General features: G+C 47.2%; 3 protein-coding genes across 9 annotated transcripts in view; 1 reads left to right on the forward strand and 2 right to left on the reverse strand.

Moving 5' to 3' along the window:
* Window positions 1-3,746: 3,746 nt before the first annotated feature.
* LOC140458373 (creatine kinase U-type, mitochondrial) lies at window positions 3,747-33,842 on the forward strand. 6 transcript variants are annotated; one of them, XM_072552821.1, is made up of 10 exons: window positions 3,747-3,873; window positions 5,295-5,465; window positions 13,610-13,808; window positions 16,036-16,131; window positions 16,482-16,703; window positions 17,827-17,912; window positions 22,588-22,711; window positions 29,319-29,453; window positions 31,331-31,456; window positions 33,605-33,842. In XM_072552821.1, the coding sequence occupies exons 1-10, from the start codon at window positions 3,815-3,817 to the stop codon at window positions 33,719-33,721; spliced, it is 1,335 nt and encodes a 444-aa protein (XP_072408922.1). In that variant the 5' UTR covers window positions 3,747-3,814; the 3' UTR covers window positions 33,722-33,842. The 6 variants fall into 6 exon arrangements, with proteins under 6 accessions (XP_072408922.1, XP_072408925.1, XP_072408924.1 ...); XM_072552824.1 differs by lacking the exon at window positions 3,747-3,873 and adding an exon at window positions 3,928-3,950; XM_072552823.1 differs by lacking the exon at window positions 3,747-3,873 and adding an exon at window positions 3,984-4,111.
* Window positions 33,843-36,077: 2,235 nt separating this feature from the next.
* Window positions 36,078-45,268, reverse strand: LOC140458372 (somatostatin receptor type 2-like). Of its 2 annotated transcripts, XM_072552819.1 has the most exons (4): window positions 45,019-45,268; window positions 44,491-44,817; window positions 39,757-41,788; window positions 36,078-37,600 (listed from the first exon to the last, which is right to left on the reverse strand). In XM_072552819.1, the coding sequence occupies exons 3-4, from the start codon at window positions 40,976-40,978 to the stop codon at window positions 37,464-37,466; spliced, it is 1,359 nt and encodes a 452-aa protein (XP_072408920.1). In that variant the 5' UTR covers window positions 40,979-41,788; window positions 44,491-44,817; window positions 45,019-45,268; the 3' UTR covers window positions 36,078-37,463. The 2 variants fall into 2 exon arrangements, with proteins under 2 accessions (XP_072408920.1, XP_072408921.1); XM_072552820.1 differs by lacking the exon at window positions 44,491-44,817.
* A 5,744-nt stretch (window positions 45,269-51,012) lies between these two features.
* Window positions 51,013-71,505, reverse strand: part of LOC140458326 (stereocilin) — a 65,607-nt gene continuing 45,114 nt past the window's right edge. Inside the window, exons 18-28 of the mRNA XM_072552715.1 lie at window positions 67,148-67,283; window positions 66,393-66,592; window positions 65,756-65,846; window positions 62,408-62,585; window positions 61,452-61,621; window positions 58,185-58,340; window positions 55,545-55,687; window positions 54,615-54,763; window positions 52,338-52,435; window positions 51,306-51,453; window positions 51,013-51,140 (exon numbers count right to left, since the gene is read on the reverse strand). Coding sequence (XP_072408816.1) covers window positions 51,046-51,140; window positions 51,306-51,453; window positions 52,338-52,435; window positions 54,615-54,763; window positions 55,545-55,687; window positions 58,185-58,340; window positions 61,452-61,621; window positions 62,408-62,585; window positions 65,756-65,846; window positions 66,393-66,592; window positions 67,148-67,283 — 1,564 coding nt within the window. The 3' untranslated portion in view covers window positions 51,013-51,045. The remainder of the gene's footprint in view (window positions 51,141-51,305; window positions 51,454-52,337; window positions 52,436-54,614; window positions 54,764-55,544; window positions 55,688-58,184; window positions 58,341-61,451; window positions 61,622-62,407; window positions 62,586-65,755; window positions 65,847-66,392; window positions 66,593-67,147; window positions 67,284-71,505) is intronic.

The following is a 71,505-nucleotide window of genomic DNA, read 5'->3' on the forward strand; positions in this document are numbered from 1 at the left end:
GAATGTATTTATCTGCCTCCCGCTGACAGACACAGGAAACTGATGACAGATGCACCATTGGAAGAGTCCATAATGGTCTCTTAAATTTTCTGGACATATTCTGGTCACGGTCGAAAAGTGTGGTGCTGGAAAAGCATAGCCGATCAGGCAGCATCTGAGGAGCAGGAGAATCAATGTTTCGAGCATAAAGCCCTTCATCAGGAATAAGGCTTGTGGCCCAAGGAGACCTCAAGTTTACCTGGATCATCTCGACCCCTCCCTTCCCTTCCTGGACCTCTCTATTTCCATTTCCAGCAACTGACTCAACACAGACATCCTCTACAAGTCACCGACTCTCACAGCTACCTGGACTATACCTCCCACCCTGCCCACTATAAAACTGTTATCCCTTATTCCTAACTCCTCTGCCTCTGCTACATCTGTTCCCAGGAGGATCAATTCCACCATGAACATCCCAGAAGGCCTCCTTCTTCAAGGACCGCAATTTCCCCTCCAACATGGTCGACAATGCCCTCCAGTGCATCTCCTCCACTTCCTGCATCTCCGCCCTTGAACACCACCCCTCCAATCACAAAAAGGACAGAACCACCCCCCCCCCCCCCCCCCGCCGGTCCTCACCTTCCACTCCACCAACTTCTGTATATATCGCATCATCCTCTGCATTTATGCCACCTACAAACAGATCCCACTACCAGAGATATATTTCCCTCCCCACCCTTATCCACGTTCCAGAGAGACCATTCCCTCCGCTACTCTCTTGTCAGGTCCATGCCCCCCACCCTCCCCTCCCAGCACCTTCCCCTCCCACCGCAGGGAGTGCAAAACCTGTGCCCACACCTCCCCCCTCACCTCCATCCAAGACCCTAAAGGATCCTTTCACATCTGACAGAGATTTACCTGCACCTCCACACACAGCATCTATTGTATCCATTGCTCCCGATGTGGTCTCCTCTACATTGGGGAGACAGGACACAAACGTCTGGAACATTTCAGAGAACACATAAAACAACCCCACTGCCATGTGGCCAAACACTTTAACTCCCCCTCCTAATCCACCAAGGACATGCAGGCACTCTGCCTCCTCCACCGCCAAACCCTAACCACCTGATGCCTAGAGGAAGAACGTCTCATCTTCTGCCTTGGGATCCCTCAACTACACAGGGTCAATGTGGATTTGACCAGTTTCCTCATTTCCCTTCCTCCCACTTTATCCCAGATCCAACCTTCCAACTGAGCACCCACTCTCTCGAACTATCCTACCTGTCCAATTTCCTTCCCACTTTTCTGTCCCACCCTCCTCTCCGACCTATCATCTTCACCCTATCTTCACCTACCTATCACATTCCCAGCTACCTTCCCCCCGCCTCAGCCTCACCCTCCTCCCATTTATCTCTTGGGCCATAAGCCTCATTCCTGATAAAGGGCTTATGCTCAAAATGTCCATTCTCCTGCTCCTCGAAAGCTGCCTGACTGGCTGCGCTTTTCCAGCACCACATTTTTCAACTAATCTCCAGCGTCTGCAGTCCTCACTTTCTCCTGTAATCCAGTCACAGCTGCCAAAATTAGACTTTGGACACAGAATGATCCAATGCTGGCAAAACTGAAACAGCTGATGGCAATGGGGCCATTACATCCAGAATTGGAGTCTTTTTTGGATCAGATCAGAGGATGGCATATTATTATAGGGAGCAAGAGTGAATGTCATGAGTAAAGGTCACTGACAGATACTGGTTGAACTCCACCAGGGTCATTCAGGGACTTCCAAAGTGGAGATATTGTGAGAAGTTATGTCTGGTGGCCAGAATTGGATGCAGATTGCCACATTGGTGGGGCAATGCCAAGGTGCCAACAAAGACAAAAATTACTGCCAGAAGCTCCGTGGAAATGGCCAGGCAATCCCTGGACTCAGTTACACATCGACTATGTAAGTCCTTTCATGGACTCAATGTTCTTAGCCATTGTGGACAGCCACTCAAAGTGGCTGGATGTGCATGTCTTCATTTAGGGTGTAGGTTTGCTTGCTGAGCTGTAGGTTTGATATCCAGATGTTTCATTACCTGGCTAGGTAACATCATCAGTGGTGACCTCCAAGTGAAGCGAAGCTGTTGTCTCCTGCTTTCTATTTATATCTTTCTCCTGAATGGGGTTCCTGGGGTTTGTGGTGATGTCATTTCCTGTTCGTTTTCTGAGGGGTTAATAGATGGCATCCAGATCTATGTGTTTGTTTATGGCGTTGTGTTTGGAGTGCCAGGCCTCTAGGAATTCTCTGGCATGTCTTTGCTTTGCCTGTCCCAGGATAGATGTGTTGTCCCATTTATCAGTCTTCATTTATCAAATGTGGGGATGATGATAGAAAAACTGCATGCATCTTTTGCAATAGATGGACTGCCGGAGGTGTCGGTCACAGGTAACGGACCATCGTTTACCAGCAAGGAATTTGAGTATTTCCTAAAGTTGAATGGTATTCAACACATAAAGACAATTGCATACCATCCATCATCAAACAGAAGTAGCAGTCCAAACTTTGAAGGCTTAAAGAAACAGCATACAGCTTCACTAGATACCAAACTGCCCCGGTTCCTATTTGATTATAGGACCAACCCTCATGCAACAACATGGATAGGTCCAGCAGAGTTGTTACTGGGGAGGAGACTCCACACCAGGTTAAACCTGATCTTCGCTGCCCTGTGGGAGAGAATACAACATGATCAGGAACTCCATAAATTTCCCTTCCCTTTCTCTGTAACCTCCTTCAACTCAACAATCCTGAACAATCTCTGCACTCCTCAAAATCTGGTCTTAAAAGCACTCCTGAATATAATCCCTCCAGTAATGGTGAAGACATCTTCGGTTGCCTGAATCCTGACTTAGGAATTCCCTCCACAAACCTCTTCCCCTCTTTAATGTTCTTTCTTCCCTTAATACTTGCCAAAAAATCTATCTCTTTGGCCGAGCCTCTCACTCACTCAACTTGCAATGATTTGTTATGTGAAAGGCACTAGAAATGTGAGTGGCTGTTGTTTTAGACTGTAGAGTATGTTAGTTGATGGATGTGTTGTATAGTGATTGAATAATGGGAGTACTGGCAAGGTGAAGAAAGGTGGAAGGGACTACGTGGACTGTCATTATTTAGCAGATAAGGCTTTGCAATTAAGGAGCTACCATGTTGGGATAGAGGTATTTTTGCATATCAAGTAAGACAGAAAAAGAAAGTCATTGAATGGCTTGGGGTGAATGTGTTTTGAAATGGGATGAGCATTAAGTCTGAATGGATAATGCCTCCATCTTGCGTGGGATTTAGATTGAGCGATTTCAATGTTGTTGTTTAATTGTTATATAATGGTGTATGAAGGGAGACCTACATTTTATCTGCTGTTAGGTTTCAATAAAATGGCATAAGATCTCCAGGCAGCAAAGGCCATTCGGCCTTTCTGGTCAATGTTTTGCTTATGCTCCACACCAACCTCCTGCCAGCTTATTTCATTAAAATTCATCGGTATTACCTTGAATTTCTCTCTCCTTAATATACTTATCTACATTCCCCTAAATATACCTGTGCTGTTCACCTCAACTACTCCATACGCCGGTATATTCCACATTACGGTGTGGACAGCTGGTGTTGGGAGGAGGTAGTGGCAGAAAATAAAATTGGAGTGGAGTATATATTTGGGTGGTGTAGGACACTGGGAAGGAGAGGGAGTTTGGGTAAATGATGTGGCCTTTGTTAGGGGGAATCACTATTGTATATTTGCAGAGCTTTGAATAACTGGAGAGCTTCGTGTCTGTTGAAGGGAACGATTGGATATCAGGCCCCATGTTGTACAGAGAATTGAAAGACAGCAGTACCTATGCACTCAGGCGGAGAGTGTACTGGTGAGGTGTAACATTTTGGGATTGAGGGTGGCCGGCGTGTTATCCTGTATTTTATCCTGACTCAGCTTGTGTTGTCGGTAAGAGGAGGTCTTGGGGTTGAAGGCAGAGCATGTGGGGGGCAGTCACTTCCGTGATTTGTTGTGTTGCATCTCGAGGAGATAGAACTGTTGCCAATTAAAGGAGTCGCCTGCCGTTAGTTGGACGATTCACCGCCTCACCGTTAGATGATTTGAGTCGGGTTAGTGTTAGGATTTGTTTGGGGAGTGTCCAGTGTATATATGTGTGTCTGTGTGTTGGAGGGCGCAGACTAGCCGGGCTGAAAAGATAAAAACACGACAGAATTGCGGATGCTGTAAATCAGAGACAAAGGGTTCCGAGGAAGGGTCACTCGACCGGAAACGTTCGCTCTGATTTCTCCCCACAGGTACTGCCAGACCTGCTGAGCTTTTCCAGCAATTTCTGGGGCTTTGTTTGTGCCTGAGGAATGAGAATATTGTCGACAAGCTCAGCATACTTGAACAACTCTCCAACCCGATCATCGAAGCTCAGCGGGCGGACGATGGGAGCTGTCCAGACGCCGCGGTGCTGAAAGCTAGGCTGGAGGGAGCGGTGCTCACCACCGCCTTCACTGAGCTTTGCAGACCTCCAGCTGCCACGAGCTGGATTAGTGGAGCTGGAAGAGCACAGCAGTTCAGGCAGCATCCGAGGAGCAGCGAAATCGACGTTTCGGGCAAAAGCCCTTTGATTCCTGATGAAGGGCTTTTGCCCGAAACGTCGATTTTCTTGCTCCTCGGATGCTGCCTGAACTGCTGTGCTCTTCCAGCTCCACTCTAAATCCAGAATCTGGTTTCCAGCATCTGCAGTCATTGTTTTTTCCTCAAGCTGCCACTACACAGGAACTCTTTTGGAATGTACTTTGACTACCACCTACACAATAAATAAACTAACGTATTCAAATTAAAGGATTATAAATTTGCAAACAACATTCCGCTGACAATAACTTACTACGTGCATAAAGGGGTGGGGGAAGTGCGATCGTATTGATCGCTGCGGGTCAGTAGGAGCTCAATGGTAGGCGAAGGGGTTAATGAGAGGATTAGTGTGACAAGAGGCAAGTTATATTCGTTTTGGAAACGCGCAAGGAAGGCGAACCCAGGACATATTAGCATCGAATCGAGTAAAAAAAAAGTTATTTGATGTGGTGCACTGGTAGATGTGTGTGTGTGTGTGTGTCGAGGCTGGCATTCAGTGCCAGTGCCAGCCGTTTTGGTTGGCGAGGGTTTAAGGAATGCGTTCACTGCGGCATTCTGAGCGCGCACGCTGCTGCTGCTGGCGGCCCGGTGCTCACTTCGCCTGCTCCGGGATTCACATCACGTTCCGTCCTTCTGCCCTTAATCCTCTCGCTGCCGTTCTCCCCGCAGGTTCCTCGGGCTCGCTCTGAAAATGGCCAGCACTTTGTCCCGGTTCTTGACCAGCAGGAAGACCCGGGGTATCCTCACGCTGGTGGGGGCCGGATCCCTGGCCGCGGGTTTTTTGTTCTCCAGGGATTATGTGAAAGCGGGGAGCAAACAGAGGAAACTGTACCCCCCCAGGTAAGAATGGCCGAAACCAACTGCTCTCATCTTGGGGCGGGGCGGGGGAGAGGACTGTAACCGTTTGCAATGGAATGAATCAATTGATTGTTCGAAACCATTTCAACAAGTTGCTGGCAAAATGATTTCCTCTGGGTCGATGTTCGATTGCTGGAAAGGAATTTTTGGTCGTTGTCGTGGCGTTGCAAAACTATGTCTTTGCTAAATTCTTAAAGGCGGGTGACCTCAAGGTCAATCAAATAATGCAGCAAACCAGCCAGCGCTACCTTCCTGTCCACACCCGCCCCACTTCCACCTCCCCCCCCCCCCCCAACAAGCCCTCCCTGATCGAGGCCCTGACTGGAGGTCTCACTTTTGGGGACCACCCAGCATCTCTAACTGGTTTCATCAGCGGCAACTTTCTGAGCTGCTCATAGACCGCGGTTCGGTGTCAGCTGGGATCAGCCATGTTTAACCACCTTCCAATCCTTATCCAAGAATCTATCTGTCAGTGTTAACTACAACACGCCAACCCCAGATCCAAACAGAAAAACACTCTTAACATTGGCCATTGCTGACTTCTGAATTAAAGCTTTTCTTTTAAAAAAAATCATGGCGTGGATTTAGCCCACCGGATCGTTCTTTATTTAGTGGGTGCTGACTGTTTGCTGTTGGGAGGACTGTCCCAATGCTCTGCCTTAACATCTCACGATTGATGTTGTTAGGGGACCTCCCGTGGTTCCGACAGAGCTAGGGACAGAAGTGCAGCGCACCGAGCAGCCACGGGCATCAGTAAATAGGATCTGCAATTCCAGAAAGGAGGGCTGGAATTTTACATACTGGAAATCCAATTGTAACATTTGGGTGTTAGAAAGAGCATCAAATAGAAGCTTCAGTGAGTTTGGACTCAAATGTCGATTATTAACCTTCTGGCCATCTGTTTCCTTACAGATCAATTGATTTAAATCTGACATACCAGCATTAACCTGGTATTAAACCTTGCAATCTGGAGTAAATCGTGGGTTAGATTACCTGCTATAAATATCAGTCAGATGTAGAAAATTGAGCAAGGTGCTATATTGTTCTGGGGTTTAGTTAGGGTGTAAAACCATTCAGTATTGCGAATATTGCAATGTAATATTGGTTGGCGTCTTTTGTAACTCATTTCTGATGATTCTCATGACTAATGAAACACCTACAGGTCTCTCATGATAATGATAATACAATCCATAAGCTTTTTTCAAAACAGAATTCACAGGATGCTGTCTGTAATTACATCTCACAGCGTTTCTTTTTCACAATACAAGTGAAAACTGTAAAATTTCACAGCCTGTTTTTACATATTATCAAATCCAAAGTTCATTTTTAGAACTTCTCATGTAAGATGTCAGAAGAAATGAAATTTGAATTGTGCCTTGATTAGTGTGATATTGCAGAGTGTTGAAAGAGGTGGCCACAGAGATAATGTATTTCTGATAACCTTACAAACTTCTACCGAATCTGGAATAATTCCTGTAGCTAGCAATGTCCCCCCACTATTTAAGGAGGAAACGAGAGGCATAGATGAGTTGGATCTGTTTCCATGCAGTACAGCTCTATGACGACATGAGAGAGTAAATAGGGAGCCTTAGGTCAGAGGTAGGGAAGTTATTAGAATCTACTATAAAGAATGGGATAAATGGATAATAATTGTCTGGCTGAGTACAGTCGGCATGGGGTTGTGAATATGAAATAGAGTTTGGTGTTCTTGAGGATTTTGAGGATTTTGCTCACAAAATTGACAGAAGGACGTTGGTGGAAGTAGTGCACTTGGATCTTCACAAGAGTTTTGCTAAGGTCCCCCACAGGAGGTTGGTTAGCAAAATGAAAGCCCCTGGGAGGGAGGTGATTTACTGACATGGATGAAGGATTGGCTAACAGACAGAAAGCAGAATTGGGCTATTGTCACAGTAGCAAGAAGTATCAGTACTTGGGTCCAAGCTGTTCCCAATTTATATCAATGATCTGAATATGGGGACCAAATGTAATATTTCCAAATTTGTGGAAGATACAAAGGGGAATGTATGTTTTGGAAAAGATAAAGGCTTCAGGAGGATTTTAACAGCCTTAGTGAGCAGGCAATAACAAGGCTGAAGATAATGTGGAAAATTGTGAGGTTATCCACTTTAGCAGAAAGAATGGATGTGCAAACTATTTCTTAAATGGTGAGAGGTTGGAGAATGTAGATATATAAAGGGACCGAGGTATCCTCTACTGAAGCTAACATGCAGGTGTAGGTTTAGCTGCTAGAAAGGATAATGAAAAATTAGCCTTTATTGCAATTTGGGTTGAGAACAGGAGTAGTGAAGTCTTGCTTTAATTGTACTTAAGCTTGGTTCGACTGCATCTGGAGTACTGTGTGTGCGATTTTGATTTCCTTATCTTAGGAAAGATATTATTGCCACAGCGGGAATGCAACAAAGTTCCCCAGACCTGTTCCCAGGATATTGGACTGGCCTGTGAAGAGAGACTAGGCAAACAGTGTCAGTATTCTCTAGAGTTTTGAACAATGAGAGGGAAAACCTACAAAATACTTTAAGGGATAAAAAGGATAGATGGGGGGGTGGGGTGAGTTTTTTTCCCTGTTGGAGAGTCTAGAACCAGAGGGACTGCAAATATTTGCCCAAGGTCCTTAGATAACACCTTCCAACCCCATGACCACTTCCATTTGGAAGGCCAAGGGCAGCAGATACTTGGGAACACCAGTCCTACAAGTTCATCTCCAAGACACTCACCATCCTGACTTAGAAAAATATCACTGTTCCTTCACTGTCGCGGGGTCAAAATCTTGGAAATGCACATTGTGGGCCTTCCTACAACATGTGGACTGCAATGATTCAAAGAGACAGCTCACCATCTCCTTCTCAAGGGGCAGCCAGAGATGAGCAATAGATGCTGACCAACAAGATGCTCATGTCCTATGAGAGAAAAAAAAGCAACTGTTTTGCTATTTCCCATCCTACCTCCCTCATCTCCCTGTTCATAGAAAACTAACATTTCACCTGACTCCAACGCTCCTTATTTTGTCTCATCTTCTTCACTAAGGGGCTAAACTGAAAATCTTGCTAGTTTATCTGGAAGTTACACATTTACAATTAAATTGAGCAGAGTCAAGTCACAGTGGATAACATATTGATTTCTGGATGACCACCTGCCGACCTCAATAATTGACTTACCAACAAGCAACATACTGTGACCCGTGACAATGAAGCACACCATGCCTGAGTTAACTGTGGATTATTGACTGTATCTCCTGAGGAACTGCAGGGGGCTTGATTAAGACACAGATTGATGTCAAATGATCAATATACCTGCAGCAAAGTCTCAGGAGTTGGCCATTCAACCCATCAAGCCTGATCTGTCATTTAATGCAACCACGGTTATTAAACGTTTCAATGCCTTTTACCCAGACTATTCATACCCTTTACACCATTGGTAATCAGAAATCTATGATCTCTAAACATTCTCAAGAACTGGGCTTCCACCATTATCTGGTTATAGAGAATTCCAAAAGTTCACAGCTTTCTGAGTCAAATAATTTATCTTAATCTCAGTCCTAAATGACATTCCCCTAATTTGTAAATGGTGCCCTCTGGTTCCCCAACCAGGGGAAAAATCTCACCCCCATCTATCCTCTTTATCCTTTAAAGTATTTTGTAGGTCTCCCCTCTCATTTAGATTTAGGATGCATAGGATGGGGAAGGAAACTGCCGGGGACAGGCGCAATTGCAATGTGGAGTGTATTCAAGGAACAGCTACTGCGTGTCCTTGATAAGTATGTAGCTGCCAGGCAGGGAGGAAGTGGTTGAGCAAGGGAGCCGTGGTTTACTAAAGAAGTTAAATCTCTTGTCAAGAGGAAGAAGAAGGGTTATGTTAGGATGAGATGTGATGGCTCAGTTAGGGTGCTTGAGAGTTACAAGTTGGTTAGGAAAGATCTAAAGAGAGAGCTAAGAAGAGCCAGGGGACATGAGAAGTCATTGGCAGGTAGGATCAAGGAAATCCCTAAGGATTTCTATAGGTATGTCAGGAATAAAAGAATGACTAGAGAATTATTATCAATGATAGTAGTGGAAAATTGTGCATGGAGTCCAAGGAGAAACGCTAAATGAATATTTTCCATCAGTATTAATATTGGAAAAAGACAATGTTGTCAAGGAGAATACTGAGATACAGGCTACTAAACTAGACAAGATTGAGGTTCACAAGGAGGAGGTGTTAGCAATTTTGGAAAGTGTGAAAATAGATAAGTCCCCTGGGCCAAATGGGATTTATCCTTGGATTCTCTGGGAAGCCAGGGAGATTGCAGAGCCTTTGGCTTTGATCTTTATGTCATAATTGTCTACAGGAATAGTGCCAGAAGACTGGAGGATAGCAAATGTTGTGCCCTTGTTCCAGAAGGGAGTAGAGACAATCCTGGTAACTATAGACCAGTGAGCCTTACTTCAGTTGTAGGTAAAGTGTTGGAAAAGGTTGTAAGAGATAGGATTTATAATCATCTAGAGAGGAATAAGTTTATTACTAGTCAACATGGTTTTGTGAAAGGTACATCATGCCTCACAAGCTTTATTGAGTTCTTTGAGATGGTGACCAAACAAGTGGATGAGGGTAAAGCGGTTGATATGGTCCCCATGGTAGGCTATTGCACAAAATATGGAGGCGTGGGATTAAGGGTGATTTATCGGATTGGATCAGAAATTGACTAACTTAAAGAAGACAGAGGGTGGTATTTGATGGGATATCCTGGAGTTCAGTTACTAGTGGTGCACTGCAAGGATCTGTTTTGGGGCCACTGCTGTTTGTCATTTTTATAAGTGATCTAGATGAGAGCATAGAAGGATGGGTTAGTAAATTTGTGGATGACACTAAGGTCGGTGGAGTTGTGGATAGTGCTGATGGATGTTGCAGGTTACAGAGGAACATAAATAAGCTGCAGAGATGGGCTGAGAGGTGGCAAATGGAGTTTAATGTGGAAAGGTGTGAGGTAATTCACTTTGGAAGGAGCAACAGGAATAAAGAGCACTGGGCTAATAGTAAGATTCTTGGTAGTGTAGATGAGCAGAGAGATCTCGGTGTCCATGTACATAGATCCCTGAAAATTGCCATCCAGGCTGACAGGGTTGTTAAAAAGGCATACAGTGTGTTCGCTTTTATTGGTAGAGGGATTGAGTTTTGGAACCATGAGGTCATGCTGCAGCTGTACAAAACTCTGATGTGGCCACACTTGGAGTATTGCTTACAGTTCTGGTCACCATATTATAGGAAGGATGTGGAAGCTTTGGAAAGGGTGCAGAGAAGATTTACTAGGATGTTCCCTGGTATGGAGAGAAGGCTGAGGGACTTGAGGCTGTTTTCGTTAGAGAGAAGAAGGTTGAGAGGTAACCTAATTGGGACATATAAGATAATCAGAGGGTTAGATAGGGTGGACATTGACAACCTTTTTCCTCAGATAATGATGGCTAGCACAAGGGAACATAGCTTTAAATTGAGTGGTGATAGATATAGGACAGACATCAGAGGTGGTTTCTTTACTCAGAGAGTAATAGGTGCATGGAACACACTGCCTGCAAGAGTAGTAGACTCGCCAACTTTAAGGGTATTTAAATGGTCATTGGATAAATACATGGATTAAAATGGAATAGTGTAGAATAGGTGGGGCTTCAGATTGGTTCCACAGGTCAGTGCAACATTGAGGGCCGAAAGGCCTGTACTCCACTGTAATATTCTACATTCTATGTTTGCACTCCTGAATTGTGCCTTGTAGATGGTGGACAGGCTTTGAGGAGTCAGGATGTGAATTACTCAGTGTGATAGTCATAGCCTCTTACTTGCTTTGTATTTATATGGTGAGTCCAGTTGAGTTTCTGGCCAATAGTAACCCCAAGAGGTTGATAGTGTGAGCTTCAGTGATGGTAACACCATTAAATGTCAAGGGGTGGTGGCAAGATTGTCTCTTGTTGGAGATGTCTGGCATTTGTGGTGCAAGTGTTGGTAAGGAGGACTTTTCAGTGTCAACAGGGCTGTTTTTGTCATTTTTCTGGTGCCTAGATCGATGCCAAGTAGTCCGCCGGGTTTCATTTCTTTGCTGAGACTTTGTAGTGATAGACACAAATGAATGGCTTGACCTGCCATCTCAGACAACAGTTAAGAGTCAACTATTAATTTCATTGCAGTGAGACCCCACAAAAGACAGAAAGAGTGCAAGATACCTTACTTAAGTTTTCTCGTGAAACATGTGAGTAAAGTCCAGAGCGTGCGTGATAGCAGGACAGGCAAAACAGAGACAAGAAGTATTGCAATAGCAATCTTGAAAGATGAAAGGAAAGAGAATGATTACCTGCCAAGACATAAACTATTTTTAGTGTTTAGTCCAAGATTTGGAAACGGTCCAATTCCAAATTCCAAATAATGTGAACAAGATTGAAATCTTGGACCAAATGTTTTTTTGGAATAGATAAGGCATAGAGTCATAGAGATATACAACATGGAAACAGACCCTTCGGGCCGACCCAATTTCAACCCAATCTAGTCCCACCTGCCAGCACCCGGCCCATATCCCTCCAAACCCTTCCTATTCATATACCCATCCAAATGCCTCTTAAATGTTGTAATTGTACCAGCCTCCACCACTTCCTCTGGCAGCTCATTCCATACACATACCACCCTCTGTGAAAAAGTAGGTCTCTTTTATATCTTTTCCCTCTCACCCTAAACCTATTCCCTCTAGTTCTGGACTCCCCAACCCCAGGGAAAAGACCTTGTCTGTTTATCCTATCTACACCCCTCATAATTTTGTAAACATAACGTTACTAGAGGGAAACAAGGTGTTTCTTTAACAAAAGGGAAAATATTTTCTGTCAGTTTCAAAGCAGAGGCGATGTCCACCTTTGATACAACTAGACTTTAAAGTAAAATCTGAAAATAAAACAGGAGACAGTTTTTGGATGGATTTGTACAAACGAGAGCAATTGTATCTGCAAAGAAATAAGAGAAACAAAATCCCCCTTGTATTAAAATTGCAGAGAAAATGTGATGATTTAATGATTCATCTACTGTACTTGTGAAGGAAATGAATGTTGTATGTACTGAACATATAATATGAAGGATGAAAAAGAGTTTAAGTCCTAATTTAAAAGATAATACCTCTGACAGTACAGCATTCTCTCAGTACCGGTCTGGCAGTCTTGCCCTAAAATATGGTGCTTAAGTACTCGGAGTAGGGCTTAAATCCACCAGCTGTGACTCAGGTATGGTGCCAAACATAAATCCAATATCCACCTGTGACTGTACAGAAACCTAAGATTTAGACCAGTAAAACTTTCTACGGGCATTAGGTAAGTCCTCCAAATAAAATAGTGTTGGATGTACCGATCAAGTACACTGGAAGTTAAATCAATACAGGAGGAAATATTTGGGGAAATAAAACATTCATTGTCAATCCCATGCAATTTTTGTTAAAACCACAAATGCCCATTGATCACCTTCACGAAATTTTTAAAAACTAATTTGGTGTCACGAGGTACACAAAGCACTCTTCTCAAGCTAATGTAATTTTGAAAAAATAAGAACACTACCAGCTTTATTAATGCAGCTGTGATATCAGAGTTTAGATACAGTTCTTACATTAGTATTAATACTTGCTGTGTATCCTGCTTTCTGCTTATACAGTCTGTATTGAATGTCCATGTGGTCTGTCTGCTCCGATTGTCTATGAGGAGAAATTTCTCCTGTGGACTTTGCTCTTGATATTATCATCCACCAACTTGACACTTGGTCTGTGTATGATCTGTCAGTTGAGATGGGATTGGGTTTAGATGTCACCTGAGAAATGTGATTTCACCTGAACATACATCACCTGCAGGGGGTAATTGACTGCAGTTTTGCTCATAGGTTCAACTCTCCAAGCTGTCCTGAGTCAATAAGGCTTCATGGCCTCATTTCAGACGCTTGTCAAAAACTATCTCTTTGACATTTTTTTTCTGCTGATCCTAACAGCTCTTTCTTTAGCTCAATGTCTGTTCTTGTTCTGATTATGTTTCTCAAAGTTTCTTTTATTTTGCCACATTAAAGGCACTATATAAATTCGGTCAATATTGCAGGCATACACCCATTCTGCTTTATATTCTCAGCGCTGACTACCCTGACCTTCGAAAGCATAACAACTGCATGTCATCTTGCCTGACCCCGGCCATCTATGCCAAACTTCGAGACAAGACTACACCCAGTGGCTGGACACTGGATCAGTGCATCCAGACCGGAGTGGACAATCCCGGGCACCCTTTCATAAAGACTGTGGGCATGGTTGCAGGGGATGAAGAATCCTATGAGGTAAGTAAGCCAGGGAATGATTATAGATACAGAGGAAACATGGAAGGCGTTCATTTATTACAAAATGCATTTATGGTCTGATGCAGGGGCTTGACTATCAGTGAGGTCCTGATGTTACCTGTATGTGCTAAAGGTTACAATAAGAGGCAGGTTAAGATAATCAGTTGAGCTTGTAATGTGGTTTATTTACACTTGCTAGAAGCAACTGACATTTGTACGCAGGGATCCAGTCTCTGAAGACAAAAGAAATATCCTTAAGCCTTGCAATGTTTTTTGAATTACCCAGTACCTTGGGAAAGCCTTTAGATCCCCAGTAGCCAAGGCTTCACCTGAAAAAAAGCATCCCAAATTTACTTCGCAACCAATCAGCACCCATTCCTCTTGTAGTATGAATTGTTGTGGTCATTTGAAAATTTGAATTTCTTGCATTTGTCCCGCTGAGTGCAAAATGAAATGTTTCAGCGAGAACTCTCTCTTTTCTGCATTAATCTAGACTCTGAAAACCCAGACTTGTGCTCGACAAGAATGTCCACTTCTGTTAACTTGTTCTCTTTCACACTCCTTCTGATCTCAGCACATCCCTGAACCCTCATCTGGGAACATATGAAAAAAGGATCCCTTTTTTATGCTCCACACCAGCCACAATAGAAGGCATTTTGTTTCTTCTATGAGTTACTGGGGAGGGGGGTGTTGCTGGTGAGGGGTTGGAATGATCCACAGAACAGTAGCTCACAACCAACATCTATTGCATTTCTTTGGAATTGATAATTCAGTCACAACTAAGGGGCGAAGGGTCACAAGGGAGGCATGAATCATTGGAATAAGAGCATTTTGTTAGAACGCGCATTTCGCCAATGCAAATCGGCTATAACACAATTGAAGAATTGTAAACACTGCTTGTTTAACGATTTTCTATAGCAATCTTCTACAGCGCAATTATTGATAACAATTTTCATAGGATGATCTTCTATAGCGCAAGGTTGCAAAGGGACGCTACTGTGGCCTTATAGCAGAACGACCTTATCAAAAGTGCCTGACTTATGAACAGGCAAGTGAGATTCTGTGAAGTGGAGCACATTATCTCAGACATGCATCTTTCATAATATGAACTGAAAGCATATTAAAGCCAATAAAATGAGCAAATGATTAATCTAACCAGAGATTAAACAAACAGAGGTTCCAATTTGTACTGTTTGCCAGCAGGATGATAGGTGCTTATTATCCAAGATGAAATATTAATATGTAATTTTCACATCAGCGTAATAAATCAGTTACACCCTGAACTGGGTGTGTTACCAGTGATTCAGTATTTCAACAACTAGACTGTTTTAACTATTTGACTGATTTCATTGCAGTTTCCACGGTTGGATATCAAAAACGAAATTACTCACATCACATGAATGTATTACCAGGCTCTTCTAACAGACACCAGACATATCACACAGTAGTCGTTACGAAGGTGAATAGGCTACATCAGTAGTGGGGAGAGGTTAGATAAGAATGGGTTAGACATTGACATTTCACATTGGTACTGCGGGTCACATCCAACCCAGACTATTGACATCAATGACAACTCTAATTACAAGGAGAAACCTGAATGTGAAATGGGTGACAGTAATCTCAATGTTGAAGCATTTAATGGGTACAGTGTCGAAAGAACTTAACTCTATCTAACACCATGTTGTACCAATCTTGTGAGTGTTTGTTGAGGAAACTGTACAGAGTGTCTTACATTGTAACTAACCCTGTGCTACCTTTGCCTGAGAGTGTTTGATGGGGACAGTGTAGAGCAAGCTTTACTCTGTATCTAACCCCATGCTGAACATGCCCTGGGAGTGTTTAATGGGGACAATGTAGGGGGAGGCTATACTCTGTATCCAACGCTATGCTGTATCTGTCCTGGGAATGTTCAATTGGGACAGTGTAGAGTGAACCTTACTTTGTAGCTAACACAAGCTGAAGCTGTCCTGGGAGTATTCAATGGGATAGAGTAGAAGCAGTTTTACTCTGTAATTGATTCCGTGCTATACCTAACCTGGACGTGTTGATGAAATTCTCTGCAGTTGTAAGGAGACATTTCTTTGCACCCACTCTGAAAACTCTTCTTAATGAATTCATCACATTCTCTCAACAGTATCCCACTCCATTTAATGTGCTGTACTCTTTGATGCTGATTGACCTTACCTTCAGGGAATACTACCTAATGATGTCTGTTCACATTATGCAGGTCTTTGCTGATATCTTTGACCCTGTGATTATGGAAAGGCACAATGGATATGATCCTAGGACCATGAAACACCCCACAGATCTGGATGCAAGCAAAGTGAGCAGCAAATATATACTAACATAAAATAGAGAAAAAAAAAACAAACTTGTTGAGCAATGGCTGATGCTAAATATCTTTTAACATGGTAGAATGTTCCAAGGTGCTTCCCACAAGATCAGTGACGGGGGAGAGTGTACATGGGGCTGGGGAACAGGGAGATTTAGTGGATGGGTAGAGACAGTGATGGGGTGAGAATGTATGGTCTGCTGTGGGAGGAGATTAAATGTGGAAATGGAGGGGATTAAATGGGTGAACAGTGGAAATAAAAATCAGGTAAGGTTTACTATTGTCTACTGTTCCTAGTCAAGCACAAACTATGAAGTTTCCTATCTTTGTTTCCTTTCCAGATTAGGAATGGACAGTTTGATGAAAACTATGTTCTTTCCTCACGTGTGAGGACTGGTCGAAGTATTCGAGGACTCAGCATGCCTCCTGCCTGCACTCGGGCTGAGAGGAGAGAGGTGGAGAGGGTGACTGTTGAGGCATTAGCTGGATTAAAGGGAGATCTCGCTGGAAAATACTACAGTCTGAGCAGTATGACAGACAAAGAGCAGCAACAGCTCATTGATGTAAGACAATGAACCACAATTCATCTTGATTAGAGGAACTGGCTGGTGCAGTGACCAGTGGCTTCCACACTAGCATTTCAACTGTGTCCTGAATGTTTCTTATATCTGTAAGGTTTCAATATTGTAAGATTTTGTTAAATAATCACCAAGCTCCTGGGACCCTGCAGTATTGCACTGTCCCTCCTTCTATGTGAATTGACAATCACAATTAGAGTGTTTGGAGACTTATTCTCAGTCTGAGTTTGAGGGACATTGTTGGTTAGTACGGAGAGAGCTTTACTCTATCTGCAAATCCATGCTGCCCCTGCCCTCGGAGTATTTGATGGGGCAGTTTAAAGGCAGCTTTACTTTGTATCTAACCCTGTGCTGTCCCTGTCCTGGGAGTGTTTGATGGGGGCAGTGTAGAGAGAGCTTTACTCTATATCTAATCCATGTTGCTCCTGTCCTAGGAGTATTTGTTGGGGACAGTGTAAAGGGAGTTTTGCACTGCATCTAATGCCATGCTGTCCCTGTCCTGGGAGTGTTTGATGGGGATAGTTAGAGGGAGCTTTACTCTGTAACTAACACCATGCAGCCCCTGTCCTGGGAGTGTTTGATGGGGACAGTTTAGAGGGAACTTTCCTCTGTATCTAATACCCCATGCTGTCCCTGTCCAGGGAGTGTTTGATGGGGATAGTGTAGAGGGAGCTTTACTGTGTAGCTAATGGCATGTTGTCCCTTTCCTGGGAGTGTTTGATGGGGATAGTGTAGAGAGAGCTTTATTCTGTATCTAACACCGTGCAGCCCCTGTTCTGGGAGTGTTTGATGGGGACAGTGTAGAGGGAGCTTTACTCTGTATCTAACGGCATGTTGTCCCTGTCCTGGGAGTGTTTGATGGGGGGAGTGTTTGATGGGGATAGTGTAGAGGGATCTCTACTCTGTATCTAACGGTGTGCTGCCTGTGTCCTGGGAATGTTTGATGGGGGATAGTGAAAGTTAGAGACTCAAGTCCCAAATCACTTTGTGTCTCAGCGAACACAAGTGCAATCACTGAGCCCGAGTTGTCACTGGTTGCTGCATGTGTGTTGCTCTGCTCGGTCCCTGAGTAAACAGGTTGAATGAATGTAATTCTTTTTTTCCATAGGATCATTTCCTGTTTGACAAACCGGTGTCACCTTTGCTGACTGCCGCAGGTATGGCGAGGGATTGGCCTGATGCACGCGGCATCTGGTGAGTTAATCAGTATAACTTCTATCCCATTGTCCTGCCCTAATTCTAGGTGTAAAGGGCTAACAGTGGGACCCCTGAAATCTAGCCTTGAGGTATAACATCAGGACTGCCTACTTTGGGCAAAGGATAATGACATTGGAGGGAGGGAGCTCAGCTGAACGTTCCCAACTTGAGATTGATTAATTTTTGACAGACGGGGGGGACGTTTACAGAACCAGGATAGAATGTTGAAGTGTTGTTGTGGGGGGTGGGAGGGGTGGTTTAGAGGGAGGTCTGATTGGAAGATATTAGCTTGGTTGACACGACAGACACAGAGCAGGAGCAACTCACTGTAAGACACTGAACTCACACTTAATCTTAATTCATAGATTCACAGAACGCTAGAGGAATCTGGTACAGTGGCTTCCATTTTGAAAGTGGTCTTGAAGTGAGCCCAGATTCCAGGATAGAAATCTCTGATACCTTTAAGTTCAGAGCTTGGGATTCCAGTGAGGGGAAATGGTCTCAATATTTCCAGTCAAGCTGATAGCAAGAAATGCACTTGGTTTCCATCTTCGACCAACCACCACCACCATCCACCTCCCCCCCCCCCCCCCCCCCCCCCCCACACCACACCCCGCCCCCCTGCCGATCTGGGGTAAAATAACTGCATAGCGGTCAGTCTCCCCACACCAAGTCACTCTTTATTTACACATGGAGAGTCCTTAACACTGATCCAGCTCCCTCAGAGCCAGCTCTCAGAGTGAACAAGGTGTCTGACACTCCTATTTATATCTGTCAGCCCGGGTTCACTGATTGAACCAGAATAACAGCCTCAATCAGAGAACTCATTTTCTGTGAGGTCCAGCTGGCTGACCTCATTACAATCATTACACCAGGGTTTATCCTGTCTCCCCCAGATTCCCCAGTTCCCTGGTGGACAGATCTTGTTACTTTCTCTGCAATGGCTATCAATGCAAAGTCATAAGCAAAAAGACCTGAGGACAAAGGGGACCTGAGCTTCATCAAATAAATGCAACATTTATAAAAATCATATTAAGGCAGGAGCATGTAAGCAGGTATTGCACAATTCCATGTTATGTGATCAGAACATGACATGGACAAACCTCCAGAAATAGCTCCAACCAGAGTGACCAACTTCATGTATCAAGCACAAAACCACACTTAACATTTTAGCTTGAAAGAGTAGTGTGGGTTAAAATTGAGAGCCAGTAGTGAATGTCTGCAAATCGGCTGAATATCTGTGTTTTAAATCTCACGTCAGAGGCCGGAGTTTGACTTTGTCCGTTTGCATAATCACTCATCCCAGTTTCCATCGTTACCGAATAGTGTTTCCAGGCAACGTGACAACAGACTGCAGAACTATGCAGGGTAAGCCTTACCCATAACAGATCTGTTTAATCCCCAGTCAGCCATACTCAGATTGGATTAGTGGAGGCTCAGTATTAGTCTGGTGGAGTGGAGTCTGTTCAATTATCATTACATTGAAGCAAGGCCACAGGATAAACAATGGCCCAAAGCCAAGAGATTCATATTTCAAACAACCTGTAGGAAACACACAGTAAGGCAGGAACCAGCTGCGAGCAAAAGCAAGCTGGCATTGAATAATGACTTAAGAACTCAAAAATCTGTTAAAGAATTTGCCTCAAAAGCAGCCCTAAGGCAGCTGGCCAAAAGCTTCACCCAAGGGGTTAGCTTCAAGGAGGAGGGAGAAGCAGGGAGTTTCAGCAAGGAAATTCCTAAACTTTACCGCCCAAGCTGGTGAAATGGCTGAAATAGGAAACATGGAAGGTGCCCAGATTTAGAGGAGAAATATCTCAGTGGGTCAAGGTGCTGGAGAACATTGCGGAGAATGGGAGGGAGGGGTAGTGGTCTTGTGAGGAGTCAGTGTGAGCTCAGTGTAAACAGAGGCGTTCGACAAGGACCCTCATGGTGGGCTTTTCCGAAATTAAGATGTATGGGATCCGTGGTAACTTGGCCACATGGATTCAGAATTGGCCTGCCCATAGAAGGCAGAGAGTAGCGGGGCAAGGGTGTTTTTCAGGCTGGAGGTCCATGACTAGTAGTATTCCACAGGTATCCATACTCGAACCCCTGCTGTCTGTGATAGATTATATATTATATATATATATGATTTGGAGATGTCGCTGTTGAACTGGGGTTTACAAAGTTAAAAATCACACAACACCAGATTATAGTCCAACAGGTTTAATCGGAAGCAGTAGCTTTCGGAGCACCGCTCCTTCATCAACCACCTGCTGAAGGAGCAGCACTCCGAAAGTTAGTGCTTCCAATTAAACCTGTTGGACTATAACCTGGTGTTGTGTGATTTTTAACTGTGATATATATAAATGACTTAGATGAAAATGTAGACAGTGGGTTAGTGAGTTGGCAGATGATACAGAGATTGGTGGAGCTGTGGATAGTGTGGAAGTTGTCAAAGGATACAGTGGGATATAGATCAGTTGCAGATATGGATTGAAAAATGGCAAATGGAGGTTAATCCAGGTAAGTGCGAGGTGCGGCACTTTGGGAGATCAAATGTGAAGGAAAGTGTACAGTCAATGGCAGGACCCTGAACAGCAGTTATCTACAGAGGGATCTTGGGGTTCAAATCCATAGCTCCCTGAAAGTGGCCACACAAGTAGATAGGGTGGTAAAGAAGCTGTATGGAATGTTTGCCTTTATTGGTCAAGGAATTGAGTACAAAAGTCAGGATGTCATTTTGCAGCTTTATAAGACTTTGGTTCAGCCACACTTAGAGTACTGCGTTCAATTCTAGTTGCCACATTACAGGAAGGAAGTGAAGGCTCTGGAGAGGGTGCAGAAGACATTTACCAGGACGCTGCCTGGATTAGAGGATATGAGCTATAAGGAGAGGCTAGAAAAACCTGTGTTGTTTTCTCTGGAGCAGCAGATGCTGAGGAGAGACTTGATAGAAGTCTGTAAAATTGCGCTGCATAGATAGGGTTGATGGTCAGAATCTGTTCGCCAGAGAAATATCTCGGGTATGCATTTCAGGTGAGGGTGGAAAGTTCAAATGAGATGTGAGGGGCAAATGTTTTTACACAGAGAGTGCTACGAGTCTGGAACACACTGCCAAGGGGAGGTGGTGGAAGCAGATATGAGAGGGGTGTCTCAGGGACTTTCCAGTAAGCCCATGAATATGCAGGAAATGGGGGGGTTATGGACCAAGGGCAGGAAGAAGGGATTAGTTTAATTTGGTGGAATGGTCGGCACATTGGGGGCTGAAGGGCCTGTTCCTGTGCTGTACAGTTCTATGTTCTAAAAGCAGAATTTAGGATAAACTCAGGTTTGTGGAGGACAGAGGTCAGTCAGGAGTGCTTTAGAATAGTCTGGAAGTAACAAAGACCCAGATGAGAGCTTCAGCTTCAGATAAACTAAGGCAGAGTACCGTTGAGAAAAGGCCCTCCCATTCACCATCCCTCCCCACCCACAATTCCCCACCCTGCAGCTTTCATTTATTTTTAAAATAATTCCCTGATTTTCATCCTCGTTATTCTATCTGGGAGTTTTTCCCCATCGTGGTCGCTCTATGAAGAACTGTTAGTTGTAAAGCTGATGAGTATGTAATAATCCTCAGGTGGTAAGCACTAACTGAGGTACAGACTGAAATAGTGATTGCTGAGTTTGGAGGTCCATGTTTTTAATGTACATGACCATGAATAAAAGTTTCGAAGCTGGGTAAGGATGGGCTCCTTTTCTATCAATCACTATTTATTATCTACGAAAGAACAAAATCTTCCTGTTACCCAATTCACCTGGTATTGGTTTTGAGCCCTTGCTCCTGGTCTCATCTGTATGTGTAAAATAATAAGATCATGGATAGAAAGGAGTCTAAAACTAGAAGCCGTAGGTTTGAGGTGAGAGTGGAAAGAATTAAGGGGGATCCTTTTCAGACAGACAGTGGTGCATATCTGGAACGAGCTGTAGGGGAAGTGACATTTAAAGGTATTTGGGCAGGTACATGGATTGGAAAGATTTACAGCGATATGGGCCAAATGCAGGCAAATGGGACTAGTTCAGCTTAGGAAATCCGGTCAGCATGGATGAGTTGGCCCAAAGGGCCTGTTTCCGTGCTGCATACCTCTATAACTCTATAACTAGAGTAAAAGAGCAAATTTTCTTTTGAGCAGCAAGTTGTGATGATCTGAAAATGAGGGATGGAAACAAGTTGAGTAGTAATTTTCAAATGATGATTCAATGAACTCTGGAAAAAACAAAACATTGGCAGGGCTGGGGAGTGGGGCTAATTAGACTGCATTTCCAAAGAACTGTGATAGAGATGATGGGCTGAATGGCCTGTTTTTGTGCTCCATAGATCCACAAGTGACATTTTCCATTTTTTACACAGCATCTTTGATGTTGGAAAATATCTCTCTGCGTTTCACATAAATTTAAAAATATGGCTCTCAAACCTAAGAAATGAGCTGTGAGGGTGATGGGGTGGAGGTGACTCAAAGCTGGATTAACACCCTGGGTTTTAAGGTCTCTCTTGAAGAGGACCATGCAGCTCAGAGTTTATTGTGTGAATTCCCAGAGATGGCAGATATAGGACAAGACCAGGAAGAATCCTGTGTTCAGGAGATCTAGAAGCAACACAGATCAAAGAAGAATAACCAACTTAAACCATTTTGTTCCCACTTATCTACAGGCACAATAATGAGAAGACTTTCTTAATCTGGGTCAATGAGGAGGACCACACTCGAATTATCTCCATGGAGAAAGGAGGTAACATGAAGAGGGTGTTTGACAAATTCTGCCGGGGTCTCAAAGAGGTAAATAATTTCAATCCACTAGGATCCTGCCTCCACTGTCATACATTTCTTGTAGCATCGGAGGAGACCATTCTGCCCAATGTGCCTGTACTGGCTCATTTTGAAATGAATTCAAACATTGTAATTGCCTTTCTAACTGCCAATTGGCCCTCTGTGTTAGCCTTAAGAGAGTCATGAACTAGGACTGCCAAGTCCCTTTGTGCTTCAGATTTCCAAAACCTTTCCCCATTTGGAAAGTAGTCTACACCACTTTTCCATCCTGTCCAAGTCCTTCTGCAGCCTCCCCACTTCCTCAACACGATCTGTCCCTCCAAGTTGCTAGTTGCTCTCCAATCCTGAGATTATTACCTATTGGTTCTGCTTTATACTTTAACTCCTAGCTGCTCGTAATCCCTCACCAGAACCTCTTTCCTCTTCCTACCCATACTATTGGTACCAGATAACTGGAATCTCCCTTCCCACTGCTCTGCAGCCCAGATGAAATATCCTGAACCCCAGCACCAAATAGGCAACACAGTCTCCGGGACTCACAATCCTGGTCCCAGGGAAGTGTCTGTTCCCCTGACTATGATATCCCTGATTACAAATGCATTTCTCTTTTCTCCCCCCAGTTTTGAATGGCCACCTACACCACGGTTCTCTAGTCAGTTTTCTCATCTTCCCTACAGCCCCCACTCTCATCCACACAGGGAGCTCGAATCTCAAACCTGTTAGATAAGCTCAAGGGCTGAGGCTCCCTCAGCACTACCACCTGCATCCCTCTACCAGCCTCGTTTGTAGGCACATCCCTGTCTCTGATGACGGGCCGGATTCAAAGTAGTTAATTAAAGGGGTGTGACTACCTCCCGAAACACGGTGTCCGGGTAACTCTCCCCACCCTTTAATGAATCAGCTCAGACTCCAGCTCATCAAGCAGTTCCTCCAGCAACCAGCTCTTGCGACAGATGTGGTCACTCTGAACCACAGCGGGGTCCAGCAGCTCCAACATCACACAGGTACGACACATCTCTTGGTCCTGCATGTATGTTTTATTTAGTTAGATCTTAATTTTATTTTTAAAAATGCCCTACTGGTCTTTTACTTTGTAACCTGTAAATATTTCTCCTATTCACCTTCAGTCTGAAAGTAACCTTTAATTGATGGTCAAAGTAGCAGCAAATACCAACCAATGAAATTACAGTTTACCTGTGTCACTCTTATCTGCAACTTATGCTTACACCTTACAAATCATGAGCCAAAAATAAGCAAGCAAATAGCACCTCTTCTACTCTGCGCTGATTTCCTACAGTGCCTCCAAATTCCCCAAATAAAGCACACACTCATCGTTCACTCTGGATGTGATCTCTCCTTCCTGCCCATGCACAGCTTCCTGGTCACACTTTCTTAAACAGAGCTGAGATGAGCTGAGATAACTTTTACTGCAGGTGATCGACTGATAAGGAACCTCAGTCACTGGAGTCAGCTATCTGATTAACCTTTCAACCAGACGACTGAAATTTAAACTGTTAAGATGGGGAAAGAAAAGAAAGATTTACCATTTCTTTTCCCACATTGCCTCTAGATTCCCTGAACTGTGTATTCACTTGGACTGGGTCTCACACTGGGGGTGATCTCTCCTTCCTGACTGTGTGCAGTTTACTGATCCTAAGAAACTCTGAAGTACTGCTGACTCTGCTTCTAACCTTTCACCTCCCCCCCCCCCCCCCCCCTCCACCGGCTTCCTTAACAAGAATTGATCCACCTCTGCCATAAAAAGTTTCTGTTTACACTTCCTTTCAAGGAAGGAAGTTCCAAAGACTTACCTCCCTCTCGCTGACAGCATTCTTCCTTACCTCTGTTTTAAATGGGCAACCCCTTATTTTAAACAGTGACTCCTTATTCTGCTTTCTTTGAAAACAGGAAACACCCTGTTTCCATCCTTTACTGGCCCCTCCCAGCAGTTATATTTCAATCAAATCACCTCTTATTCTTCTAAACTCCAACCGAGCCAATCGATTCTTTTATCATGAGCCAACCCATTCCAGTTATTAGTTACGTAACCCTCATCTGAATGACTTCCAATGCATTACATCCTTCCTTAAATCAGGAGACCAATTCTGTACACACTCCTCCACATGTAGTCTCACCTGTGCCCTGTATAACTAAAGCATAATCTCCCAACCTTTTTTATTCAATTCTCCTTTACAGTAACTGAGAACATTTTCCTTGCTTTCCTAATTGCTTGCTGTGCCTGCAAACTAAGCATTTGGGATGCACTCACTAGGACACCCAGATCCCTCTGCATCCCAGAGCTCTGCAATCTCTCACCTTTTAGATGCTTTGCTTCTTTTCCTATAATCTTCCTGATGAAACAGACACTTTCCCACATCTCAGTCCATTACCCACTCACACAACACATCAATATCCTTTTCTAGCCTTCTTGTGTCCTCCTCACAACTTACCGTCCTACCTTCAAGACATGTTTTTGTCATCAGCAAGTTTGGTGCGTGTACTTTCCAATCCCACCTCCCTCATTTGTATAAACTGCAAAAAGCTGAGAGTCCAGCTCTGCTCACTGGACTTGTTATATTGTGTTAACCAGAAATTAAAGCCATTTATGGCAGTCTCTGCTTCCCATTAACTAGACAATCTTTTACCCATCCTGATAAACTACCCCATATAACATATCCTTTCAATGTTCAGGAACCAATTCCTGTGGTCATGTCCCCATAGTGAGTATTCAGTTGTACTGATTTATTCCTATTGATGTGCACAGTTCATCTGCTTTGCTTTGAATGCATTCAGATACAGAAGGTTTTGTTTTATCTTTTAATTATTTTTGTAACATTTACCCTTATCTGCTGCCTTTATCCCATCCTGATCTGTTTATCATTTCACGTATTCATCCATTTATCGTTTTCCTTCACTCTCCTCTTTGATTTACCATGTCTTCCCAAATTTAATCCCTTGCCCCCACTATTTTGTATCAAGTCCTCTCTATTTCCCAATATGCAGTTTGCAAGAACACTGTCAGTTCAGGTGGAGACTAACCCATCCATACAGTTTCTACTTTGCCCAGTTCTGCTGCGAGTGCCACATGAATTGAAACCCACTTAGAGTCCAAGAGTTCGACAGCACCGAGAAAGGCCTGTCAGCCCAGAGTCTGTGCCAGTCAGAAACAACCACCTAGCTATTCTAACCCTGTTTTCCAGCACTTAGCGTGTTGCCTTGTATACCTTGGCATTGCACATCTAAATAACTCAGGTGGGCCCAGTGCGGACCTCAAGTGGGCCTTTACTTACTTTCTGCAGCAAACATAGAGCCTGGCACCAGTAGGCCCAGCAGCAAAAGATGGTACAGAGGACCGTTGACTTCTCTGTTGGTTGGGTCTGGTGCTGGCAGTGACGAAGCTGTAGGAGGGCATCCCTGTCACAGTGAGGAGGTGGGCCCAGCGTGAGAGGCAAGGTTCCAACATTGGTTGGTCCAGTCCAGGTGGCAGTGAGACAGTGGCTGAGGAGAATTGACCCAGCAACTAAAGATGGTGCCCGAGAATTGGCAACTTTGACGTTGGTTGGGTCCGGTGCAGATGGCGGTGAGGCAGTGCAGGAGGGAATGGCAACATAGATATCATTGACGGCGATGAGCTGTCTCAGGACTGACGGACTCTCTTTAAGCTAAATATTTCTTTTCCTTATTCTTAAATTATTCAAAATGGCGCTGATTCATGACAACAGCTGAAAGCTTTTCACTGTATTTTGTTGTATTCTCATTGTAAGATAACGTGACAATAAAACTATTCATTCATTCATTCAAATATTTCTTAAATGTTATGAGGCTAGGAAAAGCAAGTAACAAAAAGAGGAACTTCTCCCACATCAGGTTTTGATCCATGCATTTATTTCCCTCTGAGATGGCATGCTCTCTGCCATTTGCACATGGCTCAGATAATAATGCAGAGATTGTGATCTTTGAGGTTCTTAAGCTGATACTGAGCTGCTTGGACTGACCTCACTGAACCTCCTTCTTTGTCCTACCTACGTCATTGATACGTTCATAGATCATAGTCCCACCCCTGTAAGATCCTGTCCAGCACTTAGCAGATCTACTACAGCCTGGCACTAGGCAGGCATTGCAGTGTCTAAACTCACAATCTTTGTGTGGGGAAAGGTATCAATCCCTCTCATGGTACTGTCCCCTATTACCCCTGCATTCCTTTATCCACCTCCCACTGGAATGGCATTTCTCCACTGCCTCCTCCTCACTTTTACAAGTTGCCTTTTGTTTCAGTCGTTTTCAATTCATCCCGCCTCTCTGTCACCTTTGATCTGAATTGTTCAGTTTACCATTTCATCCTGGCCTTTCTGTGCGTCGTTGTTGGTCAGACTGTGGGTGGGAAAGACTGCACTTCTGTTTTACACGGAATTTAAACAGGAGCAAAGCTATTGCAACAAGGCTGGCCCTGTTGGTTTTAACCATTGAAGAGGACTCATGTACAGGAAATTCAGAATTTCCAAAAAGACTCTTTATGGAATAACACACTAGAAAGTATTCTATCTGGATGCATCACAGCTTGGTTCAGCAACCGCTTTGGCCAGGACTGTAAGAAACTACAGAGAGCTGCGAACACAGCCCAGACCATCACACAAACCAACCTCCCACCCACTGACTCCATCTACACTTCTCACTGCCTTGGGCAGGCAGCCCAACATCATCAAAGACCCCACCCACCCCAGTTATAATCTCTCCCCACCTTTTCCATCAGGCAGAAGATACAAAGCTCAAACACATCCACCAACAGGTTCAAGAACAGCTTCTTCCCCACTGTTATTAGACTTCTGAATGGACCTCTCAGATTTTAAAGTTAATGTTGATCTCATTCCCTGTGCACCTTCTCTGCAGCCGTAACATTGTATTCCTCACTCTGTTCTATGACCCTAATGCTCTTCGTATGGTATAATCTGCCTGTACTGCACTGCAAAACAAAACATTTCACTGTACCCAGGTACATGTAACAATAATAAATCAAAGCAAATCTTACTGTAATGTTCCATCTTTAATCTGGGCTTTTCACAAAAATAACCTTACCATCACCAGTATTTGAAAATTCAGCAAGTTAACACCAATAAAAATAAACACTGCACCGTATCTGGGAATTTCTAAACATCTCAAGGATGAGTGCACCAGTTTACAATAGATTTTTATAATGAATTCATCATTATGATCAAGCTTTCCTTATGGAACAGTATCACAGAGGTCACTTGGAGTAATAGTTCTCTTCAGTTCATTCCCCCATACATAAATGATGCTGACTCACACTGGACTACAGTACTACAGGCACTGAACCCTCTTCTTTGAATTCACGAAGTGACAACTCATCCATGTCCTTGATATCTCCAGACTTGACAATTCCAAAACAGTCTTAGTCAGCCTCCATTATCCGCATTCCATTAATGCAACTTATCTGAAATCCTGCTGCCCATTCCCAAGTTCGGTTCATGCATCACCGCCATATGCCGGACCAGTACAGACTCCCACATCATGGTTTGCTTCTCCCTGGCTCTGGACACACTGCCAACCCTACAGCTGCACCCTTCCAATTCTGACCTTGTGGACCCCCCTCTCATTTGCACCCATATTGTTGCCTGCCCCTTCAGCTGTGTTTAGCTTACACTCTGGAACGGCGAATGTTATCTTGATGGGGTTAGGTGAAAGGGGGCTGTCTGAACTCCCTCTGGAATTATCTGTCTATCTATCCATCTGTCTGTCTGTCTGTCTGTCTGTCTGTCTGTCTGTCTGTCTGTCTGTCTGCCTATCTATCTCCTCCTGTAAGGTACCAATGGTTTTGAACACCTGTCCTAGCTGTTTGTGGGGTAGGTTTCCAACTGTTATTGTGTCGTTAATTGTCCTGTGAATTAATGAGACGTTTTAACATATTAAATGAACTATATAAATGCAAGGTGCTGTTGTGAGTGGAATCACTTATGTAAATCACCCATTGGATGGCAACAATTTTGAATTGACTTGAAGGCTCATGATGGGAAATATTCCGGGAAGAAAACAAGAGAAACATTTCCTAATCAATAGGAACCACTCAATGTCTTCCAGGTCAATGTTATGTTGCTAATATCCATCTAAACGTTAAGACAAAGAAACCGATGATAATTCACTCCTTCAATATGGCATGAGACTTACATCGATATTATCACTTAATGTGGCATTTAAGCCACAATGTGTTCCCAGAGGCGAGGATGCTACTGTCTGAGCAGATGTCTTGTTGGTTTAGTCACCATTACTACATTTTACGAGAGGTCAACTCATTTATCCAGAGCCTAATGAGAATGTTGAGCATTCACTAACGTATGGAGTGGTTGAGGTGAATAGTATAGATTCCATTTCAGGGAAACCGAGTGAACAAACTGAAGAGAAAGGAATGGAGAATGTTATCTTGATGGGGTTAGTGAAAGGGGGCTGGGGAAGGCTAGTGTAGACGATAAGCTGCAGCACAAAATCAAATGCCCCGTTTTCATATTGTACACTCAATGTAACTCTATGACTCCATTCATCCTTGCCACTGTTAGAAAAACAGAATACAATGCTGAGATTTGAAACAAAAATGTTTTTTTTCCAGGTTGAGAAACTGATCGCTGAGAAAGGCTGGGAGTTTATGTGGAATGAGAGACTTGGCTACATCCTGACATGCCCATCAAACCTGGGCACTGGACTCCGAGCTGGGGTACACATCAAACTACCCATGCTCAGCAAGGTACCAGCTCAATCTCATTTTCCAACTGGGCTTCAATTCTAGTGGACATCATTTACTCTCCATTGTGCATGACTCTGAAATCAATTAGTCCTGATACACAAAACATTCTCAAACTACATGCTGAGAATACCAGTGAAAGGAAAGGGAATAAGGTAGGCCTCTCTCCTTTAGACAATGATAGAACTCCTTGTGAAATTAAGTGACAAATTAGGGGGCTGAGATTCCACAGGGATTCCTTGTAAGACCTTCCCTCCATACCAGGCAACATCCGAGTAAATCTCCTCTGCACCCTTTCCAAAGCTTCCACATCCTTCTTATAATGCGGTGACCAGAACTGTACACAATACTCCAAGTGCAGCCGCACCAGAGTTTTGTACAACTGCAGCATGACCTCATGGTTGCGGAACTTGATCCCTCTATTAATAAAAGCTTAAACACTGTATGCCGCCTTAACAACCCTATCAACCCCTGGGTGGCAACTTTCAAGGATCTGTGTACCTGAACACCGAGATCTCTCTGCTCATTTACACTACCAAGAATCTTACCATTAACCCAGTACTTTGCATTCTGGTTGCTCCAACCAAAGTGAATCACCTCACACTTGTCCGAATTAAACTCCATTTGCCACCTCTCAGCCCAGCTCTGCAGCTTATCTATGATCACAAAGATTTTACAGGAGTTCTACTGGAGTAGGGGTCAGGGATCATTGAAGAGGACAGTGCAGAAGGAGCTTTACTGTGCATTGTATCTCATGCTGTCCCTGCCCTGGGAGTGTTTGATGGGGACAGTGTAAAGGGAGCTTTACTCCGTATCTAATGCTATGCTATCCTTGTCCTGGGAATGTTTGATGGGGACGGTGTAGAGAGAGCTTAACTCTGTATCTAATCCTGTGCTGGCTCTGTCCTGGGAGTGTTTGATGGGCACAGTGTATAGTGAGTCTCACTGTGTCTCTAACCTGCCCTATGAGCTTTTGAAATTAAAGTTGGACATTTTGCTGTAATGAACACAAGATGCAGAGAAGAAATTGAAACCTGTCAATATTCAGGTGACCGTGCAGGTCCTATCAGCTCACTGCCATTTACTCATCCCCTTCGTTTTTCAGTAAACAAATGACCAGCTTCAGTCAGGAAGTAAATGCAAGCTGTGGCCTGAGGTAATGTGAGCTTGTGGTGGGTACGGAGTATTCACCACCTCTATGCAGTTCCCAACTGACAGCAGAGTCTTAACTAGAATAACCAGAGTCCTTACATAGAGCGGCTCATTCAGGGGCACTGGGTCCTGGTGTGAATGAACCCCCTTGTTCCTGAAATGGTATCTTCCTGTGGCACTGTGGTAGTGTTTGGACCAGAAGGTCTGGATTCAAATCCCCCAGTCATGCGTCAAGATATGCGTCAACAGGTTGTTTTAAAAAATTAAGGTCTATGATGGAGATGGAAGTTTGTTCCTTACTTGGGAGAGAAGAGTCTGTCTCCTCCTTGTTTGGCTGTGAGACAGTGTGATGAAGATGGACATCAACTGACCAATAGTGAGGCCGTCCGGGGAAGCTGATTAGAGAGAGGAGGTCACATGATAAAATCTCCAGGATGTTGCCCAAGTCGACTTGGCAATCTGGCCTTCAAAATGGCTGGTCTCTTAGAACAATCTCTCCCTTAACAAATGGGGAGAAATATTGTAGTCCTGATTTGAGCACTCTATGAACTGTTCTATAAAAACCACATCTTCCTTTCCTTGAAACCTCGACATCAGCATTATCATTCCAACTCCTGCCCTTCATCACTTGGCCAAAGCATGAGAAACCCCTATGTTTGGATTTTAACCAACAGCTTTCTGTTCGATAGAAGCTGCTACTTGTTATCTAACTTGTTTTTCTGATTCAGGATCCTCGCTTCTCAAAGATCCTGGAGAACCTGCGTCTGCAGAAACGAGGGACAGGGGGTGTGGACACTGCGGCTGTGGGCAGTGTGTTTGACATCTCGAACCTGGACCGACTGGGGAAATCTGAGGTGAGTAACTGTCCTTACCCAGCAATGTCCCTGTGTGTGAGACAGGAAGACAGGCCAGGCCAGAGGGGTGGGATAAGGAAGGGAATGGTTGAGAGAATGGCAGTGGGAGAGAGGACAGGAAGGGGATTCTGATGTGGGGGGGATAGGGAAAGACTGGAGGGGAGAGGTTGGTTGAATAGACATGTGCAGCTTTTCTGGAGAAAACAGTGCCAATTAATTGGCATGTATTTCTGATTGCTTTCTATATGACAATGGTGTAGCAAATAGAGAATTATAGGGACCCAGGTAAAAACAATGACTGCAGATGCTGGAAACCAGAGTTTAGATTAGAGTGGTGCTGAAAAAGCACAGCAGGTCAGGCAGCATCCGAGGAGCAGGAAAATCGACGTTTCGGGCAAAAGGTATTCCTGATGAAGGGCTTTTGCCCGAAACGTCAATTTTACTGCTCCTCGGATGCTGCCTGAACTGCTGTGCTTTTCCAGACCACTCTAAATTATAGGAACCCTCAGTGCCTGGGTAATTTGCAAAAGGATAGAAGGCAAACATGTTGCTTTTGTTTGCAGAGAATGTGTTTAACTTCAAACAAATCTAAAGGAGCCATGTTACGAACTTGCTTGAATATGGAAATTGGTTGTTAACTGAGCTATTGGTGCACTCAGGATTAGTCAGCATAAGGCACAGGAGCAGAAATTAGGCCATTCAGCCCATCACGTCTGCTCAGCCATTCAATCATAGCTGACAAGTTTCTCAACCCCATTCTCCCGCTTTCTCCCCGTAACCCTTGATCACCTTGATACTCAAAAATCTCTGTATCTCAGTCTTAAATATACTCAATGACCTCGCTTCCACAGCCTTAGAACATAAAACAATACAGCGCAGTACAGGCCCTTTGGCCCTCGATGTTGCGCCGATCCAAGCCCACCTAACCTACACTAGCCCACTATCCTCCATATGCCTATCCAATGCCCGTTTAAATGCCCATAAAGAGGGAGAGTCCACCACTGCTACTGACAGGGCATTCCATGAACTCACGACTCGCTGAGTAAAGAATCTACCCCTAACATCTGTCCTATACCTACCACCCCTTAATTTAAAGCTATGCCCCCTCGTAATAGCTGACTCCATACATGGAAAAAGGTTCTCATGGTCAACCCTATCAAAACCCCTAATCATCTTGTACACCTCTATCAAGTCACCCCTAAACCTTCTTTTCTCCAAAGAAAACAGCCCCAAGTGCCTCAGCCTTTCCTCATATGATCTTCCTACCATACCAGGCAACATCCTGGTAAACCTCCTCTGCACCCGTTCCAGTGCCTCCACATCCTTCCTATAGTATGGCGACCAAAACTGCACACAATACTCCAGATAAGGCCGCACTAGAGTCTTATACAACTGCAACATGACCTCAGGACTCCGGAACTCAATTCCTCTACCAATAAAAGCCAGTACGCCATATGCCTTCTTCACCGCACTATTTACCTGGGTGGCAACTTTCAGAGTAATGTATACATGGACACCAAGATTCCTCTGCTCATCCACACTACCAAGTATCCGACCATTAGCCCAGTACCCCATCTTTTTGTTACTCATACCAAAGTGAATCACCTCACACTTACCCACATTGAACTCCATTTGCCACCTTTCTGCCCAGCTCTGCAACTTATCTATATCCCGCTGTAACCTGACACATCCTTCCTCACTGTCAACAACTCCACCGACTTTTGTATCATCTAATGCCTTCTGTGACATTTCCTGTCTACACACAAAACCAGATTTAACAGGAGATGTTTCATTTGGATTTTGCAAGTCAGGCTCCTTGAGAAGAGTCCATACTTTAGAGAATTTGTGGGAGCGGAAGGGGAAAGGGATAGGAATCTTCAGAGGAGAGGATTGGGGGAGGGCAGGAGGGGATTTGGGCATATTCAGAATGACAGATGTGGGGAAGGACAGGGTAGGGTGAGGCAAGTCAGGGACTAGGCTGTTGCAAGGCAGGAGGGGAAGGGGCAGGTTGGAAGTTGAGGGAGGAGGTGAAGGGACACGGCAGAGAAACGGGGCGAGTTTTATTTCCAGCAGAATGGTCAAACTGTTGTGTGAGTCCTTTGTTCAAATATAAAAGATTAAACAGGAATATTGAATTTCCTTCTCCAGGTGGAGTTGGTTCAGTTGGTGGTCGATGGAGTCAACTATTTAATTGAGTGTGAGAAGAGACTCCAGCGTGGACAAGATATCAAAATTCCGGCACCTATAGCTCAGAGCCGACGTTAAATCCCCTGTACTCAAACAGGCATTCATTAAGGCTGATGTCACATGAAACATGTTCTGAATCTGGTAATCCTTGCACCTATGAAGCTGATAAATAAACTCCCTGACCATGTGAACTACAAAATGCTGTTAACTCTTTGTCAACCTTATCAAGTGATAGCAATTCCTGAAGTAAAATATGGTAATTGGACCTTTCCCTATTATACTCTGTCCCATCATTGTGTGGGGGAATCACAGACACAGACCCCCGTCCCATCACCGTGTGGGGGGGAATCACAGACACAGACCCCCGTCCTGTCACCGTGTGGGGGAATCACAGACACAGACCCCCGTCCCATCACCGTGTGGGGGGGAATCACAGACACAGACCCACGTCCTATCACCATGTGGGGGAATCACAGACACAGACCCCCGTCCTGTCACCTTGTGGGGGAATCACAGACACAGACCCACGTCCTATCACCATGTGGGGGAATCACAGACACAGACCCACGTCCTGTCACCATGTGGGGGAATCACAGACACAGACCCCCGTCCCATCACTGTGTGGGGGGGAATCACAGACACAGACCCCCGTCCCATCACCATGTGGGGGAATCACAGACACAGACCCCCGTCCCGTCACCATGTGGGGGAATCACAGACACAGACCCCTGTCCTATCACCATGTGGGGGAATCACAGACACAGACCCCCGTCCTGTCACCATGTGGGGGAATCACAGACACAGACCCACGTCCTATCACCATGTGGGGGAATCACAGACACAGACCCACGTCCCGTCACCATGTGGGGGGGAATCACAGACACAGACCCCCGTCCTGTCACCGTGTGGGGGAATCACAGACACAGACCCCCGTCCCATCACCGTGTGGGGGGGAATCACAGACACAGACCCACGTCCTATCACCATGTGGGGGAATCACAGACACAGACCCCCGTCCTGTCACCGTGTGGGGGAATCACAGACACAGACCCCTGTCCCATCACCATGTGGGGGAATCACAGACACAGACCCCCGTCCCGTCACCATGTGGGGGAATCACAGACACAGACCCCCGTCCCGTCACCATGTGGGGGAATCACAGACACAGACCCCCGTCCCGTCACCATGTGGGGGAATCACAGACACAGACCCACGTCCTATCACCATGTGGGGGAATCACAGACACAGACCCCTGTCCTGTCACCTTGTGGGGGAATCACAGACACAGACCCACGTCCTATCACCATGTGGGGGAATCACAGACACAGACCCACGTCCTGTCACCGTGTGGGGGAATCACAGACACAGACCCACGTCCTGTCACCGTGTGGGGGAATCACAGACACAGACCCCCCCGTCCCATCACCGTGTGGGGGAATCACAGACACAAACCCCTGTCCCATCACCATGTGGGGGAATCACAGACACAAACCCCTGTCCCATCACCGTGTGGGGGGGAATCACAGACACAAACCCCTGTCCCATCACCGTGTGGGGGAATCACAGACACAAACCCCTGTCCCATCACCGTGTGGGGGAATCACAGACACAGACCCCCCGTCCCATCACCGTGTGGGGGGGAATCACAGACACAGACCCCCCGTCCCATCACCGTGTGGGGGGGAATCACAGACACAGACCCCCGTCCCATCACCATGTGGGGGAATCACAGACACAGACCCATGTCCCATCACCGTGTGGGGGAATCACAGACACAGACCCTGTCACTGTCTGGAGGAATCACAGACACAGACCCCCATCCTGCCACCGTGTGGGAGAATCACAGACACAGACCCCCCGTCCCATCACCGTGTGGGGGGGAATCACAGACACAGACCCCCGTCCCATCACCATGTGGGGGAATCACAGACACAGACCCATGTCCCATCACCGTGTGGGGGAATCACAGACACAGACCCTGTCACTGTCTGGAGGAATCACAGACACAGACCCCCATCCTGCCACCGTGTGGGAGAATCACAGACACAGACCCCTGTCCCTTCACCATGTGGGGGAATTATAGATAAAGACTCCAGTTCAACAATGTTTGATTATAGAAGATAAAATGGTTTCCGTCACTCTGCCCTAACTATGTTTGCACTAGAGAGACTCGGCACATCAGTGCGGGAATGTGATGCCTCCCATAGCCTATCAGCTTGTCAACACTTGGCATCAAGCCTGACTAAGTCATCTGAACACTGTCCCCTGGAGGCTGATCTTACCTGCAGAAAAATCACTTGAATCTTAATCTTAACAAATTCTCAACATCAAGAAATCGCAGAGCCAAAGGGAAACAGCAGACTGGAGCTGGGCTGCAAAGACTGAGGGGGGAGCAGATTTCCAACGTCAACACATTTAACAACACAATCCTGGCTTCATAGTTTGAGTCTGATGATCATTTATTCAATTTCTCATCAGTTCTGGGACTGAAGATTTATAAGGATGTTATCAGGGTTTCAGCTATAGGGAGACTCTGAATAGGCTGGGGCTGTTTTCCCTGGAGCATTGGAGGCTGAGGGGTGACCTTATAGAGGTTTATAAATTCATGAGGAGCATGGATAGGGTAAATAGACAAGGTCTTTTCGCTGGGGTGGGGAGTCCAGAACTACAGGGAATAGGTTCAGGGTGAGAGGGGAAAGATTTAAAAGAGACCTAAGGGGCAACTTTTTCACACAGAGGGTGATACGTGTATGGAATGAGCTGCCAGAGGAGGTTGGTACAATTACAGTATTTAAAAGGCATATGGATGGGTACGTGAATAGGAAGGGTTAGGAGGGATAAGGGCCAAATGCTGGCAAATGGGACTAGATTAGATTGGGATATCTGGTCGGCATGGACAAGTTGAAACAAAGGGTCAGTTTCCATGCTGTACATCTTGATGACTCTGACTCTATGATGCTGTAGGTTCCAGTCACCCAAAGAACCCCTCATTCAGAGTACCAACCCCTCATTCAGAGTACTAACAATCTGCAGGAATGGTAAGAAATGTTTTTGGTAAATTAGGAAGTGTTAAAGTTTAATTTACCAACAATTGGTTGTTATAGGCTGAGCATTTTCATTTGATAATTCACATGCTTTGACCAGAGCGAATATTTCTTTTGCAGTTAATGTCCACGTATCCCTGATATTGGGTCTCGTGTCTGTCAGGTCGATCTGTTGAACCAAGCCTTGTGCTGCCAACATTTTTCTTTCAGGAGGATTGAACTATCAGATTAGAAATAATGTCTTAACTGCAGCCACTGGGAAACACTTCAGATACAGCAGTGAACAATCTGTTGAAATTCTAGGCCATTCTCTTTCTGACTTGGACATGTCCTGGTCGGTGAGGTCTTGTTGTATTTTCACATGCAGATAATCTCCTGTTACCTGTCAATTAAAATAATCCCAGTGTTTCAATATCAGAAAACCAATTGCTGGTTGGTGTATTGCTGGTGATCAATGCCCATTATTGATGATCAATACCCATTGTTGGAGATTAATGCCCATTGTTGGCAATCAATGCCCATTATTGACAGTCAATGCTCATTACTGATGATTAATGCTCATTGTTGGTGATCAATGCCCATTACTGGATGGTCACTGGCCATTGGTCAGTGACATTTGCCACTGGGGAGAGAAGTCACTGATCACTATGAACACTGAGTGACCATTGCCAGGGATTCCATTCTATTGCAGGGCTCACTGACCATTCCCAGGGATTCCAGTCCATTGCCAAGGCTCAGTGACCATTTGCAGGATCAGGTTGGTATTGGACTCAGCCTCACAGTGCTGCGTGACTGTGATGTCTCTGAGTAGGAACTGTTCTCTGCTGGAAGGATGCTGATCGTGGCCTCACCAGAGGATTCCTGAAGAGTGAGGAATCCACAGGGAACGCTCGGGATGCTGGCCTTGGCAAATCTACAACAAGAAAAAGAGACAACATACCAGCTGCATCAGCTCCTGCTCTTCAACCTGTTGGGTTTAGAACGAGTAAATGTTGTTAAACCTGATCCCAGCCTACTTTATGTTGTAACGTGTTCCCTCTCTCTTGTTATTACATCCTTCCCCACTGCCTCTCTCATTCCATCTCTCTATTACATCCTTCCCCACTGCCTCTCTCATTCCCTCTCTCTATTACATCCTTCCCCACTGCCTCTCTCATTCCGTCTCTCTCTCTATTACATCCTTCCCCACTGCCTCTCTCATTCCGTCTCTCTCTCTATTACATCCTTCCCCACTGCCTCTCTCATTCCATCTCTCTCTCTCTATTACATCCTTCCCCACTGCCTCTCTCATTCCGTCTCTCTCTCTCTATTACATGCTTCCCCACTGCCTTTCTCATTCCGTCTCTCTCTCTCTATTACGTCCTTCCCCACTGCCTCTCTTGTTCCTTCTCTCACTATTACGTCCTTCCCCACTGCCTCTCTCGTTCCCTCTTTCAGTGTTTCTCTCTTTTCCTTGTTGTTCTGATCTGATTCCCCTTTTCCTTACTCTCCTTTCTATATTCCGAGCCTACAGCTATCATATCCTAGTCCGGGATTATCAAGGCCCAGGCAGACAGCAAGATGAAAGGTGCAATGGAGCTGTTTGACGCTTAGGGAGGAAACCGAGTAGGAAGGGAGGAACCAAGTGGATGAGAACAATATACAGTGTTGCCCTGTCCTGGAAGGTGCTGTCGCTCTGTTGGGCTACAGGACCTATTGTCATATTTCACATAGTGAACCCCCCCCCCCCACCGTGTGCATTGTGTGGAGGCAGCAGTGAGTGGAGTTATCACCTTTTCCTTACCCAATACAGCCACACGTTACATGGGGTGGGAGGAGGAGGGGAGGCTCTCTATCTTGTGGTTTCTGTATTTTCCCCCTGTGAGGATTTTCCCCTTGAAGAGAGGTTTTAAGACAGAGGTGTCGAGCTGATAACTGAAGCCCATAAAACAAAAAGCTTGTGAGGCCTGGAGTTTATTCTTTGAAATTTGGAACAATAAAGGCAGCTGGGGCTGGGGAATTGAAACTGGGCTTGGAAGCTGCAGTACATCTCTGCCTGCTTCTCTCTCTCTCTCCCTCTCTCTCTGTTTCTCTCGGGTTTTGTCTTCATGTTTTCCTTTTGGACTGGAGAATCGTCTGTGAGACAATGTATTTTACTGCATTTGCCTTTGTCAAGGGGGCATTTATGGGATGTTACTGCATCGGAACAGTTCCCATTTAGTAGCTAAATAATCTATTATTCCGTTAAGATTTCCAATAGAGTTAAGTTTGCCCAACTTCATCTTTCTTTTATTTTATCTAGAGTGGATGAATAAAGTGCTTTCCTTATTGCCGAACAGTTTGACCAATCAAATTGCATCTGGAATGCAATGTCCAGCACCTGCCTTGAAAATGAGAAAATATTAGGGTCTAGACTATCATCTGGATACAGTTTGAGGGGCTTTGCTCTGATCCATAACACTCTCAGACAGAGTTAGGAGTTGTTATCGCAAAGATGTCTCCAACTGATGGGGGCCTGGGGCTATTCCAATTCAGAGGGGTTCTCTACACCCAACAGGGACAACTATCCCATCGGATGACAATCCTTAATTCCAAGCCAGTGCTCTGCTCACCACATGTGGAAATTGTCTGGATAGAGGGTGTTTGGATGCCCTCTACAGGAGTGGGAGGCAGCAAGTAGCTGAGGCTGGAAAGCACTTCCTGGGAGCATGGAGACAATGGGTCAATCCAGACTTCCAATAGGGAACTTGAGGGATATCTGGAAAGGAAGAAAATGTACAGGGTCACGGCTTACAATTAGGGGGTGGCACTGAATGACACCCGCAGAGCAGGTTCAGATCCAATGGGCTGAATGGCCTCCTCCTGCATGTACAATTCAGTGATTCTATGCGGAAGCCAATGGCTCACCTATCCCCTAACCTAAGTCACCACCCTCCCTTTAAATCCGGACGCATCGATTGCAGAATAAACCAATCAGGTGCTGCTGCATCGACTCAGATTCTTGCTCATTGCTGTCAGAAATGTGAAACTATCTGAAGGTGGACTTGGGCTCCAGCCCCACACTCGAGAATCAAATAAGGACAGAGCTACCTCGACGAGTGGAGAAAGGGGCTAAGCCATCGCCAACATCAGCCTGGCTTCTGGTGATGCCCCCATTGTGGGTGGTGCCAGCCAGCCTTGAGGCATCTTCCGAAGTTTGTTGAGCAGAGAGTCGAAACCAGAGGCGCATGTTCTCCCTGAGACAGTGCCTGAACTGGCGGTTCAGGAGAGCGTAGAGGACGGGATTCAGAGCACAGTTCACAAAGGTCAGCCAAGTGGCCAGGAAGTCCAGCATTCTGGGAGGTTTACTGTCCGACAGGGAACTGCAGTGAAAGTTCAGAATGAAGTAGGGAAGCCAGGTAACCAGGCAGGTTGTTATCACAGCTACTATGGTTTTCGCTGTCTTGGACTCCATCGCTACATCGGAAGGGCTGCTGGCGTTCAGATTAAACGTCGAACTGGAAGACATGAAGCTCGCCCACTTCCTTGAAAGACTTGCCTGCAACAGCCTGAAAGACTTCAGTTCACTGGGAATGGAGCTGTCTCCTGACCCAGGGGACAGGCTGCTGGCGAGACGCTGGGCTTTATACTTCATGTGGTCACGGGTGACCTGGTAGATTAAGTAATAGGAGATGGTGACTATTAGCAAAGAGGTCAGGTAGATCCAAATGAAGAGGTAGATCCCATACGCCAGACTGGATCCTCCATCAGGCCAACTGAAGTCACACAAACACCTGGTGGGAGAAAACTTATACAGCCCAAGGCCAAAGAGTGGTGGGATTCCACAGAGCAGCCCACTCCACCACAGGAAGACAATCATCTTGAGAGCTCTGTCCCGGGTTATGGTGAGGATGAAGGGCCTTGCAATGACGTAATATCTGTCCACTGCAATGCCAGCCACTGACAGGATGGAGACGTTCCTCAGTGAGAAGGTTAGGAAGCCCGAGATTTGGCAAAATGTCCCACCAAAGGGCCAACTCTGGGCAATGGTTGCTATGACAATGACAGGCAGGCCTAAAAGAGTGATCAGAAAATCAGCCAAGGCCAGGGAGGCCACAAATGCATTGGTGATGCTCCTCAACGCCTGACACTTGTAGACCAACAGCAGGACCAGGGTGTTCAATGGAAGGCCAATGATTAGGATGAGTAGATAGAGAATTGCCTGGGTAGCAGTTTCTGCCAATAATGGTCGAGGTTGTCCACTGCTGTTGGATCCAAACCCTGATGGGATCCCACTGTGAAGATTGCTCATCTTTAATGTCACTGGGAGCATTCAATTCAAAACTAATACTTTCATGAATTCAGTCAGCTCCCTGATTCCCAGTGACCTTGGGGGCTCAAGTCATAATCGTCAGCCTCACTCGCAGAGAGAGTAACACACAGTCATTCTGTTGGAGTTACCTTCATCCTTTCCCAGTGGAATGAGTTGGTCAGCTGTAACCTTTTGCAAATAACTAACTCTAGGATGGAGACAGAAAAGCTTACTGCCCACAAACCTCCCTCAGAATCACGACATTACAGATTCAAATACCACATCAGGGTCTGAACATATAGATTGAAGCTGACACTGCAGGGCAGCTCTGAGGGAGTGCTGCATTATCGGAGGGGCAGCCCTGTGGACAGGAGGTTAATCCAAGGCTCTAACTGACTGCTCAGCTCTCAGGGTAGCAAAGGGTAACACGGCATCATCTGAAAGAGGAGCAGGGAATCTCTGCCCGCTGTCCCAGCCAATATTGATCCCTCGGTTAACATCACACAAAAGGAAACGATTGTCTGGTCATTATCTCATTGCTGTTGGTGGGATCTTGCTGTGCTCTATTTCCTTCATTACGACAGTGATTACGCTTCATTGGCTATGAAATTCTGTGGGGCAGCTGGCAAGAAACGCTGAGCCCAGTCTCTCCTTTTCCTTCCGAACCTCACTCAGTGAACAATGCAGTTCTTGAAGCGATTCCTCACACCCCTCCAGGCACCAGGTCCCAGTCACCAGTCACTGGTCACCAGTCAGTGATTTCAGATGGTCCCACTGATCCTGCAGCTTAGTTCCAGCCGCCGATGACCAGCCTCGGGAGACAATTGGCTCCTGTCAACCAGAAAACATACAAAGAAATGTGGGCATCTGTAGTTCCATCATGAACATTCCTGCTCAGGACAAGGAAATTGGGAGAAATTTTTATCCCAAAATCCAGGATGGAAAGATCACTTAATCTGAACTAAGAATATCTTTTCTCCATCAGCACCACTACCCACTATCCCACCCTCCACCAAATGATTGTATAAATGCTGTCCCGTCCACACTTCACCAGCTCTAATGAAGAGTCATCTATATTGGAAACGTTGGATGCTCTCTCGCCATGGATGCTGCCTGACTCCTTTGGGATCTCCAGCATTTTGTTGATTTTCAGTCCAGATTCCCACATCCGCAGTAAGCTGCTCCAACTAAGGAATGATCAGTGACTGGCAAAGGTCTTCAGTTTGATTTTGTGACAATGTATTTATGATGATATAAACACTTCAAAATGATGAATGGCGAGGAGTCGGAGTGCGGGGGGAGGGGGGAATTACTCTCACAGACCCAACCCCAACATCCTGGTGGCTACATGGAGCTGTGAGCCCCTCCCTCCTCCCGTCACTGTCAGAACCAGCCCAGCCCCATCTCCACACCATCCACTGGAGAGGGAATGATAAGGCACTATTGAGCCAACAGTTCTACAGAGCACCGGTGAGACCACATCTGGACAGCCGTGTACAGTATAGGTCCCCTAATTGAGTAAATGCTGTAAATATGTTGGAATCAGCTCAGAGAAGTTTACTATTCAATACCTGAAATGGGTGGAAAGGGAAGGCTGGACAGGCTAGGTTTGTATCTGCTGGAGGTTTCAGGAATAAATGGCAACTTGATTAAAAATGTATCAGATCCTGAGGGGTCTTGACAGGGGAGATGTGGAGAGGACGTTTCCTCCTGTGGGGGTATCTTGAACTGGACATCATTGTCTGAATATCAAGGGTCACCCATTTACTCTGTAAAATCTCTTTCTCTAAGAGGGTCGTGAGTCTTTGGTACTCTCCGTCTGGAAGGCAGCAGAAGCGGGAAGGCTGAAGGATAGAGCACGGACTGGGGTGGAAGGGGTGAGAAATGTGGATCTGAGGTTACAGTGACATCAGCCGCAATCTTACAGAATGGCAGAGCAAGTCTGAGAGGACGGAAAAGCTTTGCCCCTTATGTTCATATAAAGAGGAAGAGGGAGGGGGACCGAGCACAAAGTGTGAGGTTTGGGTTACAGGTCAGAGGGTGGGCAAAATTAATTAACAGAGATAGGCCCATTGTATTCATAATGGATTATCTGTTCACAATTATATTATATCGCCGTGTAAAGCTCAAATGATCAAGGTTGTTGGAAAGAAATAAAGTATTTGCTAAAGTAGGTGTTAATGGCAGAATAAAGACAGCTTTGCACAAAAACAAATCAGGAAAACATGCCACAATCTGACATTTGGCATAGTGGCTAGTGCTGCTGCATCACAGCATCAGGGACCCGGGTTCGATTCCAGCCTCAGGCAACTGTCTGGGTGGAGTTTGCACACTCTCCCTGTGTCTGCGTAGGTTTCCTCCAGGTGCTCCAGATTCCTCCCACAGTCCAAAAATGTGCATTTTAGGACGGATTGGCCATGAGAAATTGCCCCTTGTGTCCAGGGATGTGCGGGCTGGGTGGTTAGCCATAGGAAATTTAGAGTTACAGGGATAGGGTAGGAGGTGTATCTGGGTGAGATGCTCTTCGGAGGCTCAGTGTGGACTCAATGGGCCAGATGGCCTGTTTCCACACCATAGGGGTTCTATGAATCTATAAAAAGAAATCAAACTGGGGGAACAGAGTTTACTTTCTGACATTGTTCAGACCAATGTTATGTCCAAGCGTCTGATGAGAAAAGAAGGTGCTGATCGTGGCTGTGTTGGGCTTCATTGAGCTGACTGAGGACAGAGGTGAGAATGTCACAGCAAAGTGCATTGAAATGACAAGTGGGCAGAAGCTCAGGGTCAACGGCAAAGAGGTTCTGTAAGGTGATTGATTTGTTTCCTGCAAAGTGACAATGAAGAGACTCCACCCCCCCCCCCCCCCCCCCCCTCACTTTCAGTCTAGGTTCCATGTCTCACTGACAGATGACATGTCCCACGGTGCAGCAAGGAAAGGGTTAACCCTGAAGCCAAGTGCAGCTCAATCTCCCACTGCTTATCCAACCAGAATGAAGCATTCCATTAGGCCACTGGACAAAGCAACATTATCCAGAGTCTGTGGTCAAGAATGAACCAGCCATGCCAGACAATAACCCACACTGCCCAGAGGTACTGCCACCCCATAAGCCTGAGGCAGCTGCATACTGAACCTGGCACACAAGTGACAACTCCAGTCCTATTCACCCACACTGGGCATCTTGGACTCATCACAACCCCACCCAGACTGCACTGGGTGTCATGCCTTCCCCGTGAGTTTCAATGAAGGACTGGGGGCAATGAATTAATCCAAATGTACACACCCCACAGAAGCTGGGAACATGACTCACATCTAGTCCCGGGGAGAGAAAGTGGGAGCCTCCCCCGAGGCATCACTGATCAATTCTTTGGAAACGTTACAGAATGTTTGCTGAATATAACTAAAGGGAATCTATCATCTATTCATTTAAACGCCCCAACACGAGGCGATTCCTGATTCCTTGTACTTTCAAAAACATAATTCTTTGGAGAAAAGAGTTCACTTCAAAATAACTCCAAGTCGTTTGTGCTCTTACCAGCTCAACGTCACTGACTCCACAACAACTGGGATCTCCCACACTGTCAGAAACAAAAAGTTCACCTTCACTTGGGTTTTAGGGGAATCTCCACTCCACGATTCGCCTCGGGTTTCTCGCTGGGACTCTCACCCCTGCCTCTTGTCGTCTTCCTCAAAGTGCAGACATTCTGTTTGAAGATGCAGGCGCCTGTTTCACTGAGGCGGAGTTAATCTCCACCGCTCCCATTGAAGGAAGTGGCGAGTTTCCTGTCTCTGTCCCATGGCTCCTTTATCAAACTAGCTTTGTACAATCCCACTTCACCCTCGATTTGCTGTTAAAAAGCAGCTGGACAGAGAAGGGGGAAGGGACAGAGAGAGAGAGGAACCCAGACTGTCAGGGACCAAGCAGAAAATCATAAATACATAGGAGTCAGTTAGGAACTGGACACATGCTACACACTCAAAAGCAAAAAGCAACAAACACAGTGGTAGAAAAACAGAAATTCAGAGGCACAGATATACTGGAGAACACAGAAAACATAATTACCTTGGAGAGAGAGAATCCGTCACTATGTAAAGTGAAGGGATCTGGTGAACACACTGAGCCTGTGAAATGGGTATTTTATTCAGGAATAGTTTTCCTATTCCAGTGTTGGTTTGCAGTCTGTGAGAGGCAGGCCGCTGTTTGTTGATATGAAAAGACACGCTTTCTGTTCCGGACGGAGGAAGTGGGCTGACATCAGCTCAGCAAGTGGCTGGACCTGGCTAAGTCTCAAAGTTCTCCTTCCCTGCAGAAGGAAAGGGTTCAAAATAAAGTCAGCTCTCACTCATTGGCTCTGATCAGGCGACTGGAGAAAGTGGGTGTCAGGCTGTAATGGGACTGAGCCAGGCTTATTAACCACCAGAATGACAACGGGCAGCATATAATATCCAGCAGACACCGGGATGCTGAAATCAAATCAGAGGGTACTGGAGAAACTCAGTAGCTGTATCTCTCATGCTACCTGTCCCCATGGGTTTTCAATTTTGTACATTTTTGCCTATGAGCATATATTTCAGACTCTCTTGTTTGTGTGTGTTTAATTAGCTGTCTATGTACATCTGTACTTCCGTTAATCTGTAACATCTGTATGTCTTTCTGAGTATGAGTGTGTATGCCTATCTCTCTCTCTCTCTTCCCCTCTGTTGCTGTTGTCTCTTTCTGTGCATTTCTGTCTCTGCCTCATGTGTTTATGTTCCTCCAACCTCTCCCTGGTATTTTTCACATTTACTCTGCCCCCTGTGACCAGCTCCCAGCAGCAGCAGTAGCTCAGTCTGGCTGTTTGTTTGTTTCTAGAATTTCCTGTAAGACTCCAGGGAAATCTATCAGTGTTTTCTGGAAAGGACCCAGCCCCTGAGCTCCTGCCTGGTCTGGCTTCTTCAGCCTTTCCTTTATTTGAATCTTTGGTTTCTATCCCCTCCCGCCCCCACTCTCCCGCCTGGCCAGAGAAAGCTGTTTGTGATGGGGAAGGGTGGATTTGGTCCTTTTGTTCTCAGTTCCGACGCTGCTTAAGGTGCGTCTCAAACACCAAAAGCAAGCAGTTAGCACCAGCGGGACAGTCAGCCCTGGTCATCTCTGGTCAGCCCCTGCTGTTAACCCCAAGGCCGCTCTTTCCAAAAGGATAGTGAGAGCTGGGCTGGGCCTGTTGCAGTGTTTCAGTCCAAGGCAAGATGCAGGAACAGCACCTCATTTTCTGTATAGGCCCTTTCAGCCTTCAGGACCCAACGCTGAGTTCAATAGCTTCATCCTCATTATCAAAACCACCCATGGCCTCACCTAGCCCTCCTTACCACTCCTTTAGCCTTGCAACCCTCTCTGCATTGCTCCAATTTTAACCTCTCTGTCATTGATGGAGCCTAAGCAGCTGAAAGCATGGCCAAGTACTAGAAATCCCTCCCTAAACATCTCCAATCATCCTCTGTCTCTCTCGAGATGCTTATGGACCTCTCTGACCAAGCTTTTGTACACTAGCCCTAATATTGCTTGATGTGACTTGATGTCAAATCTTGTCTGATTTATGCCTCTATGAAGCATGTCTGACATGTTTTGCTACATTGTAGGTGGTATGTAAATGCAGCATATCATTGTTGTTGCTGGCTCTTTCTGGCCCAGCGATTAACATGTGCCTGAACACTGGGAATGTGTCATACAGATGACAAGGTCACCAGCTGTGACTAAGAACAATATTCCAAAGCAACAAATGCAGAAAATTCACCAAAGCTTAAGGATTAGAAAATAAAACAGGAATTCTTCTGGCAAACCAGAACATGCTGTCAGCAGCTGAAGGTAAAAGGCAGCATAATGGCTTCAATGCCAACACCTTTACTACCCCAGAACAACAGCCATAACTTTTGAAGCATTTGATCATGCTGAAATATAAACAAAACCCAATTAGAATTCTGTAAGGGCTGTGGACTCAAACAACATTCTGTGTGTGTGTGTATCCCTACAGCCCAGGGACTGAAGCAGTTTGTCGCCAGCTTCTCCAGGGTAACTAGGCTTCGAGAATAAAACACTGCACCAGCCAGTGATACCCATCTTGTCAACAAACTGATCAAAACCCAGAGTGTCGCATTTATGCTTCAGAGCAAGGAACAAAGGAAGACAGGGCCCCATTCCCCAGCGGTTTCTTAAAGAGTGGGAACTTGGGAAGTGTAGATGAGCAAAATGACCAGGTTGGTAGGTAGATAGACAGAAATTTATCATTATTTGTACATGTGAAAATATAATAAAACATGTACAATTTGCCACAAAACACACTATTTTAGTATCTAAATTATACAGTTTTTAAAAATAGACAAAATTAAGACAAATATCATTTTTTGTTCATCCCACAACCTCTTGGTTTCACTGCCAAGGACCAGGGGCCTGTCAAACCTGTCAATGACTGTGGGGGGCCTGTCAAAACTGCCAAGGACCGGGGCTGTCGAAACCACCAAGGATCCGGGCCTGTTGAAACTGTCAATGACCGGGGACCTTCGAAACCGCCAAGGACTGGGGTCTGTTGAAACTGCCAAGGACCGGGGCTGTCTGTTCTGCTGCTTCCTGCAGTCTTTCCCCATTTAAATAACATCCGGCTCTTCCATTCTCCCTGATAAAGTGCATTACCTCACAATTTCAACTTAATTTCCTTTCAATTGGCGTTACTCCTCAAGTTCTCATCCCCCTGACAGGTTGTTTAAACCCACCGCAACAGCACCAGAAAACCTCCCTGTGAAGCTATTAGTTTCCGTCTTGTTCAGATGTAACCTGTCCCAGAACTAGACTCAATGCCTCCGATATCTGATGCTCTCCTCCACCTTATCAGTTCTCTGGCCATATATTCAATCGACTGATCTTATGCCCATTAGCCCATGGTCTGCGATCTCCAGTCGCAGACAGTGAGTGAAAATCCTGATCCTTGCTCCTGGCCAAACTGTTTCAGCGTAGCTACAATATTCACATTCACCCAACAATTGTTCATGTATGTTCTGTCCACAAACAACACAGAGTAAATCTGTTCCAGTCAATTAATGCCCATTAGTCTACTCACAATCAGTAGTAAAGTGATGGAAGGGATCATTCAACAGTGCTTTTAAGTGACACTTACTCAGCAACATCTGGTACATTGATGCTCTGTTTGACTCCTGTCCTGCCTGCTCAGCTCCTGACCTCATTACAGCCTTGGTGCAAACATGAACAAGAAGGTTGAACTCCAGAAGCAAAATGGGAGGGTCTGCCTTTGGTATCAAGGTAGTATTTGTCTGCATGTGGCATATAGGAGCCCGAGGTTATCTGGAATCAATGGGATTCAGATGGTGAAGTCTCCATTGGTTGGAGTCATACCTAATCTCCAGGACACTAAGCAGTAGTTCCTCAAGGTAGTCCCAAACATCTTCAGTTGCTTCATCAATGATCTTCCCTCCATCATAAGGTCAGAAGTGGGAATGTTTGCTGATGACTGCACAATATTCAGCACCATTTGCAACTCTTCAGATATTGAGGCACTAAATGCAGCTAGACCTGAACAACATCCAGGTTTGGGAGATTAAGTAATAATAACATTGTATGGTGCCAATGAGTCCATCAAACAAGAGAGAATCCCACTGTTGCCCCTTGATGCACAATGCCTTTACCTTCGCTGAATTTCCTACCATCAACATCCTGGAGTGTACAACAGACCAGAAATGAAACCTGGCCGACCACATAAATACAATGGCTACAACGTTCTGCAGTGAGTAGCTCACCTCCTGAAATCTCAAAGCCTGCTAGCCATCGACAAGGCACAAGTGAGGACTGAGGTGGAATATTCCCCACTTGCCTGGATAAGTGCAGCCCCTACAACACTCAACCCTATCAATGACAGCACTAAAGTGAGGTCAGCAGATGTTGGAGATTAGAGTCGAGAGTGCGGTGCTGGAAAAACACAACATGTCAGGCAGCATCGGAGGGGCAGGAGAATCGACATTTTGGACAAAAACCCTTTAACAGGAATGAGGCTGTCAGCCAAAGGGGTGGAGAGAGAAATGGGAGGGGGGGGGGGGGAAGGCAGCTGAGAGTGCGATAGTTGGATGGAGGTGGGGGGTAATGGTGATAGGTCAGAGAGGTGAATGGAGCAGATAGGTGGGAGGAAGATGGACAGGTGAGACAGGTCATGGGGACGGTGCCGAGCTAGGAGGTTGGAACTGGGGTAATGTGGGGGGAGGGAAATTGAGGAAACTGGCAAAATCCACATTTCAACCCCAGGGCATGAGTGTTCTGAGGCAGAAGATGAGGCGTTCTTCCTCCAGGCGTTGGGTAGTAAGGGAATGGCAATGGAGGAGGTCCAGGACCTGCATGTCCTCGGCGGATTTGGGGGTGGGGGGGGGGGTGGGGAGAGGGGTGGAGGAGTTGAAGTGTTCAGCCACGGGACAGTGGGTTGGTTGGTGCAGGTGTCCAGGAGATGTTCTCTGAAATGCTCTGCGAGTAGGCGTCCTGTCTCCCCAATGTAGAGGAGACCACATCGGGAGCAACGGATATAGTAAATGATATGTGTGAAAGTGCAGTTGAAACTTTGATGGATATGGAAGGCTCTTTTAGGGCCTTGGACAGAGATGAGCGGGGAGGTGTGGGTACAGGTTTTGCAATTCCTGCGATGGTGGGGGAAGGTGCCTGGTGGGGAGAGTGGGTTGGTGGGGGGATGGGGCATGGACCTGACAAGGGAGTCGCGAAGGGAATTGTCTTTATGGAAAGCGGATAGGGATGGGGAGGGAAATATAGCCCTGGTGGTGGGGTCCGTTTGTAGGTGGCAGAAATGGCAGAGGATGATGTGATGTGTACGGAGGTTGGTGGGTTGGAAGATGAGGACCAAGGGACCTGTCTTTGTTGTGATTGGAGAGGTGGGGTTCAAGGGCAGAGGTGTGGGAAGTGGATGAGATGCGTTGGAGGACATCAACCACATGGAAGAGGAAAATTGCCATCTTTAAAGAAGGAGGCCATCTGATGTGTTCTGTGATGGAATTGGTCCTCCTGGGAGCAGATGCAGCAGAGGCGGAGGAATTGGGAATAAGGGATGGCGTTTTTACAGGAGGAAGGGTGAGAGGAGGTGTAGTCCAGGTAGTTGTGGGAGTCGGTGGGCTTGTAGAAGATGTCTGTGTTGAGTCAGTCACTGTTGATAGAGATGGAGAGATCCAGGAAGGGGAGGGAGGTGTCTGAGATGGACCAGCTGAATTTCAGGTTGGGGTGGAATGTGTTGGTGAAGTTCATGAACTGTTTAACCTCCTCGTGAGAGCACGAGGTGGCTCTGATCAGTGTAGCTGAGGAAAAGGGGGGAATGGCACCGGTGTAACTCCGGACGATGGACTGTTCTGTGAAACCAATTAAGAGATAGGTATAGCTGGAGCCCATGCAGGTGCCCAAGGCTACTCCTTTCATCCCTTGGCTCACAGCCTCATTCCTGATGAAGGGCTTTTGCCCGAAATGTCGACTCTCCTGCTCCTCAGATGCTGCCTGACCTGTTGTGCTTTTCCAGCACCACACTCTCGACTCTATCAATGACAAACTTGCCTGATCAACACTGCATCTATCATCTTCCATGTTCAGTCCCACTGCACCGAAACACAGGCGTGTCCTACCTACAAGGTGAACTTTTGCAATACACTAAGACTCCTTCAATAGCACCTTCCAAACCAGCAACCTCTGTTATATAGAAAACAAGGGTAGCAGATACATAGGAACACCACCCCCTGCCAGTTCCCCTCCAAGTGCCTCACCATCCAGACTTGGAAATATATCGCCACTTCCTCAATGTCGCTGACTCAAAATCCTGGGGCACCCCTGCAGCACTGTGGGTGCTCCTTCTACCCAAGGGCTACAGAGGCTGAAGGTAGCACCTCATCGCCACCTTCTCCAGGACCATTAGGGATGGGCAATAAACACTGGGTTAGCTGGCAAGACACACATTCAGTGAATAAAAAAACATCAACCTTTGAACTCTTTAATCACAACTTTTATTTACTTTCAAATAAAAATAAAATACTCGGATCTAAAACCGATGTCAATCCAACTTGAGTGTGTTCAGGTCCAATTCTCCACGAGGTGATAGGTAATAGATAGACCCAAGAACAGGGTAGCCACCTGGGGCCAGGCTGACAGCACTGCATGATTCTTGCCTGAAAGTTCAAAGAGAGGTAATGTTTAGCTCAAGATTCTTTCTTCCTCACTCCAACCCCACCAACCGACGATACTGGCTTTGGCAAGGAGTAATGGCCACATCGTGAGAATGAGCTTAAAGAGGATGTGCCTGAGCTAGCGGTGAATTGTTAACTCAGATGTACCTCTCTGCTCCTGGTGGATCTCCCCATCATACTGTGCAGTGCTGACAGCTCGCCTCTGCTCTGGGCTCAGCTTCTCGTACTGTTTGCTGGTCACAGCGGATGCCTGGGCACTGCTCAGGGATGACAGCTGATCGGCATTGAATACAACCTATTGGGGGAAGAGACAACTGAGAAACCTTTTGTGTATTCATCACCAGACAGGGTGTAGGAGGCGACTGGATGACTGGGGATGATTATCAACTTGGAATTTGAAGCTCACAATCAATCAGCACGGAAAGAGACCATTCAGCCCAGATTCCAATGCTGGCTGTTTGACAGATCTATCCAGTTATTTCCATACCCACACCTGCTTCTATCTCTATAATTCTGCATATTCTCCCCTTTCCAGAATGCATACAACTTCCATTGGGAAGTTATTAATGAATCTGCTTTCACTGCCTTTTCAGGAATGCAGCAACATGCTGTATAGGTCAAAGAATCACTGTCACCTCCACCTCTCAATCTTTTGCAAGTTACCAATGAATGGATCAGCCATTTGGTACAGAGATGAGGAATTTCTTCTCTCAGAGGATTGAGAATCTTCAGAATTCCCCACCTGAGAGAGCTCAGTTATGGAGTACATTCAACATGGAGGTTGAGAGAAATGTTGGGCATGAATGAAATCAGGCGATACAGCAATAGGGCAGGAAACAACCGAGTTAGATCGGCCATGACTTTCTGGAATAGTGAACTCAGGCTGCACCCCCCCCCCCCCCCACCACCACCCACCCCGGCTTCACTCTATTTTTGTTCACGTGTAGCATCACTTAAAAGATGTTATCATATTGTGGATCTTGCTGTGTGCTAGACTAACTACTGCATTTCCTACAATACAACAGCAACAATTCTTCAAAAGGACTTCATTGACTGTAAAGCAATTTGTGGTATCCTGACATCACCAAACGAGGGGCTAAATAAATGCAAGTTTCCTCTTTTGCTCTCTGTACCCAATGTTATTGCAATGGAAAGCGAGTTTAGCATTTGAAGACTTACTGCAAATTTGCTCGGGACAATGAGCGAGATGGCTGAAGGTGTGAGACCTTCAATCTGTTGCTCCACTAGCGATGACAATGTGACATCAGGTAGTCCAGCTGTGAGAGAAAACGATCCAATGGGTTTTCTCAGACACTGCATAGTATCATACAACACACAGCCCATAAACTGGACTGACAACAATGAACATCATAAATCAGATTGGCTGTGTGTGTATGTCTGTGTGTCTGTGTACGTGTGTGTCTGACTATCTGTCTTTGCGTCTGTGTCTGTGTGTGTATCTGTTTGTGTGTGTGTGTGTGTGTGTGTGTGAGATGAAGAGCTTATGCTGGAAGTGTGTGTGTGTGTCTCTCTGTCTGTCTGTCTATTTGTCTGTGTGTGCGCGCCTGTCTACGTGTCAGTGTGTCTCTCCCTCTGTGTAGTGTGTGCGTCTGTGACTGTGTGTGCATCTGTATCTCTGAATGGTGTCTGTATGTGTGTCTGCTTCTTTATGTCTATGTGTCAGTGTGCGTGTGTCTGTGTGTCTGTCCATATCTGTCTGTGTGTATCAGTTTGTCTGTCTGTGTGTCTGTGCTTGCCATGCACCATAAACCATTTGAAGTAAGGACAGGATAAGGCCATTCAGCCCATTGAGCCAACTCAGCCACACAACAGCACCACGGCTGATCCAACATTCCTCACATCCATTTTCCTTCCTCTGTAACCCTTGATGCCTCAACTGATCAAGAATTTCTCAGTCTTAAATATACACAAGGACTCTACCCCCACAGATCTCTCTGTGGCAAGGAGTTCCAAAGACACACAACCCTCTGAGAGAAGGAATCTCTCTTTACCTCAGTCTTAAATTGGTGCCCCTTTATCTTGAGACTGTGCTCTCTGGTCCTGGACTCTCCCATGAGGGGGAGCACCCTCTCAGCATTGACCCTGTCAAGCCCCTTAAGAATCTGATACATTTTAATGAGATCACCTCTCATTCTTCTAAACTCTAGTTAATAGTCTCAACCTGTTTGGCTTTTGCTCATAAAACCATCCCTCCAGACCAGGATAATGAAACAAAGAGCTGTGGATGCTGGAGATCTGAAACAAAAACAGAAATTGCTGGAGGAACTCAGTAGGTCTGGCAACATCAGTGGGAGGAAAGCAGAGTTAGCTCTTCAAGTGCAGTAACTCTTTATCAGAGCCCCTCCATACTAGGGATCATTCTAATGATCCTTGTCAGAACTGCCTCTTCTAAACTAATACATCTTCTTAAATAAGGCAACCAGAACTACTCCCAAAACTCCAGCTATGGTCTCCCCAGCATCTTGTAAAGTTCCCTATTCTTACCCTCCAACCCCCTTGAAATAAAGGCCAACAGCCCATTGGCCGTACAGTTTACCTGCTGCCCATGTGTGCTAGCTTTCTGGGTTTTGTGAACAAGTAACCCCCATCCTGCCAAGTCTCAAGTCACCAATAGGCTGTTGCAACAAAATGATCATTTCCAAAGTAACCGAAGGAAATCACTTTGGGATGTCCAGAGGATATGAAATGCAAGCTGTTCCGTTTCCTCCTTAAATTTTTTTCAAATAGTTGCTTGCCCTTAGCAATTTCAGACTGAGAAAGCAGTGGGACTTGAGGCTGAAGCAGCAGAAACCAGCTCAGAAAGAGCTCATTTCTCTCTGACAAATCCTCCCAATGTTGGCCTCACCATGGTAAGTCTTGTAGATATTTTCTCAGCAACCTGTTCATGGATGTTAGTACACACAGCTCTGATGTAGGTGGGACTTGAACTGGGCCTCCTGGCCCAGACGTAATACCACTACCACTACCCCTTGTGAGATCACCCTGATGACACAGTGTCAGAGTTCAACTTGTTGCAGCCCAGCAACCAATCCACACAAACACACCATCATCCATTCCAGAAAGAGGAACAGGCCACACAATAAAAGCATGATTGATGTGATATTAACCTCAACTCTACATTCCTTCATCCCCCCCATCAATCTTTCATCCATTTCATGGGCAATTAGGAATGAGTAACAAGTGCTGGCCTTGTCAATGACATCCACATTCCACAACAGGAGAAATGGATAAGATTCCAGCTGGCAGGTGTCTGAAATGGACAACATGAAGCTTTATCCTGTTCCTCCTCAAATTCCCGCTGCTTCGTCCAGTATCAGGGAAGCAGCTTCACTCTATTACCAGGCCCTGGCCACCCCCTCAATGACGAGAACTGAGCAGGGCCCTTCCCAAACTCAGGCTCCATTCCCAATAGGATGAAGACATTGATCCCATTACCTGCAATGGAGCCAATTTCGGTGAAGATTTCAGGGCCCCAGTTGCTGACCAGCCCGAAGGCCTGGGGCAGGGTGGTGAGATGGGCCAGGGCCTCCAGCTGGGCTTCAGAGCAACTCAGCTTCAAACCCCCAAGGAACAAGACGGCCTTACTGTAATGAAGAGAAGCAGCCTGTGAGCCAGCCAGACACAGCATCTTCCTGTTTTAATTCACTCAAATTAAAATTTCACCAACATCAAACTTTACTCATTTTGTTAAGAGCTAATCAAGGTGAGGGGTATGAGGAGTGGTTAAAATCTCACTTTCAAGCTTCAGTGCCTTATTAAACACTCCCAGGACAGAGACAGCACGGGGTTAGATACAGAGAAAAACTTCCTCTACTGTTCCCCACTCCCAGGACAGGGACTGCACAGGGTTAGATACAGAGTAAAGTCCCCGTCAAACACTCCCAGGACGGGGACACCATGGAGATAGAGACATTGTAAAGCTGCCTCTAAACTGTTCCCCATCAAACACTGCTGGAGCAGGATTGGATATTTTGTTCCCAGTGTGGTTAGTGTTCAATTCTGCAACAGTGTACTGCCACAGGGCAATGGGAGCTTGGTGTCAGATCAAGGGAAAGGAAGAGTTTGGTTGGTGTGTTCAGTGCTGATCCAGAGGGGATGGATGTGATGTTGCAGTCATGAACAATGTGGGGCGTCTGGTATTTACCTGCCCCTCCCAATCCCAGCCTCAGTTTGTGGAGAACGGGTTAATCTGTTAAACTTCCCTTTCAGCTCTGTCAGCTGAGTGACCCTTCACCCCAGACGGCAGACAGTCGTGGAAGGAAGATTGAAAAGAACAACAAAAAAAAACACCCTTCCAACCAGTGAGGAAATTGAAGTTGAAATGATGAATTGGAACATGGTCCCCGCTGTTCCCTTCTTCCTGACCTGAACTCCTCAGGATTGATCCTCTCGATCTCCGTGACTGCCATCCCACAGATCAAATATCCCAGTGCGGTGAGGGTCGTGGCATCGAGCTCTGACACGGACTGCCCGCTCTGTCGGAGGAAGCTGCTAAATCCTGCCCTTCTCTAGAAAACACAAGCAGGTGCAGTGTTCAACTGATCAAACATTGTGCTTCACCCCCTGAGAAGGCAAGGGCTGGCATTTGAGTTTGAGACATAAGGGCTGCCTCTGCGAGTTTGTTTAAAACCCAAAGCTGTGTATAACCTCTGTCACCGTGAGACTTGAAGCCGGCTCCTGCCGGGAGGAGGTGTTTTTGTCAGCTGCACCTCGGTGAGAAGTATAGAGCCAGGAGGTCCATCTCCTGGGACATGACCCCACAATCCAGGGGATGACTCTCTCAGTGCCATGCTGCAGGTGTGCTGCATTGCCGGAGGTACCATCCTCCAGCTGAGGTGATAAACCAGGGAACCTTCAACCCTGGAGACAGTAAGGACTGTGGATACATGAAGTCGGACTCAATAGATGTGAAGCTGGAAGGGCAGGCAGCATCTGAAGACCAGGAAAGAGACCATTTTGGGCTAAAACCCTTCATCCTGATGAAGGATTTCATCCCAAAATGTTGACGTTTCTGCTCCTCGGATGCTGTCTAACCTGCTGTGCCCTTCCAGCTTCACATCCATTGATCCTTCCGCCCTTTCAGATGGCAGGTATGATCCCACGGTGCTGCTCTGAAAAACAGTGGGGGAGGTCTCCCTGACATCCAGGCCAAATTTAATGCCTCAACCAATACCAAAATATCTCATCATTGGAGTTTGTGGGATCTCCCTGTGCACCAGCTGGCTGCTGGGTTTCCTGCTTTACAATGAGGTCTACACCTCAACAGGGTTTCATGGGTTGTATCAATGGAAATGTCCCATTCAAACCCTTTCTTTCCATTCTTGCTCAGCAGCAGGAGCTCAGAAATGGCTGGACTGTATCCAGTTCCTTCTCCTGGCTCCAGTCAGGCAGGATCTGAAACTAAACAGCAGCTTATCACCTCCCTCACAAACAGCTCGGAGCATTGCAAATCCAATTAATTAGCTTCGAAATGAAACATCTGCAATCGAGGCAAATGTAGCCGTCATGTCGAGTGCAGCAAGATCCGAGGATCAACCTGGAGCTAGGAGGAGAGGCTGGTTAGGCTTGGGTTGTTTTATCTGCAGCAGAGATGGTTTGTGGGGGGGGGGGGGGGGGGGGGGAGTCTGATAGAGGTGTGCAAGATGATGAAGGGCAATGACAGGGGGGATAGAAAGCAGCTGCTTCCCTTAGTCGAAGGGCCAATAACAAGGGAGCATAATTTTAAAGTGAAAGGCAGAAAGTTTATAGGGGATTTGAGAAAAAAAAAATTGCTTTCACCCAGAGGGTGTTGGAGGATCTGGAATACACTGCCTGGGAAGGGAGTTGAGGCAGGAAACATCACAACGTTTAAACAATACTTGGATGAGCACATGTAATGTTATAACATTCAAAGCTGTGGGCCATATGCTGGATTTAGAAATTTTCTTGTCAGTGTAGACTCAATGGGCTGAAGGGCTTTGTTTGGACAGTTCTAGGAGTCTATGAATGGTCAACTTCATGATTTCTTTGTGAAGTTGGTTGCAGGAGGGAATTTTGGTGAGGACTCCAGGAAAAGCTTCAAGTCTGTTCAATAACAGGGCAGCATTTTTAACGTCCACTTGATCAGGCAGACAGGGGCTCAGTCAAACATCTCAGTCTGATTTACAGTGACCGCTGACAATGCAGCACTCCCTCAGGGTAGCTTCTCAAGTCCTGGTTTAAGATCTCGACCCAAAGGCTTTTAACTGAAATAAAGTGAGGACTGCAGATGCTGGAGTACCAGAGTTGAAAAATGTGGTGCTGGAAAAACACAGCAGGCCAGGCAGCATCCGAGGAGCAGGAGAATCGACGTTTCAGGCATAAGCCCTTCTTCAGGAATGGAGAAGCCCTTCCTGAAGAAGGGCTTATGCCCGAAACGTCGATTCTCCTGCTCCTCGGATGCTGCCTGGCCTGCTGTGTTTTTCCAGCACCACATTTTTCAACACTTTTAACTGAAACACAAGAGTGCTGTCAGGAGCAGAAATTAGGTCATTCAGCTCCACCCCGCAATCATGGCTGATAAGTTTCTCAAAACCATTCTCCCACTTTCTCCCCATAACCCTTGATGCTCAAGAACCTATCTATTTCCATCTTAAATACACTCAATGGCGTGGCCTTCACAGCTTCTGTGACAATGAATTCCATAGATTCACCACTCCCTGGCTGAAGAAGTTTCTCTTTATCTCCTTTCTAAAATGTCTTCCCTTTACTATGAGAGACTCCTTCCTTGGGTCCCAGTCTCCCCAACCAATGAAAACATCTTCCCAATATCCACTCTGTCCAGACCATTCAGTATTCTGTAAGTTTCAATTAGAGCCCCCCCCCCCAATCCTTCTAAACTCCATCAAGTATAAACTCAGAGTCCTCAAACGTTCCTTATACGTTAAGCTTTTCATTCTCATGAACCTCCTCTGAACACGCTCCAGGGCTAGTATTTCCTTCCTGAGATATGGGAAGAGAGAGGGCAAAAGAGAAGGTTAACCCTACCTGTTTTTCACTCCATTCGCCCACCTCTCCCAGGAAGGCCAAAACTGCCAAGTCGGAGAGATCCAGGTTTTGGAAATCTCGATCACTGAGCTGGGTGACAGCGCGGCCCATCTGTAGGAGCTGCCACAGTTTCATTAGTCTTAGAGAGCCATACAACTGGGGAGAGAGAGAAAAGAATCAGTTTCACTTTCCAGTTCATCAACAGCACCTCCTGATGACTGCGAACCCCCTGGCAGCTTTTGCAAGGCAGCAACACTAATCTCATGCCCGAAACATCTATTCTCCTGCTCCTTGGATGCTGCCTGACCTGCTGCGCTTTTCCAGCAACATATTTTCAGCAGCACTAATCTCCCATTCAGGGTCACTCCCCCCATCCTGATCTGGAGACTGTATACTGACTATGTCCTCGATTGACACTGCTTCAAAATCCCACAAGTCACACAACACCAGGTTATAGTCCAACAGGTTTATTTGAAATCACAAGCTTTCAGAGCACTGCTCCTGGTTTCACCTGACAAAGCAGCAGTGCTCTGAAAGCTTGGACTAGAACCTGGTGTCGTGTGACTTCTGACCTCGTCCACCCCAGTCCAACTCCAGCATCTCCACCTCAAAATCCTAAAACTAACTTGGAATTTACGTAGGAACAATAGGCCATTGATGCTGATCTCCAGCATCATTCCTCTAGAGTTGGTTTCTGATCACCTTAGCTGCAACACATTGTAATTGCGGGTGGAGAGATGGATAGAATTTGAGATTTTGATCCCCCTTTCCATGAGAAAGGGTTTCTTGATGATGCTCCTGGATGGCCTGGTTTAAGCATCAGCATTTTGGACCCCCTCTTACCTTGGGGTACACCTGCCTGAGGAAACAGCTTCTGTCTATCCACCTCGCATCTACTCCTTTAGTAATTTAAACACCTCTGTTAACTGAAATGCATTCACCTTGAATATCCGAGGAAACTCTGCAAGTCCTGTATTGCGCTGTAATGTTCTATGTTCTATGTTCCATGCAACTTGCCCTAGGACAGTGACCCTTGGTTTTCCTGGTAAGTGTTCATTGCAGCCCCTCAAAGACCAATCTACCCCCTGAGTGAGGTGAGCCAGACAGAACTGGGTTCCACTGGGTTCTGTGCCCATGAGGCACAACGAAGGTAGCAGCTGGGATATTGGTTCCGACATGGACTGGAGTCAATGGAGTTGCTCCTGGTTGGGTAGCACTGACCTTTCCCAACTGTTACAATGTTCACTCAGTATCATCCATCGGATCTCTGTTTGGCTAACACTATTCCGGGTTTGTGCTACACCGGAAATCCATTAGGCCCCAGTTAAAGAAAAGATTACCTGCTGCTTCTTAAAATGAAACTATTCAGTACTTTAGGAATATAAACTGCTAGAGCTAAAGCACAACATTTTGAGTAAACATTCCTCCTCTTTAAGGCCCCTTGACACAAAACAGCCAATGGCTGTCTGATAAATGGAGCCTCTCCCTTAAGGGGAGAGAGAAGGGTTTCGCTGGAAATGTTCCTATCTCGACATTCCTGAGGATCACTGTCGCCAGTTTATCACCAGGAATCACAGGATAATGGATTCAAATTGGACTTCCTGTCATTTTGAAAAGTCAATATTTGCGCTTTTGGTTCCAAGAAATTGGACACGTTGCACGAACAGTGAAATCTCTCAATCTCACTGTCACAGCCACAGCGCTGACCCGGTGACCAACACAGAGCCATGAGTACATGATAATGATGCCAGGATGAGTGAGTGCAGGAGCGGGGAGCAACGTCACAGTCTTAGCAAGTAATGGAGCACGTTCGAGTCAGCAGATGGCCAAACTCTGCTCCTGCCTCATGTCCTCCCTTGCTTGGTTCATAAACATTAGGAGCAGCATTAGGCCATTCAGCCCATCGTTGCTGCTCTGCCAGTGGAGGCTGATCTCGTCTCGGCCTCAACTCCACTTTCTTGCCCCAGTCTCCATAACCCTCCAATCCAGCACTAATTAAAAACCTGTTTGTCACCTCCTTAAATATACACAAAGTCCCGGCATCAACTGTAGTCTCAGGGAATGAGTTCCACAGATTCACGACCTTTTGAGAGAAGTAATTTCTCCCTATCGTTTTTAGATCTGCCACCCCTTATCTTAAGACTATAACCTCTAGTTGTGGATTGCCGCACATGAGGAAACATCCTCTCTATCTCCATTAGCATCTTACAGACCTCAATTAGATTTCATTTCATTCTCCTAAACTCCAGAGTACAGGCCTAAACTGCTCAATCTTTCCTCAAGACCATTTTTTCATCTCTGGAATTAATCCAGTGTCCTTTCGCTGAGCTACCCCCAATGCAATTACATTCTCTGTCAAGTAAGGGCACATTCCCCCTCCCCTCACCCAGCAACCTTTAGCACATTGACCTTGATTGCGATTGAGACTCTCACATTCACTGCAAAGCTCCTCCACATCTACCTTTCAAAACTTGCTTCCTCCACCAAGGACCTCAATGAAGAGGAAACACTGAGTTATTAGTAAAGTACCTGGGTTCAAGAGATCCAGGCTAACACACTCAGGATACAGGGTCAACTCCCACCATTATCGCTGGTGGGTGGGTATGTGTGTGTGTAAAATATATACATATATATATACACACATGTGCGTATAGGGAGATGGCAGGGGATAGAGTGGTGTTCAGACCACAATCAAATAAACATTATCTTATTTTTGATTATTCAAAGGATACTGGGAAAGTGGAGATAAGATTGCAATCAGATCAGCCAAAGGATCACCAAAGATCCTCAGCCAGCACCTTCCAAACACACAGCCATTTCCATTTAGAAGGACAAGGGCAGTAGATACATGAGAACACCACCCCCTACGAGTTCCCCTCCAAACCCCTCACCATCCTGACTTGGAAATAAATCACCATTCCTTCAGTGTCGCTGGTTCACAATCCTGGAATTCCCTCCCTAAGGGCATTGTGGGTCTACCTACAGCACATGGACTGCAGCGGTTCAAGAAGGCAGCTCACTCCCACCTTCTCAAGGGACAACAATGGACGGGCAATAAATGCTGGGCCAGCTAGAGATGCCCACCTCCCACAAATGATTAAATTAAAAAAGCTACAAAGTTGATTGAATGTTTGGGGGGGTGAAGGTTTGGGAGAGTTTGGTGGGGGTAGGACTGGTTAAAGAAGCTGCATGGCCTGTTCCTCCTGTTCAATCCCCTGTTAGTATGGATTCTGAGCTACTGCTAGATTCTGTGGTTTCTCCACTTACCTGCTTGGTCTTTGTGAGCAGGATTTTCAGGTGCTCTGCCGACAGATCCCGATCGCGAGTGAGAATTTCCAAACAGTCGGCAAATTCATTGTCAGCCATAGCAGCAAGCTGACTGCTGCTCCAGGCCATTGGAAATGTGGCTCTGATGTCAATGCAGTTTGGGATACCATCTACACAGGGAGCACAGGGAATATCAGCTTTTCATGTCTCAAGATTTCCTAGGCACTACCTTAAAAACCACTGCCATCCAGAAGGACAAGGGCAACAGATACATGGGAACACCATTCCCTGCAAGTTCCCCTCCGAGCCACTCACCATCCTGACTTGGAAATCTATTGCCGGGGTGGGAGGGGTACAGCACCGTGCCTGTCTCAGGGCCTCTGTCGGGTACAGGCACTGCACCTATCTCAGGGCCCCGGGGCGGGTACAGGCACCGTGCCTGTCTCAGGGCCCCTGGCGGGTACAGGCACTGCACCTATCTCAGGGCCCCTGGCGGGTACAGGCACTGCGCCTATCTCAGGGCCCCGGGGCGGGTACAGGCACCGTGCCTGTCTCAGGGCCCCGGGGCGGGTACAGGCACCGTGCCTGTCTCAGGGCCCCTGGCGGGTACAGGCACTGCACCTATCTCAGGGCCCCGGGGCGGGTACAGGCACCGTGTCTGTCTCAGGGCCCCTGGGCGGGTACAGGCACCGTGCCTGTCTCAGGGCCCCTGGCGGGTACAGGCACTGCACCTATCTCAGGGCCCCGGGGCGGGTACAGGCACCGTGTCTGTCTCAGGGCCCCGGGGCGGGTACAGGCACCGTGTCTGTCTCAGGGCCCCTGGGCAGGTACAGGCACCGTGCCTGTGTCAGAGCCCTTGGCGGGTACAGGCACTGCGCCTGTCTCAGGGCCCCTGGCGGGTACAGGCACCGTGCCTGTCTCAGCATTTCGGGGGGGTACAGTGGTTGCGTCTTTACCTCTTCGCTTCTTTGTGATGCTCTTGATTGCTGTGGTTACCAAGCTGAGCCGCTTGCTGAGGAGGGCTGTGTGTGCAGACTGACTCTGCTGCTCCTGACAGACCCTGCCGATGTCACTCACTCCCCACCGGCCCTCACTGAGGAGGGCCAGCTCCACCACTTCAGCTGTCAGCACCTCCTGTTGGGAAAGAGAGGGAACTGTCAAGGATAGCTGCTTCTTTCATTCTTTCGCTGGGTGTGGGCATCATTGGCCCAAACCTAATTGCCCAGACAGCAGTTGAGAGTTGCTGTGGCTCTGGAGTCTAGGCCAAATTAGACAAGGTTTCCTTCCCTAAAGGACATAGTGAACCAGATGGGGTTTTCCCCTGACAATCAACAATTAGAGTCTTAATTCTAGATTTTTATTGAATTCACATACTGACACCTATCACAGCAGGATCCAAAGCTGAGTCCCTCTATATTATCTGGGTCTCTGGATTAACAGTCTAGCAATAACACCACAGGCCATCAACCCCCTTTAAATTCCAGTCCTTTGGAAGTGAAGACCAGTTACTATGGTAACCTCAAATCTAAAAATAAGAACGTGGATATCTCCAGAGCATTTCCCAGAGTACAACCCAAAGCTCTTCACAGAGAATGATGTGCAGCCACTCTTGGAGAGTTTAAAATATAGCAAGCAGCCTGCGCACAGCAAGATCCCAACATCCACAATGTGATCATGACCAAATAATAATATTTTGTTGGCAACAATTTTAGAGAATAGATATTGGTCAGGTCTCTAACAGTACGGCACTCCCTCAGTACCAACCCCTATGACAGTGCTGCACTCCCTCAGTACTAACCCTCTGACACTGTGGCATTCCCTCAGCACCAACCCTCCGAGAGTGTGGCATTCCCTCAGCACCAACCCTCCGAGAGTGTGGCACTCCCTCAGTACCAACCCTCTGACAGTGCGGCACTCTCTCAGTACTAACCCTCTGACAGTGCAGCACTCCCTCAGCACTGACCCTCTGACAGTGCAGCACTCCCTCAGCACTGACCCACTGAAAGAGCTGTGCTCCCTCAGTACTGAACCTCCGACAATGCAGCACTCCCTCAGGACTGCTCTGGGAGTTTCAATCTGAATATTGAGCTCAAATCTCTGGAGTGTGGAATTGAACTTACAAACTATTGACTCGCTAAGAGGGCGAGTCAGAGCCTTGGCTGATCCAAAGGGGAGGAGGGTATTGGGAGGAAGTTACATATAGGGGGAAGTAGTCACACGCAAGGTGGTTTCTGATGGGTATCAATCAGGGTAGGAAATAACTTCCAGGGCCTAAAAACAAACTGTGGCCCCACCAAACCAGGTGCCAGCCAAATCCAACATGGATCACACTAAAAATAAACCCTGGGGTGCCTTTGTTTGAAGCAAACCCACACACCTACCAAATGCCACTGCAAGGGATTTTAAGCTCATTTCCTAAAGCAGCATTAACTTGCCATAAAATCCTGCCTTTATTGTTAAAAAATCACCCTCGTTCACAGCAGCAATTATCAAACAAAATCTAACACTGAGTATGGTGTGAAGATAACCAAATGTTTTGTCAAATAGATAAGCTTTAAAAAGCATCTTGAAGGAGCGCAGGCAGAGAGAGAGAGAAAGAGACACAGGCAATCTGCCCTTGCAGCAGTCCTCAGACCTCTGTCGGTATTGCTCATACCCAGAGTTCAAACAGTTGCCATCGGGCTGCTCACAAATACACAATGAAAAACTTTTTAAAATTGCCTGCGAGTCGGCCGTGTTGAGCTGCCTTCTTGAACCATTAGATACTATGGAGGTTAGGTACAGTCACAGTGCTGTTAGGACTAGGTTAGCTCAGGAATGAAGAGCTCACGGTCAAAACATCAACTCTCCTGCTGCTCGGATGCTGCCTGACTGGCTGTGCTTTTCCAGCACCACACTCTTTGACTCTGATCCCCAGCATCTGCAGTGCTCCCTTTCTCCTCCCTAGGTTAGCTCAGTCAGTTATAGAGTCAGAGATGTTCGGCACAGAAACAGAGCCTTTGGTCCAACCCGTCCATGCTGACCAGGTATCCTAAATAATTTTAGTCCCATTTGCCAACATCTGGCCCATATCCATCTAAATCTTTTCTATTCATAAACCCATCCAGATGCCTTTTAAATTTTGTAATTGTACCAGCCTCCACCTCTTCCTCATTCCATACGCATACCACCCTTTGTGTGAATACGTTACTCCTTAGATTCCTTGTAAATCTTCCCCATCTCACCTTAAACCTTAATTGGATGGCTGCTTTGTAATGCAGAGGGACACTGTCAGTGCGCGTTCAATTCCTGCATTGCCTGAGGCATGGTGACCAGAGGTTAACCTCATCACCAGTCATCACTCTCTCTCTCTCACTCTCTAATGAGTGAGCAGCCCATTGATTTCTGGTACTCAGGAGATTTTCACGAGGAAGAGAGTTCTAGGATTGTGACCCAGTGACACTGAAGGGACGGTGATATATTTCCAAGTCAGTGTGGTGAGTGGCATGGAGGGGAAATCACAGGGGATGGTGTTCTATCTATCCTCTGGCCTAGTTGGTAGAGGTCATAGAAAGTGCTATCAGTGGAGCCTTGGCGAGTTACTGCAGTGAATGATGTAGTGGTAATATAACTGGATGAATAATCCAAAACCCCAGGCTGATGTTCTGGGTTGGCATGGGTTCAAACCCCACCAGGGCAGATGGTGAAATTTGAAATTAAAAGCTAGATTGATGGGAACCATATAACCTTGACTGAGGGTCACAGAAACTCACCTGGTTCACTCACACTCTCTCCTCCCATCATTACCTGGTCTGGCAGCATCAGGAGGTGGTGAAGTCAACGTTTCAGGTGTAACCCTTCTTCAGGCCCGGGGATGGGTGTTAGGGTGTTCCCCTTACACCCACCCCCAGTCCTGAAGAAGGGTTACACCTGAAACGTTGACTTCACCACCTCCTGATGCTGCCTGGCTTGTTGTGTTCTTCCAGCCTCCTGCTTGTCTACCTTGGATTCCAGCATTTGCAGTTCTTTTGTCTCATCCTTACCTCGTCTGGCCTACATGTGACTCTAGACCTACAGCAATGTGGGTGATTCTTAATTGCCCTCTGGGCAATTAGGGATGGGCAATAAAGGCTGGTATGGCATTGATGCCCATATTCCATATTTTAAAAAAGATGGCACAAACGCTGCCACCACACATGGTGGCGAGGGAGTAATTGTTGAAGTTGGTGCATTGGACACATTTACTGAAAGAGCTGAAATTCAGCTTAAAATCAAACCATTTTTATCCTTCCTATTCCAGGGAGCCAGGCTTAGGTGACCTCTACCTTTGGTAGTTTGTGAATATCATCAGGTGAGAGGATGAAGACAAGTCTCCCCACAGACTCCATCTGCTGCACAGTCCAGCCAGGAGCAGCCCTACAAAACAAAACACAATAGTGTCAGGGTCTGGGTTCAAATCTTTCCATCTGTTAGCTCCTCCAGCCCCTACACCCCTCCATACCTCTATAGCCTCCTCTTGTCGCTACAACCCTCCAGGTTCCGTGCACTCCTCCAATTCCAGCACCTTGCACTCTCTCCGATTTTAAAAACTCCATCTTTGGTGGACATGCCTTCAGGTGCCTGCACCCCAGCCCGAGAATCCTCTCCCAAAACTCTCCCCATCCCTCTTTCCTTCATTAGGCTACTCTCCATAAAATCCCATTGACTAAGCCTCTGGTCACCTGTCCTAATATAGTGACATGGGGCTCAGTCACAGTTGAGAACCCAGTCCTCAAAGGCTGCTCAAGGTGTAAGAGGTGCTATGTAAATGCATGTTGTTGCAGTGTTGGCCTCAGCAATGGACTTGAAAACCAAAGACTGAGAGTCTCCTTGGACATGAGCCTCCTTCACAGACTCCGGCAGCTGTGATCCATGCTCTCAGTGACTGCTCACATTTCAATTTAATTTTTCTGAGTCACCTACCCCAGCATCTCACTCCTGGTCAACATCCAACCAAACGCGTTCTTATTTTCCTCAGGGATACAGTAACCTTTCACCTCATCCAGCCGTTGCACCAGCTCCTGGGGGTTGATTTGTTTGATCAATGTTTCATCAATAAAGGCAACCAGGGGGCCCAGGCTATCCAAAGTCTCTCCTGAAATTTCATCACTCGGCCCAATCCCCTGTCAATGAGCGAACAGACATTTTAATCAAAGGTTCAAATATCCAGCAGCATAAATTGATCATAGAATATCCCTACAGTGTGGAAACAAGCCTTTCAGCCCAACGGCTCCACACTGACCCTCCGAAGAATAACCCACCCAGACCCATTCCCCTACATTTAACCCCTGACTAACGCACCCAACCAACACATCCCTGAACACTATGCACAATTTAGCGTGGCCATTTCACTTAACCGGCACATTTTTTGGATTGTGGGAGGAAACCGGAGCACCCGGAGGAAACCCACGCAGACACGGGGAGAACGTGCAAACTCCATAGTCACCCAAGGCTGGAATTGAACCCAGGTCCTTGCCGCTGTGAGGCAGCAGTGCTAACCACTGAACCACCATGCTGCCCTAATCTTGACACAAGAACAGAAGAGTTACCCATTTCTCCCACACTCTCCCCCATCACTGACTCTACCAGAAGATACTGAGAGGGGGGCAGAAGTGGGATAAAGCACAGCGAAAGCAGTCAACAATGCTTCCAGGAAGGAGGGGATGAGAGGAACTTACCAGAAGCTGCAGAGCCTTTTCGGCCAGAAAGCTGCGTTTATGAGGCAGCAGGGTGAGCAGACGGCTGGTACGTCTTGTCACATGATCCAGGATGGTTCGTATGGAGTCATTCGGAAAACTGGTGAAGAATTTCAGGCTGAGACCATGGAGGCAGAGAGAGAGGGATTCTGTTAGCTGTGATTGGAGCCTGCATCTGGGTGAGTCAGTACATCCAGCTGTGCAGGGACCATCTTGTGCTAACCAGGGCCAATGCCGAGCCTGGCTCGACAGGGCCCTCTGGATTTGACAAGCTGCCCAGTGTCTGGGTGTTAATGGATAGTATGCCTGCCTCAGAGTCAGAGGCTATGGGTTCCAGACCCACTTTGTTGCCTGGACTACAGCATCCAAATTGACCCTCCGGGTGCAGACCCCAGGCTGTGGGGCAGGAGACAGAGTCAATCACTCTGCCCCCCTCCAAACACCTCACCCTGCCCCTCCCCCACCCCACCCCCAAACACCTCACCCTGGCCCTCCCACACCCCACCCCACCCCCAAACACCTCACCCTGCCCCTCACCCATACCCACGCACCTCACCCGACCCCTCACCCACACCCCAACCCCAAACACCTCACCCTGCCCCTCCCACACCCCACCACCAAACACCTCTCCCTGCCCCTACCCCATCCCATCCCACCCCACCCCCAAACACCACACCCTGCCCCTACACCACACACCCTCAAAAACCTCACCTTACCCCTCCCCGACAACTCACCCTGCCCCTCCCCGAAACACCCAAACACCTCACCCTGCCCCTACTCCACACACACCGAAACACCTCACCCTGCCCCTCCCCAACACCTCACCCTGCCCCTACCCCACACACCCTGAAACACCTCACCCGGCCCCTCCACCACCCCACCCCCAAACACCTCACCCTGCCCCTACTCCACACACACCGAAACACCTCACCCTGCCCCTCCCCAACACCTCACCCTGCCCCTACCCCACACACCCCCAAACACCTCACCCTGCCCCTCCCCAACACACCCAAACACCTTTCACTGCCCCTCCTCCACACATCCCCAAACACCTCACCCTGCCCCTCCTCCACACATCCCCAAACACCTCACCCTGCCCCTCCTCCACACACCCCCAAACACCTCACCCTGCCCCTCCTCCACACACCCCCAAACACCTCACCCTGCCCCTCCTCCACACATCCCCAAACACCTCACCCTGGCCCTCCCACACCCCACCCCACCCCCAACCACCTCACCCTGCCCCTCACCCATACCCACACACCTCACCCGACCCCTCACCCACACCCCAACCCCAAACACCTCACCCTGCCCCTCCCACACCCCACCACCAAACACCTCTCCCTGCCCCTACCCCATCCCATCCCACCCCACCCCCAAACACCACACCCTGCCCCTACACCACACACCCTCAAAAACCTCACCTTACCCCTCCCCGACAACTCACCCTGCCCCTCCCCGAAACACCCAAACACCTCACCCTGCCCCTACTCCACACACACCGAAACACCTCACCCTGCCCCTCCCCAACACCTCACCCTGCCCCTACCCCACACACCCTGAAACACCTCACCCGGCCCCTCCACCACCCCACCCCCAAACACCTCACCCTGCCCCTACTCCACACACACCGAAACACCTCACCCTGCCCCTCCCCAACACCTCACCCTGCCCCTCCCCAACACACCCAAACACCTTTCACTGCCCCTCCTCCACACACTCCCAAACACCTCACCCTGCCCCTCCTCCACACATCCCCAAACACCTCACCCTGCCCCTCCTCCACACATCCCCAAACACCTCACCCTGCCCCTACCCCACACACCCTGAAACACCTCACCCGGCCCCTCCACCACCCCACCCCCAAACACCTCACCCTGCCCCTACTCCACACACACCGAAACACCTCACCCTGCCCCTCCCCAACACCTCACCCTGCCCCTACCCCACACACCCCCAAACACCTCACCCTGCCCCTCCCCAACACACCCAAACACCTTTCACTGCCCCTCCTCCACACACCCCCAAACACCTCACCCTGCCCCTCCTCCACACATCCCCAAACACCTCACCCTGCCCCTCCTCCACACACCCCCAAACACCTCACCCTGCCCCTCCTCCACACATCCCCAAACACCTCACCCTGCCCCTCCTCCACACACTCCCAAACACCTCACCCTGCCCCTCCTCCACACACTCCCAAACACCTCACCCTGCCCCTCCTCCACACACTCCCAAACACCTCACCCTGGCCCTCCCACACCCCACCCCACCCCCAAACACCTCACCCTGCCCCTCCTCCACACACCCCCAAACACCTCACCCTGCCCCTCCCCATCACACCCAAACACCTCACCCTGCCCCTCCCCAACACACCCAAACACCTCACCCTGCCCCTCCTCCACACACCCCCAAACACCTCACCCTGCCCCTCCTCCACACACCCCCAAACACCTCACCCTGCCCCTCTACAACACACCCCAAACACCTCACCCTGCCCCTCCCCAACACACCCAAACACCTCACCCTGCCCCTCCCCAACACACCCAAACATCTCACCCGGCCCCTCCCCAACACACCTAAACACCTCACCCTGTCCCTCCCCCACTCCAACCCCAAACACCTCACCCGGCCCCTCCACCACCCCACCCTGCCACTCCCCAACACACCCTAACATCTCAACCTGCCCCTTCCCAACCCTCCCCCAAAGAAACCTCACCCTGCCCCTCCCCTAAACACCTCCCTCTGCCCCTCCTCCACACATCCCCAAACCCCTCACCCTGTCCGTCCCTAACACACCCTCAAACACCTCACCCTGCCCCTCCTCCACACACACCCAAACAGCTCACCCTGCCCCTCCCCAACAAACCTAAAACACCTCGCCCTGCCCCTCCCCAACAAACCCAACACCTCACCCTGCCCCTCCCTAACACCCCCAAACACCTCACCTTGCCCCTCCCCAACACACCCCCAAACACCTCACCCTGCCTCTCCCCCACCGCAGCCGCAAACACCTCAACCTGCCCCTCCTCCATGCACCCCACCCTGCCCCTCCCTCCACACACCCAAACACCTCACTCTGCCCCTCCCCAACACACCCCACCACTCCTCCATACACCCCCAAACACCTCACACTGCCCCTCCCCAACGCACCCAAACACCTCACCCTGCCCCTACCCCACACACTGAAACACTTTACCCTGCCCCTTCCCAGCACCTCACGCTGCCCCTCCCTAACACACCCTAAACACTTCACCCTGCCCCTCCCCAACACACCCAAACACGTCAGCCTGCCCCTCCACCACCCCAACCCCAAAACATCTCACCCTGCCCCTCCCTAACACACCCAAACATCTCATTCTGCCACTCCCCATCCCTCCCCAAAAAATCTCACCCTGCCCCTCCCCCACACACCTTTCCCTGCCCCTACCCAACACACCCCAAACACCTCCCCATGCCCCTACCCCACACACCCTCAAAAACCTCACTGTGTCCATACCCCACACACCCCCAAATACCTCACCCTATCCCTCACCAATACACCAAAACACCTCACCCTGCCCCTCCTCTACATCCCCAAACACCTCACCCTGCCTCTCCATCACCCCACCCCACCCCTCCTCCACACACCCCCAAACACCTCATTCTGCCCCTCCCCAACACACCCTAACACCTCACCCTGCCCCTCCCCCACCCCACCCCCAAACACCTTACCCTGGACTTCCTCCACACACCCCCAAACACCTCACACTGCCTCTCCCCCACCACACCACACCTCACCCTGCCCGTCCTCCACACCTTCAAACACCTCACTGTGCCCCTCCCTAACACACCCAAACACCTCACCATGCCCCTCCTCCCACCCCCAAACACCTCTTCCTGCCCCTCCCCAACACTCCCAAACACCTCACCCTGCCCCTCCCCCACCCTACCCCCAAACTCCTCACTCTGCCCCTCCCCCACCCTACCCCCAAACACCTCACCCTGCCCCTCCCCAACACACCCCCAAACACCTCACCCTGCCCCTCCCCAACACACCCCCAAACACCTCACCCTGCCCCTCCCCAACACACCCCCAAACACCTCACCCTGCCCCTCCCCAACACACCCCCAAACACCTCACCCTGCCCCTCCCCCACACACCCCCAAACACCTCACCCTGCCCCTCCCCCACACACCCCCAAACACCTCTCCCTGCCCCTCCCCCACACTGCCCCAACACCTCACCCTGCCCCTCCCCCACACATACCCCAACACCTCACCCTGCCCCTCCCCCACACATACCCCCAAACACCTCACCCTGCCCCTCCCCCACACATACCCCCAAACACCTCACCCTG

The sequence above is a fragment of the Chiloscyllium punctatum genome, chromosome 33 (assembly GCF_047496795.1).
Source record: "Chiloscyllium punctatum isolate Juve2018m chromosome 33, sChiPun1.3, whole genome shotgun sequence".
NCBI lineage: Eukaryota > Metazoa > Chordata > Chondrichthyes > Orectolobiformes > Hemiscylliidae > Chiloscyllium > Chiloscyllium punctatum.

Bases quoted from the DNA above. Each gene is read 5' to 3' on its own strand.
- LOC140458373 (XM_072552821.1), top strand. From the start codon at position 3,815: ATGTTGTACAGAGAATTGAAAGACAGCAGTACCTATGCACTCAGGCGG. The intron at 5,466-13,609 runs GTAAGAATGGCC...TTATATTCTCAG, and splicing joins AGGAAACTGTACCCCCCCAG to CGCTGACTACCCTGACCTTC. The intron at 16,132-16,481 runs GTGAGCAGCAAA...TTTCCTTTCCAG, and splicing joins CAGATCTGGATGCAAGCAAA to ATTAGGAATGGACAGTTTGA.
- LOC140458372 (XM_072552820.1), bottom strand. From the start codon at position 40,978: ATGCTCCCAGTGACATTAAAGATGAGCAATCTTCACAGTGGGATCCCA. The intron at 37,601-39,756 runs GTAGCTCTGTCC...TTCTTGTTGTAG, and splicing joins CCCTTTCTCCACTCGTCGAG to ATTTGCCAAGGCCAGCATCC.